This window comes from Myotis yumanensis, unplaced genomic scaffold, assembly GCF_028538775.1.
Source record: "Myotis yumanensis isolate MYYU_CA2020_CCGP unplaced genomic scaffold, mMyoYum1.0.hap1 SCAF_21, whole genome shotgun sequence".
NCBI lineage: Eukaryota > Metazoa > Chordata > Mammalia > Chiroptera > Vespertilionidae > Myotis > Myotis yumanensis.
Genome location: NW_027223772.1, coordinates 14,678,150 through 14,750,238, shown reverse-complemented (window position 1 = coordinate 14,750,238; position 72,089 = coordinate 14,678,150).

Here is a 72,089-nt window from a genome sequence, read left to right as displayed (position 1 = left end):
GCTGGTGGACCAGACAGCCTCTGCCTGCAGGGCGGAAGGGCCCGTGGGTCTAAGCGCCATCTCTTAATTGAAAGTAGCAACCTGTGCAGCTGAACACTCCAGACAAAACTGAGGCCACTGAGACCAAACCCAGCAAACTCATCGATGAATAGTTGTAAATATTCTTCCAGGAACCACACACACACAGACTTGAAATTGGCAAAGAAACAGGAGAAAGTGCAAGGGACAGGAGGCTTTTAGTCTATAAAGTACTGTACCAAAAACTTGGGACGCAGCAGACAGAAGGAGGGGAGGAGGACAATGAGTATAAGATGAACCTGAACCCCACAGTTCCCTTCACTGTCACGGCTGACCTGCTGCTGATGCGCTGCTGGTCAGAGATGATCATGCAGACGGAGGAACCTGGTGACGGCTGTCCTGTAAAACACCACAGTGAGCAGAGTGAAACTCGATAGAGACTGTGTCATTTTTAGGTTTAAAATAGGAAATATTGAAAAATGTTCACATTAGAGAAAGCTATTAGAAAAAAAAAGGTTCAAAATAAAAAACAAATCTCTAACAATCAAAGAAGCTTCACGCTTATAACCATGAACCAAGAGTCACCAGACATTTAAGGAAACAGGACTATGATGAATTAAAAAGACAAACAGCGCTAGCTGGTTTGGCTCAGTGGAAAAAGAGGAACAAACAAAATTTTTTTGCTTGAGGAAATAAATAATCCAAGAAAATTGGAAAGAACACTTAACTAATTTGAACATTTCAGAGAGATTTGATATGTCTAGTATTACTAGTAAAATAAGAAAAGGTTGTGTTGAAAAGGGAACACTAGGGTAATAACTTTTTGGAAATTGAAATATTGCCAGATTGAAAATGTAAGATGACTGAATGATGAACAGAAAATAGCCAGAGATGGAACCAATGACCTGAAAGATGATGGGAAACTCTCCAAAGGCAGTGAAGGAAAAAGGAAGAACGAGCAAATAAGAGAGAAAACCTAGCAACGTGGATACCCTCACGCAGGAATCCCAGTGTTCGTCCAGTAGTCTTTCTAGAAGGAAAAAACAAGTTTAGAAAAACATCAAAAAAGAATAGTAAGGATGGATAATAACAATGTTAAGGAAGAAAGTACAATACTCCCGCATTTACACTGAGATGACCCCACTGTGTGTTGAAAGAGATAAATTAATAAAAATAGAAAAGACACTCACCTGGACATTTGTAGTGGAGCCTTACAGTCCAGTGCACAGAGCTAATCTGAGGGGCTGCCCCAGGCCGGGAAACACTGGTAAGCCCCTTGGATTACAGACTTCTTGTCAGCACAAGTACATTTTATAAATAACATAATGAGAGATCCCTACTGGGGATTGAGACCGGAACCCGAGCATGTGCCCTGACTGGGAGTCGAACCGGGAATTGAGGGACTCCTGGTCAATGCTCAACCACTGAGCCACACCAGCCGGGCCAACAGATAGTTCTGACCATCGTTCTCTGTTCTCTGGGGGAATCTGACTGGGCCGCCAAGTCCAGCTCCCAGGGCCACAGTGGAGACTGCGCTAGGCTGCACACTACATTGGAGAGGCTGCAGCATCTGGGAAGGGTCCTGGCGCAGGCCTGGCTGAGACTTTACCCCACCAGCCCCACCCCTGGCCTCCTGTCCTGGGCCTGAGGTGGTGGGGAATGCCACTCACCACACCACTGTCCCCCATGGCAGAGGGACTGACAACTCGGCCTTTCATCCCCATGGCACTAAGACCAGCATGGGGCTCCACCCCCATGACCTCCCACCTCCCAAAGACCCAGCTCTAAATACCATCACGTGGGATTAGTGCTTCAACATGTGTGACAATCACGACATCCATGAGGGCCTGCAGTTTCATCTTTGCTGGCCGGATCTGTCTCTTCTGGGGCCGACCAGGCTGTTCCTGAACCTGAGCGAACTAGGACTTTAGCTGCACAAACGAGACTTTGCCAACATCTGAAAGAGGAACGTGAGCGCAGGAGAGGGAGACGCCAGCTCTGGGTCACTCCTGTGTCAGATGCTGGAACGATTGCCAGGGCAAATGAAATAAAACCAAAACCTCTCCAGAAAACTATACCAAACTGTCGAATCATTGTAATATCCTTCATATTAACTAATAAACGGCTCTAACTTACTTGAACTATAGAGTATTCTCCACAGTGACTGGCCCTCCAGAGCCCACGCCAGGGCCTGCAGGGCTCGTGAGCGCTGATGTGGCCACGCTGAGGACTCACTGCTGCTCAGCCCAGTCTCACTGCCGATGGGTGTGTTTCACATGCGCATCTAAAACGTAGACTTGTAAACAGCAGGACGCAGCAAAGGAGCCGTGGCTTCCAACACGTGCCTCTAACACCCACATCGGGTTTGAGCAATTATTTCTCCAGCTCACAGTTTATTTGTGACACTGGAGTATTAGACAATCAAAGCAAGATCTCTAAAAGATCTGAAAACTGTCCTGGAATTTGTATGGAGCTTACTTCTAATTCCTGTCGGGAGAAAGGAAGCCGGGAACTTGGTTATGGTTGAAATGATGCGCAGACAGGCAGGCTGCAGTGAGAACTGGGCTGAAACGAAAGCTGAAAAGTGACTAGGCTGATTTTACAGAACTTAGCTTTTTCCTGTGAAAATGGGAAGGTTGTAGGTAGTCAGGGAAAATATGACATCGTCAGTGTAAAGGCTTCAGAAGCTTAGGTTGGTGGGGAGCCTGCTGTGATGACACGTGACTGGGTCACGCTCACCTGGAGCCCTGGCTGCTGGGCTGGGGGTGTGAGGCCCTGCAAGGCGACGAGGAGGACTCTAAGGAGGCCCTGCTGAGCCACGTGGGCCGTCCCCGACCACAGTCTGCTGAGCAGCCAGTCTCACTTTGGGTAATGAATAGCCTCGTGACCTTGGGAAAGTTAACCTCTGACTTTGACCGTCCCTGGCACACTGCAGGCCTCAGCGAGCGCAGTCCCTCATCCCTCCTCCTTGGGGACCCGTGGGAAGCGCCCGTTCTCTTAGGAAGGGTGTGCGTGCAGCTGCCATTCAGAATGGCCTCACCTGGGACTGAGACTCTGTTTGTGAAGAGATGCTTGCGAGTCAGGAAGTCGGGGTGACCTCCTGAGCCCACCGCAGCCCCGGTTGGTGGGAGCCTCGCTGTGAAGCCTGGAGGCCGAGGAACACAGGCTGACGTCCGTCGCTGCGCGTTGGTTTCCTCACAGGCTGAGCATGTCTTCACCCCTTCCCGGGGTGAGGGGCTGGGAACGTGTGCACGCTGGGCAGTCCTGTGGAGCCCAGACCCCGAGGCGCTGAGAAGTGAGCACCCCACGACCCTGGTGAGAGTTGTGTCGACACACCAGCGTGGGGTGGGTTTGCCAAGGTCAGAGGAGGCCGGTCGCATAAGCAGGGGTCCTCCAACCCGGAAAGCCCCTCCCCGACCTTGGCCACCCCTCCTCACGCAGGTGGCTGCCCCTCGGGCCGTGGCTCCTGCTGTGTGGCCTCCGGGAATCGGGGATGCCCAGGCCCCCCTGCACCAGGCCAGGCCGTGGCTCCAAAGACACACGGGAGCAGGGGGGCGACTTAAACATCCCAGAGGCACCCATTTCAGTCTGAGCTCCTGGAAGGAGCCTGTGGGATTCCTGGTCACACGATGTGAGCACTGCAGTTCAGGTCTCTCCGTGTGCAGGATCTATTTCACACCTTCGTTCGCCGCAACCCACCGTTTTCATGGACCCGCACAGCAGAGGCGAGAGGAAAGCACCGTTCAGATCGCTGCCTCTGCACCTGGCTATGGGCATACCATAGCTGCGTCTCGCTGTCGCTAAAGGGATGCGTTACCTCAGGCACCAGAATTAGGAAGCTCACGTCCCCGGATGGTCCTGATAAAACCTGGTGCCCCCTGAGATGGAGCCATGGTCACATTCACTGGACGGTTCCATCTCATCTGAAAGCTGCGCTGGGTCCGGTGCCGAGTCAAACCTGCCCGCCCCGCGCGCCCCTTCCTGGTGCGCCTCCCTCCGCGGCCGGAGCTGTTTGCAAGTTGAGGGAGCTCCTCGCTATTTTCCGTGTAATAATCCGAAGGATCTGGAACTTGCTGGTAAGGACACACGCGAGCTTCCCTTCTTCGAACTTTGCAGATCTTTTCCTGTAAACTTTCATCAAGTATTTTGCTTTTCGACGTGTCCACTCTTTCCTGACCACTCAGTGCGAGGTACGTCTCCCACCGTCGGGCCCGTCCAGGGCCGGTCTCTGCGCAGGCCAGCCCAGCGCCTCTGGCTGTGTCAGACGCTCGTTGTCTTTAGTTCCAGCACTTTGAATGTCCTGGGTCTGAGGTGGATTGCTTTGAGTGGATGGATCCTTTTTCACATTTGCTGATGGAATTCTCTGTGTGTGTCCTGTGCCCACAGTGGCCTGTCCCCTCCGCTCCCTGGAACTGAGCAAGCTCCAGGTGCTGCCTTGCCTCCTGCAGGCGCCGGGCACACACAGGTGTGGGGGTGCCCGGTCGGCTTCTGCTGCCCAGGCTCTCACAGGACACTGCCCCCCAGGCCCACCAGGCTCCCCCAGCAGCCGCCCGCCCACCCACCCGCTCCTGGCAGCACCTCCCGGTTCTGCTCAGCCCGCTGGCCTCCCTCACGCTATAGCTACCGTTTCTTCCCGTTTGGCTCTGAGACCACAGCCTTTCCCTGGTGCAATCTTCTTCCTTCCTGATGGACGCCTGTCCTTACGGAGGGGCAGCTTGTTTCTATGGACACTTCTGGCAAATTGGGGACCATTCAGTTCATTCTTCCTGAAGCGCTGTCTTCTGAGCTGCACGTGCCCAATTTTGGAGCCGGAGGGCACAGTGCTGAACACTCCGTGGGCCGCAGGCACCGCTCAGGTCTCTGCACAGCTGGGCCCTTCGCGTCTCCACGTTACTGACTCTCTCTCATCTCCTCCTGCCGCATTCGATGCGTCCATGGATTTATTTCATTTCTGACTGCATTTCCTAACTGGACATCTCCCATTGGTTTCTTGTTTGCTTTCTATTCCTCGTTTCTTTCCTGCGACTGTCTAGCTTTCTACTCATTTCAGAATGTGTGCCTTTCAGCTTGTAGCTGACTCTTTCGTGGTTTTAGGTCTTTCGTTTCAAAGCCCAGGCAGCACTTCTGTGGGAAGGCCCAGCCTCGCCTTCCCCGGGGACCTGGGCCCCGAGAGAGTAGCTGGTGCTATCCTGCAGCTCATTCCCAAATCTGGTGAGACAAGCAGTTCACACTCTTGATCTCATCTCTGTGGTGTCCTCTCTCACACTGTCCCATTCTGGGGCTTTCTGTCCCCTGCCAGAGGGAAATGGGCTCAGGTTCCCCCTTTCCTACAGGGGCTGTGACTGTCTCATCCCAGGCCACAGGGGAAGACAAGGGGAGACCCCCTCCCCCCCCGGGATTTGCCCTGCACTCCTGGAGTCGCACTTCTTCCTGTCATGTAAAATGTCCCCTCCCTGAGTTTTAGGGACAGGGCCAGCAGCCACTGTGGGCGACTATGGCTAGAGTGAAGGAGAGCAGAGGACCAGGGGGTGTCCCAGTCTTGGGGTCCTCGGAGCCCCCTTTCCCACCTCCTGCACTGCAGAGGGGTTCCCCTTGGAGCCGCTGTCCACACAGCGCAGGTGGCTCCCAGGTGACCCTGGAGGAGATGGAAATGCTAACCCTCCTCCTGCCTCCTGGAGTTTTCAGCTTTGCTGCCCTTCCCCCACCCGCCTGAGCCGCTCACTGTTCCAGGTCCCAGGGCTGTTCCGGGCAGCACAGGACTCAGCCTTGGCAACAGCGGGAGAGACAGAGGGCTTCTCCCTCCTTTCCGACATCACCACTCCTTGCGTCCCTGGTGAAACACCTGCTCATGTGTTCTGCGTGTTTTTCCACTGGATAATCTCTCTCACGAAATCTCGCCTTTCTGTCTAATGGTCTCCACGGTGAGGTGGGCCGCCTGCACCTCTCCTGGCTCCTTGCAGCCCAGGCTTTCAGCCTCTGATGCGCAGGAGCAGGGCTGCTCGGTTTGGTCCCTCTGCTCTTGAACACGCCCCACTTCTAGAGGGTGATTTTTAATATGCACCCTATTTCCAAAAAAGAAGGTTAGATGTCCTTTAATATTAAACAGAAAGGGGGGCTGCTGGGAGACGGGTGGCAGCAGGGCCTGGCTCTGGGTGCCTGCCGCCCAGGCTGATGGGCACGTGCATCTCATCCCGTGGGCCTCTTTCAACAACTTTACCAATTACTTGGCACCAAAAGCACTTTGAAATGGAAGTTTGTACATCCTAATGCACTTCTGCAAACTAATCAGATACATAGCTAAATGGAAGGAGGCAACACAGTTTGAAAAAAAATGTCTTTCAAAGTAACTCTGACCTTCAATAGGAAGATAACATGAATTCTTATGGCCTTTGTGTTATTGATAGGGCAAGAGGACTGCTTACTTCTTTGATATTTATTGGTTAGTTTACTAGTTATTCATAGTAAATTTTGGCCATATTAACAAGTGGACATAATCCTATCCTATATCTTCTTCAGTGGACTCAGGGATATCTTTCCCATATTATTGCTCCAGGGAAACTGCATGTAAGTACGCTGCTCATCCAAAATATGAAAATTGCTGTGGTTCCTCTTCTTATTTGAAGGATATTTAAATTTTAAAAGCATCATTTTTGAGTGTGTGCAGCACAATCACTAAATGAGATAATGCTAGAGATACTCATATATCCAGTGAGTATTTGTAATATTCAATATTTTTATATCTAAATACAGAGTTTTTATAGCAATAAATATTACCTAATTATAGTATGTTATTGGTTGTGATGTCAATACACTATGTTAGTTACTTTAGAGTAGTTTAATTCAGGCCCAATTCGTGCATATTTTTCTGTCTAATCTGCTGAAACTGGACATAGCAATTATTATGATGTATGGGAGAATTCTCCACCTGGCAACCATGGTTGCCATGGTGATGACAGTGTGGGCAAAGCGCGGTGACTCACTGCTTTCTCTGCTGGGCTTAGTCATCTCCAAAGGGAAGAACGTGCCTCTGGCCGAGGCCGGCCTCCCAGGCTCCTCTGGGCTCCTGGGGCCCCTGGTTAGGAGGGGCTCGGACAGTGAGGAGCTCCCCTATTAAAACCCGTTCTCTCATGAAAGGTGGGTCATCTGTTTTGCTAAAACACAATCTGTAATAAGACAACATGCTTATTGTGAAATGGCTACCAATGCATGATTAATACCACGTTCTCCGTGATTCATTGAAAGAAATGCGCAGTTTCCATTCTGTGACATGTTTCAGCTACTATAGCAATTGCAAGATGAGAGAAAACATCCATTATTGGTAAATTTCAAGACCATCATGCCCTCACTATGAGTTGAATATCTTCAGACATGTCAAGTAATGTAAAGTGAGGATCCGGGCCCAAGTCCTTCATCAAACAGCTCTGAGGCCTGCAGACTATGAGTTAATGTCTCTGTGGTTTGGTTTACTCATAGGAATGAGGGTTGTTTGTTTTTCTCATTAAGGGAATACTTTTTATAAATTAAATTTATTGGGGTGACATTGGTCCACAGATCATATAGGTTTCAGGTGTGGGTTCTATGTTACAAGATCTGTATAGTGCACTGTGTGCCCACCACCTGGAGTCAGATCTTCTCCGTCACTTTACAGGACCCTCTTTTCCCCACCCCCTTCCTTCTAGCAACCACCACACTGCTGTTTGTGTTCATGAGTTTCAGTTTTATATCTCAAATATGAGTGAAATCATATAATTCCTAGCCTTTTTTTTAACTGAGTTACTTCACTTAGCATAATGTTCTCAAGATCCATCCGTGTTGTTGCAAATGGCAGTATTCCATCCTTTCTTATGGCTGAGTAGTGTTCCATGGTGCATATGTACTACATCTTCTTTACCCAGCCCTCTATCGCAGGGCACTTTGGTAGTTTCCATGTCTTGGCCACTGTAAATAATGCTGCAGTGAACATAGAGAGGCATGTATCCTTGTGAATATATGATTTAGAGTTTTTCTGGTATATACCCAGGAGTGGGATAGCTGAGTCGTGTGGTCCTCTATTCTTAAATTTTTGAGGAATCACCAGACTGCTTTCCATAGTGGTTGTACCATCCACATTCCCCCCAGCAGTGAATGAGGGTTCCCTTTTCTCCACAACCTCCAACACTTGTTATTGCTTGTTGTGTTGATAATGGGCACTCCAACAGGTGTGAGGTGGTATCTCACTGTAGTTTGGATTTGCATTTCCCTAATGGCCAGTGAGGGTGAACATCTTTTCATACATCTATTGGTTATTCATATGTTTTCTTGGGAGAGGTGTATTTCCAGGTCCTCCACCTACTTTTTGATTGGGTGGGTTGTTTGTTTGCTGTTGAGTTTTATGAGTTCTTTGGAAATTAAACCTTTGTTGGAGCTACTATTTACAAATATTATCTCCTATCTGGTTGGCTGCCTCTTCGTTTTGTTGTAAGTTTGTTTTGCTGTGCAGAAGCTTTTTATTTTATACTAGAGGCCTGGTGCGTGAATTCGTGCATGGGTAGGGTCCAGCCAGCCCACCCTGATAAGGCCGGGCTGGCCAGGGGGAGGAGCTGCAGGCAATTGGCTGGCCGGCCCTGCCTCCTGGTGCAACTCCTGGTTGAACTCCCAGTTGAGGGGACAATTTGCATATTAGCCTTTTATTATATAGGAAAGTCCCATTCATTTATTTTTGCCTTTACTTCCCTTCCCTTTGGGGTCAAGTTCATAAAATGTTCTCTCTGACCAAGGTCCATAAGTTTGGTACCTATATTTTCTTCTATGTATTTCTGTTTCGGGTCTTATATTTAGGTATTTGATCCATTTGAATTAATTTTTGTACATGGGGACAAACTGATCCAGTTTCATTAGTTTGCATGTGGCTTTCCAGTTTTCCCAGCAATGTTTATTAAAGAGACTGTCTTTATTCCATTTTGTGTTTCTGGCTACTTTCTCAAAAAATATCAGTCCATATACATATTGTTTTATAGCTGGACTCTCTATTCTGTTCCATTGATCTGTGTGTCTGTTTCTCTGCCAATGCCATGCTGTTTTGATTATCGTAGCTCTGTAGTGTAATTTGAAGTCAAGTAGTGTGATACCTCCAGTTTTGTTCTTTTATTTCAGGATTGCTTTGGCTATTCAAGGTCTTTTGTTGTTCCATATAAATCTGATGATTTTTCATTCTACTTCTTTAAAAAATGACATTAGGATTTTGATGGGGATTGTAGTAAATCCGTATATTGTTTTGGGTTAATATGGTCATTTAAACTATGTTTATTATTCCAATCCATGAACATGGGATATTTGTCCATTTTGTTGTGTCTTTTTCAATCTCTCTTAATAATGCTTTGTAATTTTCAGTATAAAGGTCTTTCATGTTCTTTGTTAAGTTTATTCCTAGGTATTTTATTATTTTGGTTGCAATTGCAAAAGGAATTGTTTTTCATTTCTTTTTCTAAAGTTATGTTGTTAGTATAAGGAAGGAAATAGATTTTTGCACATTTATTTTGTATCCTGCAACTTGACTGTATTTGTTTATTATTTCTAATAATTTTTTTAGTGGAGTCTTTAGGGTTTTCTATATACAGAATCATGTTGTCTGCAAAAAGTGACAGTTTGACTTCTTCCTTCCCTATTTGGATGCCTTTTATTTCTTTCTCTTGCCTTACTGCTCTGGCTAGGACTTCCAGCACTGTGTGGAATCAGAGTGGTGAGAGTGGACATCCTTGTCTGGTTCCCAATCTTAGGGGAAAAGCTTTTCCTCTAAGCTTTCAGTTTTTCACCATTGAGTCTGATATTAACTGAGGGTTTACCATATATGGCCTTTATTATGTTGAGGTACTTTCCTTCTATCCCTATTTTATTGACTGTTTTAATCAGAAATGGATGTTGTATCTTATCAAATGCTTTTCTGTATCTATTGATAAGATTATATAATTTTAACCCTTCCTTTTGTTATTTTGATGTATTACATTGATTGATTTGAGTATGTTGAACCATCTTGTGCCTCTGGAATGACCCCCACTTGATCATGATGTATTATTCCTTTGATGCACTGTTGTATTTGATTTGCTAGTATTTTGTTTAGGATTTTTGCATCTGTATTCATCAGACATATTGGTCTGTAGTTTTCTTTCTTTGAGTTATCCTTGCCAGGTTTTGGTATCAGGGTTATAATGGCCTTGTAGAATGTATTAGGCAGTATTGCCTCTTCTTCAGTTTTCTGGAAGAGTTTGAGAAGGATAGGTTTTAAATCTTCCTTGACTATTTGGTGGCGTTCACTGGTGAAGCCATCTGGTCCCAGACTTTTATTTTTGGGGAGGTTTTTGATGGGTGTTTCAATTTCCTCACTGCTGATCAGTCTATTTAGATTTTCCAATTCTTCATGATTTATTCTAGGAAGATTATATATTTCTAGGAACTTATCCATTTATTATAGGTTATTGAATTTGGTGGCATATAGTCTTTCATAATATTCTAGTATGATCATTTGTATATCTGTGATATCTGTGGTGATTTCTATCTCATTTATGATTTTGTTTGTATGGGTATTTTACCTTTTTTCCTTAGTGAATCTATCCAAGAGTTTGTCAATTTTATTAATCTTTTCAAAGAACCAATTATTTGTTTTATTGAATTTTTGTATAGTCTTTTTGTTCGCTGTTTCATTCAATTCTGCTCTAATTTTTATTATTTTCTTTCATCTGCTAACTTTGGGTTACTTTTGTTCTTGTTTTTCTAGTACTTAAGATGTGATGTTGGTTGTTTACTTGGGATTTCTCCTGTTTCTTGAGATAGACCTCTAATGACATACACTTCCCTCTTATTACTGCCTTTGCAGCATCCCAGAGGTTTTGATATGTTGTATTGTCATTCTCATTTGCCTCTCTATATATTTTGATCTCATCTTTTATTTCTTCTTTGACCCAGTCATTTTTCAGTTGTATGTTGTTTAATCTCCACATATTTGTGGGTTTCTTTACTTCCTCTTGGCAGTTTATTTCTAATGTCAAGTCATTTTCAAGACAGAAAATCGGTATTTCAATCTTTTTTAATTTGTTGGTGCTAGTTCTGTGACCCAACATATGGTCTATCCTTGGGAATGTTCCATGTGCACTGAAGAAGAATGTATCATATGATATTCTGGGATGAAAGGCTCTGTAAATGTCAATTATGTCCATTTGGTCTAATGTTTCATTTAAGGCCTATTGCTTTATTGATTTTCTGTTAGGTTGATCTGTCTAGAGCTGTCAATGGAGTATTAAGGTCCCCAACTATGACTGCGTTTTGATCTGTTTCTTCCTCTAGTTCTGTGAGTAGTTGTTTTGTATATTTTGGTGCTCCCTGGTTGGATGCATATATATTAAGAAGCCTTATGTCTTATTGATGTAGTGTCCCCTTTATCATTATAAAGTGTCCATCTTTGTCTGTTGTTAGCTTTGTTATCTTGCTTATTTTGTCAGATATAAGTATGACCACACCTGCTTTTCTGTGGATGTTATTTGTTTTGATATTCATTTTCCACCCTTTTATTTTGAACCTACCTTTGTCTTTGCAGCTTATGTGTGTCTCTTGTAGGCAGCATATGATTGGGTTTTGTTTTTTGACCCACTCTGCCACTCTGTGCCTCTTTATTGGGGAATTCAGACCATTTATATTTAGGGTAATTATTGATGTATGGGGACTTCCTATAGCCATTTTATCTTTTGTTTTCTGGTAGTTCTGTGCCTCTATTGTTTTTTTTTCCCTTGTGTTTCTGACTGTTGTTTTTGTTTGGTTGTGTTCCATACTTTCCTCTGTTTCTTCATTTTTTAAGCTATGTGTCCTGGATTGGGGATTTTTTGTGTGTATGTGGTTACCATTAAGTTTATAAAAAATAAAGAGGCATATATACAGTTTTGTTTTCCTTTTGAGTGCATCCTCCTCCTTTGCCAGTTCAGACCTTTCCCCTCCCCCTTTTATGTTTCTGTTGTCACAAATTATCCCTGTTTATGCTGTAAATCTTTTGGTGAGCTTACTTGTAGTGTTGTGACCTTACATTCTTTGTCTCAGGTAGAATAACTCTCTCGAGTATTTCCTGCAATGTAGGTTTTCTGGTGATAAAATCCATCAGCTTCTATATGTCTGGGAAAGTCTTATTTCTCCTTCATCTTTAAAGGATAATTTTCCTGGATATATTATTCATGGCTGGCAATTTCTCTATTTCAGATGTTTGAATATTTCCACTCTCTTCTGGGTTTGTAGAGTTTCTGCTGAGAAGTCAGATGAAATTCTCTGGGTTTACTTTTGTTGGTCACTTTCTTCTTTTTCCTGGCTGCTTTGAGAACTTTTTTCTTTGTCATTAATTTTGACAGTTTTAATGCAAAGTTCCTTGGAGAAGGTGTCTTTGGATTGAGGTAACTAGGTGTTCTGTTGGCTTCTTGGATTTGCGGATCTAGTTCTTTCAATTGATTTGGGAAGTGCTCTTCCACTACTTTTTAAAAATACATTTTTATTATTGATCTCAGAGAGGAAGGGAGAGGGGGAGAGAGATAGAAACATCAATGATGAGAGAGAATCATTGATTGGCTGCCCTCTGCATGCCCCACACTGGGGATTGAGCCTGCAACCCAGGTATGTGCCCTGACTAGGAATCAAATTGTGACCTCCTGGTTCATAGGTTTGATGCTCAACCACTGAGTCACACCAGCTGGGCTCATCCACTGTTTGTTTGAATAGACTCTCCATTCCTTTCTCCCCCTCTTCCTCTTCCAGAATGCCTATTATTCTAATACTAGATGCCTGGTGCACAAAATTCATGCATGGGTGGGGTCTCTAAGTCTGGCCAGAGATCAGGTCCTGTTGGAGCCATCTCGCCCAGTCCCAATTGGGGCCGGGCCAGCTGGGGCCTGCCAGATACGGGGATAGATGGGGGAGGGACCACAGAAGGTTTGCTGGCTGGGGGGAGGGACTGGGGGCTGTGGGAGGTTGGCTGTGGAGTGCACTGACCACCAGGGGGCAGCTTGTGAAGCTTGTATTATAGCGGCCGTCCCGGTCATTGCAGTCATTTGGTTGTAATGGTCACTTAGGCTTATATATATATAGATAGATTGCTTTTTCTGATGGAGTCAGATAGTTCTTGTCAAGCCCTTTTATTTTTCTTTACCCTCAGGTCTCATTCTTCTTCCTTCTTGTCATTTCTTGATTCCTATCTTTGATATCACTAATTCTTTCCTCCATCTGGTTGGCTCTGTTTTCTTTGCTCAGTAATTCACTCTTAATCTACTTAATTGCATGCTTTATTTCAGATTTTTTTTTTTTTAAGTTTCAATCTTTTTGGTAAAGTACTCATTTTGGTCAATATTTTTTTTCTGAGTGCATTGAATTGCCAGTCTGTATTTTCTTGCATCTCATTGAGTATTTTCAGAACTACAATCTTGAAATCTCTCATTTATATAACATATTTCCATGTGTGCCAGCTTGCTTTCTGGGGATTTTTCATTTTCTTTCTAATCATCCTCATTACCATGGTTATTCATGGTGTTTACTGTTCTCCTTTGGGTAGGCATTTATATCTATACTAGAGGCCCGGTGCACGAAATTCGTGCACTGGGAGGTGGGTTCCCTCAGCCCAGCCTGCCCCTCTCACAGTTCGGGAGCCCTCAGTGGATATCTTACTGATGGCCACAGTCTGGCAGCAGAGGCTCAGAGCAGGCGTTCTGTGTGTGTGTGTGTGTGTGTGTGTGAGTGTGTGTGTCTGCTGGGGGCCTGCCCCCAGCCACACTGTGGATGCTTGGAGCAGGCGCCCCTCTGTGTTGATCTCTCAGGCTCCTGGCCTCCACTGCGTGTTTTTCTCTCCCTGGAGCTGTGGCCAAGGTGGGGTGCTGCCTGCAGGCTGCGCTTTCCTGCTCATGGATCACCGGATCACTGCAGAGACCGGGGGCAGGCCCTGCTGGGTGCTGCCTGTGGGGAAATTTCCTGCTCTGGGATCGCCATGGGGTCCCAGCTGGCAGCAGGGCTTAGGCGGGGCTTAGGTGGCACGGGGCTTAAGCGGCACATGGGGGTCCTGGCTGGGGGCGGGACTTAGGTGCATGGGGCTTAGGTGGCACACGGGGGTCCCGGATGGGTATGGGGTTTAGGCGGCGGGGGCTTAGGCGGCGGGGGTCCAGGCTGGGGTGGGGGTTAGGTGAAGCAATCGTGCCACCTAAGCCCGGACGCCCAGGGCCGCACATGCAGCCCGGATGGCCTCTGGTGCTGGCCAGCCCTGCCTGCAGTATGCAAATAAGCCACCATCTTTGATGGCGCTGATTAGCCAATGTGAAGCATAGGGAAGGTACGGTCAATTACCCTTTTTGTCTTTTATTAGATAGGATTAATGGCTGATAGCATCCTCCTCTGAAGAAAACTTTCTATTGTTTTCCAGTAGATGAAGCTGAATCATAAGACTTTTCACCTCTGTGATCTCCCTGTCTTAAACTCCATGACTTCCAGCTTCTGTAAGGCAGTACGGCCATGTTGCTTAGGGCTGGGATTTGTTCTGCTTTCACTGTAATGGTGACTCCTGACCTCCATGGGGTCCTACCCTAAGCACCGCATCTGGGGATCAGCCACAGAAGGAAACAGTGGTTCTACTGCAATAGCTTCTGATTTACAGATAATATACCCCTTCACCTAACTCCAAGATCAATTGGAGTTGATTTTTGGGAGTCCAAGTGGCAGCAGGGCTCCTTTGTCTGAAGTACCACCTACAGGCCAGATAGTGGAGAGCTGCACAGCAGAGCCCTGTGCTCTGTCAGGTGTCTGCTGGCTCAGACACTGCTCACTCTACTCGCTGCTCACCCTGCTGGACTGTCCCCCACAGCTCTCTATTCCTCCCTGCTGGCCAAGCCTTGAGTTCCTGGCTTCAGGGCTGCATCTGTGGGCTGTCTGCACTTCCTCCCTTCTCATCTCCCTGTTCATTCCCCGTTGCCCACCTTTAGGTGTTTGAATGCATGGGTCTCTCAGGTGTGCTTCTGTATTGAGCAGAGAATTCCTTGTTGAATTATAGTTGGTTAATTTGTTGAAATATCAAGGGGAGGAGGCCAAGAGGATTTCTCACACCACCATTCCTCTGACATCACCCAAAGAAAAAATAAGCAATGAGGATTAAATGTGAAAATACATTATTATATTTAAAAGAGTTCTTAGTATCTTCTGTTTTCAGTTCTTTCAGTGAGGGCTTGCTGTCATCATCATAAAGTATCACAATTCCTATAGACTATCATCCCTGCACTATTCTGGGCTCCCTGGGGAGTGACCTCCTTAAAACTCCTCTCTAACCCCTCCCGCCCACGCCCCCAGGAGCTGGAGACACACCAGTGAAGACCACTGTAAACCATTGTTCCAAGTTCCTCACTTAGATGGAGCTCATCTGTCAAAAATACCTCTAACGGTGAGAGGCAGCAACACGGGTGGGTGTGTCTCTCCTTCTGACTAGCGCTTGGTCTCTGGGAGACTATCCCAAGGTCTACCTTGGAGAGTGAATTGACAGGCCCATTGGTATCAGGCTGAACTGTCCTCCTACCCAAATTAATTGGTAATACAAAGATCATTTGATGTTCCAGCTGCTGGTTCTGCCGTTTTATTTTTTTAAAAATTCACCTAAGGATATGCTTACTGATTTTAGAGAGAAGGAATGGAAGAGAGAGAGGGAGAGAGAAAAGGAGAGAGAGAAAAGAAACATCGATGTGAGAGAGAACATCAATTTGCTGCCTTTTGTATGTGACTTGACCAGGGATTGAACCTGTAACCTAGGTATGTGCCTAGGTGGCTGGGGCTTGTTCTGCTGTTTTAGTTTTCATGAGTGGCATAGCTCAGATGGGAAGAAAGCTGTTCATTAAACCCTCTCAAAAACCCACCCTGTTACAGTTTCTTTAATTAAATCATTGGGGTAATATTGGTTAATAATATTCTATAGGTTACAAGTGTACAATTCTATAATACATCATCTGTACATCTCATTGTGAGGTCATCACCCGAAGTCTAGTCTCCTTGTATCATCATATGTTTGACTTCCTGTACCCTCTCCATCCTCCTTCCACCCCCTTCCTTTCTGGTAACCACCATACTGTTGTCTATGTCTATGAGTTTGCTTGTTTGTTCCACTTGTTCATTTGTTGATTTTTGTTTTATAAAAACAACATTGAATTAATTGATCTTATTGAATCCATGTGCAAATTTATCAAACAGGCATAGAAATTCAGGGATCCCTATACAGGATAAGACAAAAAGATTTTTGGTGTTGGTGTTATATTGTTTTATTTTCTGGAGATATTTTAGAATTTTAGGCATTGAATTTTTTGTCATTAATATTACAACCTAAGATTGTTAAGGACTTTCTGAGTCCCCCAATTTATTCAGTCATCGACTGTATCTTAATGGCTGTAGTGAACTTAGAATTACATGGTAGTAAACTAAAAGAGGATACAGCCGGTAGGCTGCTTACTGAAGGAACACAGAGAAGGGTATGTGTGTGAGAGGGGGTTAGCAGCTGCTGACGTGTAGCTGAAGCTGCTGCAGTGTGCTGGGGGAAAAAAAATACTGTGTACAGCTTACAGGTGGGTCTAATCCAATGACATCAACTTCAATAGATTCCAGAAAAAGGTGAAGTAATCCAGGGGTGTGGGGCATTCTTTTTATTATTATTATTATTATTATTGCAGTTAGAGGAGGCATATTTACTTTTGGGGTTTTTTTTGGTACAGTTTATTTAAAAACAGTAAATTGATTAATTAATAAACAATTTTTTGTACCAAATTATATTTATCATTGTGATTTTCAAAAGAAATAATTCATTCACAATTTCCAACTTGAGAAGACTTACAAAGATATGTTTAGGTATGTGTTTATATATGATGAAACAGGGGAAAATGTGGAAAGAAAATAAGATGAAGCTAGGTGTAGGCATGCTGTAAGGACTTGTGTCTTTCTTTTTTAATTGGATCACTCATTTACCCTTTTAACAAATTATGTATTTATTTATTAATTTTAGAGAGATGAAGGGAAAGAAAGAAACATCAAATGTGAAAGAGAAACATTGATTAGCCACCTCCCGCACATGCCCCTCCTGGGGATCGAGCCCACAACCTGGGAATGTGCCCTGACTGGGAATTGAACCCACTACCTCCCAGTGTATGGGATGACACTGCAACCAACCAGACCACGCGGACCAGGGAAGGTTGGACACCTGAAACAGGACAATGAAAGTTCTCTTTTTCTTTACTTCCCAACGTTTTCTTCATTAAGCTGACGATACAAGTGCAGTCCCTCAAAGAACTGGAGGTGTTGGTGTTTTGAGCTCCTTTTTCTTAATGCCTTTCACTTTAATAGGCATTCAGCCTGTTATGTTTCATATCTATCTTTAAATATGCATACACCTTACAAAATGTATTATTTTTACTAAACATACTGTGATTAATTTGTTAATTATCAACATTGTAATTAATAATGTATTATTATTTTGATTACAGATGCATTTAAAATTTTGTTTCATTGTTGTTGTTTTTTTTACTTTTATTATTTTGTTTTAAGTATATATCTTCTTAGTAAGTATAGTTTAAGGGATCTCAAACTATTTGATCTCTAGAATTCTTTACATCTTAAAAATTATTAAGGATTCCAAAGAGCTTTTTTTACTATTATATTACATTTATCAATAGTGACCATATTAAAAATTAAAATGGAAAACTTTACAAACTAATTACTAATTTACTTGAAATAATCATAAAAATCCATTGCACATTAACATATATTTTATTATATTTAATACTAGAGGCCCGGTGCATGAAATTTGTGCATGGGGGGGGGGGGGGGGAGAGGGTGTGTCCCTCAGCATGGCCTGCACCCTTTCCAATCCAGGACCCCTAGGGTGATGTCTGACTGCCTCTTGCAATCCGGGACTGCTGGCTCCTAACCACTCACCTGCCTGCCTGCCTGATCACCCCTAACCACCTCTGCCTGTCTGCCTGATCGCCCCAACTGCTTCCCTACTGGCCTGATCGCCCTTAACCACCTCTGCCTCGCCCCATACCCGGGACCCAGGATTCCCTCCTCCAGCTGGTTGCAGGCACTTGGGACCCAGGCTTCCCTCCCTCTGGCTGGCCAGCTTTGCCAGGGCCAGCTGCAGGTCCCATGGCAGGTGGGACCTCGGGGTGGGTGGCTTGTCCCTCTCCCAGGCTGCAGGCACAGGCACTGGCCCCCGGGACTGTGGGGCGGGTAGCTTGTCCCTCTCCCGGGCCGCAGGCGCAGGTGCAGCTGCTGGCGCCCATGATTGCAGGGTGGGTGGCTTGTCCCACTCCAGGGCCGCAGCCTGGCTGGTCCCCATTCCTCTCTTGTGATCTCATTTGTGCCTGGCTGATCCACATTCCTCTCTTGCAAGCTCATTTGAGCCTGGCTGGTCCCCATTCCTCTCTCCCTAGTGTTGCGTGTCTGAGCCATTATGGCATGATGGCGTGAGGGTGTGATGACCATTTGCATATTAGCTCTTTATTATATAGGATATATTTTTATAATAGATAACTATAACTAAACATTAGTAAGAAGAGTAGCATTGTTTTTCATTTTTGCAAATCTCTTAAATGTGAAGTTTAATAAAATAAGTTTTTTATTTTCACATGTTTCTTCATTTAAGTTGCAAAAACATTTTTTTATTTAAAGTATATGAAGAAATTCTGGCCTCAAATAGATAAGCTCATCTATTCTAACAGCTTTGTCAGCTAATTGTGGACATTTTTCTTTGATATTTTCATGAAATTTGACAAGTAATAGTTTCTAAAGGTTAGTTGTTATGTGAAATTTGAAGCCATCTCAAACAGCTGTTTATAGTCATTTAAAGTCCATGGGTCTAGCCTGCACTTTGAATAGATCATATGTGCATGTGTGATATTGTAACATAGCACATTGGTCACTTAAAAAAGATTGATTTACTGACTAAAGCAGATCTTCCAAATGTTGACACATTTAATTTTGTAATATTAAAAATTACATATTAGTACATTCATATCGCACCGCCTGTATCATCAGAGACATCTTTAAGTACTGGGAAGCTGCCAAATTTCCAAAATCCTTCATTTCATTTGAAAGCTCAAGCTGTACCATCGGCAGCAAATAATTTCAGTTCTTTCCTCTGAATTGGCAGGCTCGCTTTGGTCAGTTTTGAGAAAATGTCTGCCAAAGTCTACATCTAATAACCATCGCCTGTCTTTCAGTTGTTTAGTCAAGTACAAATGGGGTTGTATGCAAAGCGTGACCATTTCAGCTCATGCCTCAAACAGCTGCCCTGTGATTTCCTTGGTAGAGTTCTCATGCCTCAGTGTGCAGTGTGCAAGTTCTGCGGGCACGTCCCATTTCATCACACAAGATATCAAAAAGGTCCAGATTCAGTAAAAGTAATACTATCTCCCGGTTCAGCAAAGATGTTCTTAACAACTGGGAATTGTTTTAATGTGTGTACACGTCAATGTGGAATGCAATGAGCACTTATATAATTTGGTGCCATTGTTTGGTTTGTGCTAAGGCTCTAGCTGCCTTATGCCACTCTGCTTTGTATTATCATTGCAAATATCCAGGCCGTAGAAAAAGCAAATAGCACCTTCATATCACCATGAAAATAGCTTGGCCTCATTATCTGTCTCAAAGAGTCTCTGAGAAGCTCTGGGATCCTCAGGCCGCACTGTGAGAACTGAAGATGCAGCTCATTCCTTCCACCTGATGAAGATCACGATGCCTTGACTAATAGTGAAACATCCACGTTATAACAGTGACACTATAAGGTGAAATAGTTGAGATTTTAGAGAGAAAAATCACCATATTGCTGGGATGCATATTACAAATTATATGGTCAATCTTTGATTTTCTAATAAATAAAATGAGTAAATCTAATTTCTAACAAAGGCATATACAGATTGAGCTATAGGAGTTAACAATGAACCTTTTAGAATGCAAAGCAAACAAACTGGATGTCACAGGTTGACTAAAAAAATTACCAGGATTCAATTCTGTTATAACAAATAATTATAGATATGACAAGAAAAGACCTCTACCCCAATTTATCAATTCTTGCATCCTTAACACATTCAAGGTAAAGGGCTAATTGTGCCTCAGTGTTCACCTTCATCTGTATAACATGGTGTAACATCTAATTTTCTGAATTATATTTTCAAAGAGCATTTGTGTCATCAGTCTGCCATTACTTAAAAATGTTCCATAAATTTCTAAATAAAATGTATGGCTCTGATGGTATTTATAACTTTCTCAGTCTCTCAGGCAAAACAAGGAAGTTGAGCTGACAGACATTTTTTACCCAAAGGCCTTATCTAGTTACACTGGGTCCTGCAATTCCTTGGAAAACTCGCCCCCCCCCTTTTATGGAACAACCTGTGCCTCAGGGGTTTCCACCTTTCAGACTGCAGCACTGTCTCCAAGCCCAGGGCGGGTGTCTGGAAGGTCGTTATGTAAACTCAATTTCATTAAAAGTTATTGATCTCTATGAATTTTTTAAATGTTCATTCTGTGACAATTCTGTGACCCTACGTTTTCCCAGGAAATTATTTATTTCATCTAGGTTTAAGGTATACTTGTTGAAAACATCTTTAAAATTGTCTGTCTGCTGTCCTCCCTCTCATGCTGTTGTGTGTTGAGTCGCATACCCTGTCTTTTCTTTCTGACAAATTTCTCTTGCTGGGGCTTTGTCTGTGTTGTCCATATTTTCAAAGCAACATTTTAGGGTTGAATATTTTCTATTTTATGGTTCTTTAACTCATTGATTTTTTTTAATGTTATTTATAAAAATTCACCCAAAACTGTGTCATTTTTTCTAACTCTTTACTGATATCTGGGTATTTAACATTTCTACTCTTCTGACTTGAAAGCATTAAATTTCTTTCTGTAATTGTTTCAGCTATCCTCAGTGTTGTTGACTTGGCATGCTTTATTTTTATTGAGCTGTTGGTATTTCATAAGGTCCCTTTTTATTTTCCACCAAAGGCTACTTAGTCACATGCAGTTAATTTTCATACACACAAGCACTGCACAAAAATATAGTGCCAGTGCCTTTTATGTCTTATTTTAGAAAGACCTACCAACCTTGAGGTCAGAAAGATATTCCATATTTTAAAGGCTTAATGGTTTCTAGCTTTACCTTTCATGACTTTAATCCATCTGCAATTATTTTTCTTGTAATATTTATGTATAAGTCATTGCATTTCTCCCCTATAGATATATAGTTGCCCCAGCACCATTTATTAAAGAGAATGTGCCATCTCCACTTTGTCAACATTAAATGCCATTATATATGAAGGTTTGGGTTTATAAAGTTAATTCTGATTGGGCTACTTGACTATTTCCGCACAAGTACTGCACACTGCTAATAATCACAACTTTGAAGTAGATTTTTACTTATTTTTGTTTTTTTATTTTTTACTGCTGTATAGTATTCCATGGTATAAATGTACCACAGCTTTTTCACTCAGTCATCTACTGATGGGCACTTGGACTGTTTCCAGATCTTGCCTATCTATAATAATAAAAGCATAATATGCTAATTAGACCGAACAGCTGAACAACCTTCCGGACAAAGCCAGGGCTGCAAGGGCTGAGCCCCTTGCATGAATTTCATGCTTCGGGCCTTTAGTTGTAAATAATGATATGAACATAGGGGTCATACATTCTTTCTGATTGGTGCTTCAGGTTTCTTAGGATATATTCCTAGAAGTGGGATCAGTGGGTCAAATGGTAGTTCCATTTTTAATTTTTTTGAGGAAATTCCATACTGTTCTCCACAGTGGCTGCACCAGTCTGCATTCCCGCCAGCAGTGTACTAGGGTTCCCTTTTCTCCATTTGTTGATTTGTTGATGGCAGCCATTCTGACAGGTATGAGGTAATACCTCATTGTCATTGTAATTTGCATCTCTCTGATGATCAGTGACTTGGAGCATGTTTTCATATGCCTCTTGGCCATCTGTATGTCCGCTTTGGAGAGTTGTCTATTTGGGTCCTTTGCCCATTTTTCAATTGGATTGTTTGTCTGCCTTTTGTTAAGTCGTATGAGTTCCTTATATGTTTTCTATATTAACCCTTTATCAAGTGTATCATTGGTGAATATGTTCTCCCATGCAGTGGGAGCCCACTGCAATTTGGGGGAAAGTGATATATTTGAAAGATTAAGTATTCTAATCCATGAACATTATATTTTTGCCTTTATTTAGTCTCTTTCACTATTTCTCAGTAATGGTTTTGAATTTTCTCTATGGAGATCTTGTCCATCATTTCTTAGGTAAATCCTGAGTGCTTTGAAGAGATAGTATTATTATTTTTTTGCTGTTATATAGGCCAATCAAAACTATGCTCAGAGCATAAAGAGTAAGGAAAGAATATCCCATTGCTTAGAGATGATGATAGAAGAATAACAGATGACAAAGAGACTCTTAAATCCATTTTTCTTTCATATAAGAAAAAATGCCCATTTTCTTTAGCTGTCGTAAGAACCAAGAAATGTTTGTACATGTACAGGCTTTATATGCCACATATATATTTAAACTAGAGGCCTGGTGCATGAAATTTGTGCACTGAGAGGGGGTCAGGGTCCCTCAGCCCGGACTGTGCCCTCTCTCAGTCCGGGACCCTCAGGCGATGTCCCCTGGGGGATTGGGCCTAAGCCAGCAGTCAGACATCCCTCTCGTAGTCTGGGACCCCTTGCTCCTTACCACTTGCCTACAGCAGAGGCAGGAGAGGCTCTGGCCACCGCCACTGCACTCGCCAGCCTTGAGTCTGGCTTCTGGCTGAGTGGAGCTCACCCTGTGAGAGCACACTGACAACCAGGGGGCAGCTCCTGCATTGAGCCCCCTGGTGGTCAGTGCACATCATAGCTACCGGCCATTCCGCTGTTTGGTCGATTTGCTATAGGGTTTTTATTACATACGATGAGTCAGAGTGATGGGTCAACATTGTGTTACTTTAGTAGAACCGCAGACGTTCAAAGCTCTTGAAATCAACAGGAGACTCAGCAAAATCACACCGCAGAGCAAAAATAAAAATTTCCTGGCTGAGCTGACATTTACGGAAGATTTCCCTCAATTCTTTTGGATAGATAACCAAGAGCATGACTCGGTTATCTTTCAATTGTCTCCATAGTTTACATTTCCCATAAGCTTATGAGATAAGTGCACTTTGCATTCCCATAATTACAGGAGAAAATGATTGCTCAGGTAGGTTAGGTTTAATGTATCATCTGAAAGTAGCTGAACGTAGCTGAGCTGCGAAGGCTACGCTCTCACCTGTAGACCCTGTGAGCCAGGGAGCTGAGCTGCATGTCTTGTTTGACCCTTGGGATCCTTCCTTGCCCTTCTCCCTCTTTCCCTGGGCCCCTTGGGCGTCCAGTTGGGTTTGGTCAATGGAACTCAGCAAAAGAGAAGAGGAATGGAGGGAACGAGGTTGGCAGGCTTATGGAACACTGAGCCAGGGTCTCGATGACAGTGAACAGCTCATGCCAGTCAGTCCTTTCTCACAACACCTTTCCTCTGGGTCCGAGCAGTTGCTCCGTGCAGTGTCCCCTCTGGCTTGGAAGCAGTGACAGCACCCTGCCAGCTGTGGGTACCGCATCATTCTTCCACCCAACTTAAGTGCCAACTCTTTCTTGCCAGGATCCTGATGGATTAATGGAGTCTATCAGAATCTGTTTCAGCATAAATAAATTATAAAATTCACATGTAATTTTCTTATTCCTATAAAGGTGATACAACCACAAGATATTATAAGTCAGATATATCAGAGCAACCAGCACAATGGTCTCATATTGAAAATTTTATAAATTCAGTTAAAGCAAAATATAGATCAGTAAGTCCTTTAAATACTGGAATTACAAATCTGCCTGCCCATGCTGCTATATGAATATATTCTCGTCCACTCCCTTATTTTCCTTCTTCTGTTTTGAGGTTGTTATCTTAGTATTTAATATTCAACAGTTTAAATAATATGTGTCTTAGTGTGGATTTCCTTGGGTTTATCCCTTTGGGGAGTTCATTAATATTTTTTTAATCTGTAGGTTCAAGCCCTTTTTACCAATTTTTGGGAGTTTCAGCTATTCTTTTCTTAAAAGTTTTTCTTTTTTAGAGCAGTTATAAGTTTACAAGAAAATTGAATGGGAGGCATGAAGATTTCCCATATCCCCTCTGCCCCCACACACTCATAGTTTCTCATGAACAACATACTGACCAGAATGGTTTTTGTTTTGTTTTTACCAAAAATCAACCTATATTGATGCTTCATAATCACCCAAGTTCTACCACTTACTGTAGGTGTCACTCTTGGTGTTGCATATTCTGTAAGTTTGAACAAATATCTAATGACATATATTCATCATTATAATAGCATACACAATATTTTTACTGCCCTAAAACTTCTCTGTATTCTGCCTACTCAGTTATCTTTTAATTGTCTCCATAGCTTACCATTTCCAGAATGTAGTCTAGTTGGAATCATACCATAGATAGCCCTTTCAGATTGGCACATGCATTGCAGTTTCCTCCATGTGTCCTTATAGCTTGCTAGCTCAAGAATAAGACCTGTAGTGCTGAATGATATTCCATTATCTGATTGTAACACAATGTCATTATCTAATCTCCTACTGAAGGACATCTTGGTTGCTTCCAAATTTTGGCAATTATAAATAATGCTGCTGTAAACATCTGTGTTTAGGTTTTCATGTAGACATAAGTTTTTAATTCTTTTGGATAGATAAGAACATGACTGGTGGACCATGTGGTAAGAATGTGTTTGATTTTGTAAGAGCCCATCAAACTGTCTTTACAAAGTGCTTATACTATTTTGCATTCCCACCAACAGTGTAGGAAACTTCCTGTTGTTCAATATTCTCATCAACATGTAGTGTTGTTGGTGCCTGGAGAGTGGCCATTCTAATAGGTTTGCAGTGGTATTTCATTGTTGTTTTAATTAGTATTTCCCTGATGACATATGGTGAGGAGCATCTTTACATATGCTTCATTTCCATCTGTATATCTGCTTTGGTGAGGTGTTTGTTAAGGTTCGTAGACCCATTTTATAGTCAGGTTGCTCGTTTTCTTGTTGGACTTTAAGAGTTCTTTGCATATTTCAGGTTGTAGTGCTTTGTCAAATGTGTCTTTTGCAAATATTTTCTCCCAATCTGTGGCTTGTCGTCTTCTCTTGATATTGTCTTTTTCAGAGTAGACATTTTTAATATTAATGAAGTCTAGCTTCTGAATTACTTCTTGCATGGATTGTGTCTGATTTCTCATCCACAAAGCCAATGTCACTTCCAAGATCATCTAGGTTTTCTCCTATGCTATCTTCTTAAGAGTTTTATCATTTTGCGTTTTACAATTAATATCCATTTTGAGTTAATTTTGTCATGTCAAGATTAATTTTTATATGTGGATGCCCAGTTTCAACACCATTTGTGGAAGAGACAATATTTACTCCAATCTATTGCCATTGTTGATAACTATAAAATAAGTTACTGAGATATTAATTGAAATCGCATTGAAATATAGATCAAGTTCAGAAAAATTGACCTCTTTCTATTCATGAAGATGGAATATCTCTCCATTTATTTATATCTTTGCTGATTTTGTTCATCAGAGTGTTGTAGTTTTTCTTATATGAAACTTATATGTTTTGTTAAATTTATAAGTATTTTATTTTTTGTGGTGCTAATGAAAATGGTATTATGTTTTTATTTTCAAGTTCCATTTGTTCATTACTGATATAAAGGAAAGCAATTGATTTTTGTATATTAATCTTGTACTCTGTAAGGTTACTATGCTTATAAGTTTTAGGAGGTATTTTTGCCGACTCAGGTTTTCTGCATAAACAATTATGTCACCTGTGAACAAAGATAGCTTATTTTTCCTTCTCAATCTATATAACTTTTCTTTTCTTTACTTTTCTTATTGCATTGGTAAGGACTCCAGTATGATATTGAAAAGGATTGGCGAGGGAAACATTTTTGTCTTGTAACTGAGCTTCGTGAGAATGCTTAGAATTTGTCACCATTAAGCATTATGTTAGTTAGCTATAGGGTTTGTTTCTGTAAATATCCTTTATAAAGTTAAGAGAGTTCCTTTCTATTTTTAGCTTTCTTAGAGTTTATTATTATTATAAATAGTGTTGGATTTTGTCATGTTTTTTAATGCATCAATTGATATGATTGTTCATTTTTAGTCTACTGATGGGATAGATTACATTAACTGACTTGTGAATGTTGACTAGATGAATCCTACTTGATCAAGCTGTATAATTCTTTTCATACTTTTTAAATTCAGTTTGCTAATATTTTGTTGAGGGTTTTTGTGTCTATGTTCATGAGAGCTATTGGCTTGTAGGTTTCTTTTCTTGTAATGTGTTTGTTTGGTTTTGCTATTAGGGTATTGCTCAGAATGAGTTAAGAAATACTCACTCTGCTTCAGCCTCTGAAAGAGATTGTACAGATTGCTTGGTAAAATTCACCAGTGAATCCATTTAGGCCTGGTGAGTTCTGTTTTGGAAGGTTATTAATTATTGATTCAATTTCTTTAATAAATATAGGCCTTTTCATACTGTCCTTTTCTTCTTGTGTACCTTTTAAAGCTTGTGTCCACTTCATCAAGATTATCAACTTGTGGGCTTAGAGTTGTTCATATTTCTCATTGTTTTAATCTTTATGTGTATATATAGACAAACAGAGCAGAAGACCTAACAGCAGACAACACATAATGTGAAAACCTAATTTATGCCAAGATGATACCTCAAAGCCATAGGGTAAGGATGATCTCTCACTAGTGGTACTGAGTCTTGAAGCTAATATCACTCACTACCCAGGAAACTAAATAACAAGTCAATTATAAATCAAGTTTTTTTTTTTAATATATTTTATTGATTTTTTACAGAGAGGAAGGGAGAGAGATAGAGAGTTAGAAACATCGATGAGAGAGAAACATCGATCAGCTGCCTCCTGCACATCTCCTACTGGGGATGTGCCCACAACCCAGGTACATGCCCTTGACCGGAATCGAACCTGGGACCTTTCAGTCCGCAAGCCGACGCTCTATCCACTGAGCCAAACCGGTTTCGGCTAAATCAAGTTTTTATAAATTTGAGTTTTTATATATAATATAGAAAAATACCTTCTCAGTGTTGTGTACAGAAATATTTCTTAAACAAGGCACAAAAAAAACCCTCTAAATAAAAAAGTGACATATTGGACGGACCCAAAAGATTTCAATAGGACACAAGAAGAACACAGGGGCATTTTATATACTAGACTACATTAAATTTAGAAACTTTGGTTCCTGGGAGATTATTTAATATTAAGGTTAGGAAGTTTTGGCTGAAGTTACATATTAAACAATACGATTTTTGGTATGTCATATGGCCTATGGTAACAGAAAAATTGTTTTTAAAAAATGCAGTAAGAGAGGTTTTGGTTAATTTTTAGGTAAACTTATTAAGACACTTCAGAAAAATTATCTGAATAGTATTCAAGGTTAATAACCAAACCAAATAAAATGACAACTTACTTCGCTGGAGTAGTTTAAGTGACTAAAGGCATGATAGCCTGTTGCTGCTAAAAAAAAATTCATTTGGGGAAATATGTTTTTCACTGATCTCCTGATACATTTCCTAAGCTATTGACAATGTTAAACAGATATTTTAAAATTCACATCTATATTCCTAACAGAATCATAAACTTAATAGCATATCCTACCAAATGATAGTGTTTGGGATGGTGATCTGCTTCAGATTCCCAGTGAGTTCCAAGGACAGAAGGCTGCAGTGCCAGTGCAACCAGGGAAATGGGTGGCGCTGGGGAGCCAGGCAGTTTCAAAAACCACTTGTTCAAGTTAAAACAATCAGCAGAAGAGAAAATACTCGTACTTTCTGGAAGAAGACAGAATTTATGAAACAACGCTTTTGAGGGCATCTGTGGGGCACCAGGAGGCCCCGCAGGAGAGCAGCAGAGGGTGGGCTGTTCTATTGGTCTCCCTTGCCGTAGGCTCTGATTTGTTGAGAACAGTCTACTGTCAGCGTGAATGACAGCTAATCTGTTTCTATGGTTTTCTTATTCATGGATATGTGTTTAAATCTCTACCCCGAAAAAAATTTAATTTAATTTTGGAACTATAGACGAATCACAGATTCTTTGTAGAAATCTACTGCATAGTCATTGCTTTCAGGAAGAGTGACAGGCTGAGTTTCCCGGTACTCAGCATTAGTGGGTGTTGACATAAAGAAGTGATTCCCAAACACCCAGGACACTGCAAACGCTGCCTTCCAGTGATGTTCACAACTTAACTAACATGGCCGCATTCTCTCATTTCCTGATAAGGAGGAACGGGAAGCTTTGTAAATGACATATTAATTTAGTAGAGGCCCGATGCACTAAAATTCACACAAAAGTGGGCCTTCCTTCCCCTGGCTGCCAGCACCCGCTTCCCTACAGCACCCGGGCCCCAGGCTGGCTTCCCTCCTGCCAGGCTTCATCAGGAAGGACGTCCAGAATGACAGAATGACATCCAGAAGAGGTCCGGTCTAATTAGCATATTGCCCTTTTATTATTATAGACTTGAAATTTTCCATTTTAAAGCTCTGGGCCCTTTGTTTGAAGCCAAAAGTCAGAAATGGGCTTTGCCAAATGTTTAGACTGCCTGACTGCTTCTGGCTGTGTGGCCTTAGGAAGGTTATACAACCTCTCCGAGCTTTTGCCTCTTCAGCCATACCATGAAGGTGATGAGTGTCACACTGTGTGGTTGTTGTGAAAATTAAAGAGTGACATCAAAGAGTGACAAAACTGATGGCTGACGTATTAGTGATGCACAGAGGCCCCGTGGCAATTTGTATTATTAGTGCTGTCGGTTTATGCCTCCAGGCCCTCGTGTTTGGGCTCACAGCTGCTCCTCCGCACACGCTCCAGTAGCTCTTTGCTAATCAAAGCCGTTATGCTGTGTTCGGATTTGGGTCCAGCCCGTGGAGGGGCGGTGCTGTGCCCCACTCTGAGCAGATGGGAGACAGTGAGATGGAAAGGGACTCCAGCAGAGCAGAGGGGCAGAGCTGGGGTCCTACAGAGAGTCCCTGAGAGCCTGCTCGGGAAAGGGAGCCGGGAGGCCTCCCAGTGGGCGGCCTGCTCCAGGGCGGCTGAAGGAACCCTAAGTGGAGTCAGCAAAGCCGTGTGGGTGCCTCCTGTCACCCGAGGCGGTCCCGCCGGTCCCACCGCTAACTCCAGCTGCTGCCTCAGGTCAGCTGGCGGTGCCCAGCCCCTAGGACTGGGGACTCAGACGTCCTCCACGTGCAGGAGCGTCAGTGGCAGGTCAGTGGGCTGCAGCGGCTGGTGAGGAGCGAGCCCCGGGCCTCAGAGAGCTAGGAGGCCATTGCGAAGGACCTAGGCCAATGCATGTGAAGATTTAGGTGCAGTAGTTAGTTTTCAGAAAATAATATGACCAAAATTAACACAAGTGATAAAAAAAAATTCTTAAGGGAAAGGACCGAGGAACCAAGCACTCTCCTGAGAACGTACCAGGTCCAGTTGGAGGGATGAGAGCCGTTTCCTGTGGCATAAAGCTGCCCGTAGGTCGGAGGAAAAGGTAATTCCCTCAGTTTGCTGAGTTTGCCAAATGATGATAATTGATCTCTACTATACAAAAAAAACACAGTAAAATGTTACCTGAGGAAATAAAAGCTATCACATGAAGATGATGCCGACACTTCTAAAGGGCAGCCTGGGCTGGGGGTTCTTTCCAAAGCAATAAATTGGATGTAACCTTAATAAAAACACCAAGAAAGCTTTATAACATGTGCCAAGCTCGTCTTAAAGCTTATGTGGAGGAGAAAATACAGGCTGGCTAAATAAAAGACGGGAACAGAAAGGTTAAGGATGTCTGCTTAGCAGATACCACAGGATGTCACAGGCATATAAAGAAACAAAGCTATACAGTTATGGATAAGAAAAAGTAAATAATGCACAGAGCTTCATAGAGAATTCACACAAGCACGCACACATGCGCGTGTGCACACACACATATACACACGCATGCACACACACACATGCACACACACAGTGTGAGACTGTAGGATAGTAAAGGGTAGGACCCATGTCCTTCAAAGTTTTTTTAATCTGTCCTACCAAAAATATTTTTTTGCAATGAATTATATAATTTTAAATGTTCTTAAAATACCTTCTGATGTTTTGTGTATTTTCTGTTTTATTTGTCTTGCTGATATGTTCCTTTTGTAAAATGGAGGAAAGAATTTTAAGAGCAAAGCCTTTCTTTAGGCTGCAACTGTGTTCAAACCCCATCTCGTTTTCCAGCTGGGGATTCTGGGGGAGTTATCTAACCTCTTTCTGTCTCAGATTCCTCGTCTATAGAATGGGACTAATACTACTTCACATGTCTGCTAGAAAGGTTAACTGAGATACGATACGCTAAGATAGATTACTGATGGGGCCCCGGGGGTCATTAATGATCGATAGGTGGAACAGGAAGAAGACAGCTTGGCTGGAAGGTGTGAGAGTGTGTGGGGCAGTGCCAAGAAAAATATTTCAAATTTTAGAATGACCCGAAATGCAATGGGAAGCATTGAAATATTTCTATGGAAGGAAGACAGGACATGGGGTTTGCTCTTTTAGTAGATTCCCTTGGAAGACTACAGTCCGGACATAATTTATTACATTCTGTAGTTTAGTCCTGTTTTATAGTTAATCTGAGGCACACTGTGTGACAAACACTTCACTCCATAGCCAGGGGAGTGCTGCCCTGGGGAAGAACGGAGGTGCTGAAAGCCTGTTACTTCTGACCCCCAGCCTCCCCAGTATCCAGCCTCCCCGCTCCCAACCTCCCCTCTCCCCAGCCTCCCCTCTCTCCAGGCTCCCCTCTCCCAGCCTCCCCTCTCCCCAGCCTCCCCTCTCCCCAGCCTCCCCTCTCCCGAGCCTCCCCTCTCCCAGCCTCTCCTCTCCCCAGCCTCCCCTCTTCTGAGCCTCCCCTCTCCCAGCCTCCCCTCCCCCCAACCTCCCCTCTCCCCCGCCTCCCCTCTCCCCAGCCTCCCCTCTCCCCAGGATCCCCTCTCCCAGCCTCCCCTCTTCTGAGCCTCCCCTCTCCCAGCCTCCCCTCCCCCCAACCTCCCCTCTCCCCAGCCTCCCCTCTCCCAGCCTCCCCTCTCCCCAGCCTCCCTTCTCCCAGCCTCCCCTCTCCCCAGTCTACCCTCTCCCAGCCTCCCCTCTCCCCAGGGAGGGGTGCTGGCTCCACTCTGCTCAGAGGAGCTGTTTTGCTGCTGGTGAGCTGTGGGCAGAGAAACAGCCTCAGGCCGCTCATGTAAGTCCTGGGAACTCAAGTTTGTGACACTCAGTCTTTAAGTTGTATATTGACTTTGTTCATCTAAATTTTTCTTTATGTTTATTGCCCTAATTGATTATTTTAGGAAACATCTTATTAAAGTATACCATATACATATGCCTAAATATTTCATTTAAATGTGTTTGCACAGACATAGGTTTCTGAATAATATTATAATAAGTTTTTATAGAAACCCTTTGTATTATCAGTAAGTTTATAGAGAATTTTACACATATTCAAGGTTTTAGAAGTAATTTTAAATTATATATATTGTTGGTCTCCAAAGCAGCATTAAAGCTTGAACGAGGTTTTCCAACCCGCCCCTTCCGTTCACTCTGATGAGCAGGTGAGTCTCATGACACCGCAGGTTTGCTCCAAGTGACTTCTGTTCCCTCCGCCTTTGGCATTTTGTTTCCAAAACATTTGTGTGACGGGCAGAGGGAGCAGCGCCCTGCCCTTTAGAGTCCCTCCCGGAGAGAGAAACATCTGACAGAGAATAGTGACGTAATGGGTGTTTGTCCCCAGAGTGTAAATAAAGGGGGATTAACATGACTATTGAGCTAGGAGAATAGGAACCAGGAGCCGGGAGGCTTTTGTTCATAGTTTTGATATTGAGATAGAGAAAAGCAGAAAAACCATTCTATCAAACGTTCAAAAGTGCACTTGCCTGTTGTTTTTAAGAAAAGTGAATGGATCTTAAGGTATATAATTCACATTTATATTTTATGACACATATTTTGTCTTAAAACACATTAACATTTTTATTAAGATTTGTCACTCTGCTTTTCTGAGCTGCATCATGGCCTCAGATGTGAAACCTCACAGCAGAGGAGACGCCTTTGCCGGCAAGTGCACGTGCAGACGTGGCCTGGCCTTTGTGAAATGGGATGAAGGCCAGGGCTCGCCGGAGAGGGCAGCTTCCCACTTTCCCCTCCGGAGGTCTCGGCCAGCGCTGGTCCCTGGTACACCAGCCACTCCCTCATGTGCATTACAATTTCTAGTATTTTTTTATTAGTAGTCTCATTAATGCACCTTAATTACAGATATTTTTAAACTTCTAAATGGAATTTTTGTTTTTATTTAATACTGGAGGCCCAGTGCACAAAAATTTGTGCACTTGGGGGGGGGAGGGTCCCTCGGCCTGGCCTGTGCCCTCGCGCAGTCTGGGACCCCTTGGGGGATGACCACCTGCTGGCTTAGGCCCGCTCCCTGGGGAATTGGGCCTAAGCTGGTAGTCAGACATCCCTCTGGCAGCCCGGGAGCCCTCGGGGGATGTCCACTTGCCAGCAGGGAGCAGGCCTAAACTGCAGTCGGACATCCTTAGCGCTGCTGAGGAGGCAGGAGAGGCTCCCACCACCACTACTGTACTGGCAGCCATCAGCCTGGCTTGTGGCTGAGCAGAGCTCCCCCTGTGGGAGCCCACTGACCACCAGGGGGCAGCTCCTGCATTGAGCATCTGACCCCTGGTGGTCAGTGTATGTCATAGTGACCAGTCATTCCCAGTCTTTCTGCTGTTAGGGTCAGTTTGCAAATCACCCTTTTATTATATAGGATAGATGCCTGGTGCACGGGTGGGGGCCAGCTGGTTTGCCCTGAAGGGTGTCCCGGATCAGGGTGAGGGTTCCTCTGGGGTGCCTGGCCAGTCTGGGTGAGGGGCTGAGGGCCATTTTCAGGCTGGTCAAGCACCCCCAGCGATGGAAGCTCCCAGCTTCTCCTTTTTTTCTTTTTTATTCTGGGGTTTATTTACCTTCTATAATTGAAACTTTGTTGCCTTCAGTGGAGCTCAAAAGGCTGGGAAGCTTGGCCTCCTCCATCACTGGAGCAACCAAGCCTCCTGCTCACTTCAGCTTCATGGTTGCCGGCCGCCTTCTTGGTTGGGTTAATTTGCATATAGTCGCTTTGATTGGCTCATGGGCGTGGCTTAAGGTGTAGTGAAGGTACGGTCAACTTGCATGTTTGTCTTTTATTAGATTAGATGTAACATTTCAAGTACTACACCAGAGCATACATGGCCCCAGTGACCCTGGCACACCCACCTTGCTGCTGCTGCTTATGCCACCTCCCCTAGGAACCACCTCCCCCCAGGAACCACCTCCTCCCAGGAGCCACCTCCCCCAGGAGCCACCACCCCCCAGGAGCCACCCGCAACACCACGAAGCAGTTCTGCCTGCTAGAGACTTGCCATTACTTGGTTTTTGAAGCTTCCCTTTAGAGCATGAGGTGTGCAGAGCCTAGTGGGGGAGAAGGAGGCGTGGCTATGACCTGGACTTCGGGGCGGTCAGATGGAAAACTGCATGTGCGCTTCCTGGGAATCAAGTCCCTGCCCCTCAGGTGCTGGAAGCACTGCAGGCGGCTAAGGTTCCAGTGTTAGGCCGGCATCCCAGCAGTGCAAGGTCAGGCAGGGGGCCCTGTGTACTGAGACCCAAGCTTCGTTTCCCCTGGACAGGTGTGGAGGCCAGGAGCGAGAGTGCTGGCACAGGACACTCCCAGCGCCCCCAGACCCGTCCTGCACTGGTCCCAGGAACTGATTTCCCTGTCCCACCAATGAGGTCCCTGCACTCTGGCTCCCACGTGCTCACATGGGGGCCAGCACTGGTGGGACAGGGGTCAATTCCTCCAGACGTTTCTCTGAAGAAAAGCTGTAAAAGAAAACAATCTGACAGTGATAAAAACCACTAGGAAGGCTTTAATCAGTCTCAGTTCCTAATCCAGCAAGAAGGCTCCAGGGAGCAGGGTAGGAGCTGTGGCTGGAGGGGGACTGGGAGTGACACTCAAGGGCAGGAACATTCTTGCTGAACTGACCTCACTCTGTAGTGTGTGGTCAAGGAGCGCCTTTGCCAGGGCACGCCATAGCCACTGGTCAGTGCAGTCATCAGGAGCGGTTGAGAGACCTTAGCATCTCATTAGCATACTATGCTTTGATTGGTTGAACAGCCGACCGGAGGACCAGACACTTAGCATATTAGGCTTTTATTATATAGGATAGGATAGAACACTAGTAATCATTATATATTTGTACCATGATGTTTTAAAGAAACAGTTCCCTATTGTCAATTTATCTTCAGTTTGCTTTTAATGTTGAATTAATGACTTTAATGACCAAACACTGAATTTATACCTTGTCAAGTTCATCCTTAAGATACATTTACATCATGTCTTCGTGCTTCACCCAGGGTGTAGCGCTATCAGCACTTCACTTCTATTTATGGCAGAATAATATCCCATTTTGGGTGGCTCGCCTTTGGTCATTAGTTCATCAGTTGACAAGCATTGGGTTGTTTCTTTCTTTGAATATGCTGTGAATATGCTACTATGACTAGTTGTGTCCAAGTTATTGTGTGAACAGCTGTTTTTAATCATTTCGGGACTATACCCAAGAGTGGAATTGCTGGGCATATGATAACTGTGATTATTGCATTAAGGAATCATCAAACTATTTTCCACAGTAATTGCACCTTTTGACAATCCTACTCGCAATGTCTGAAGGTCCTAATTTCTTCACATCCTCACCAGTGTTTGTGATGTGCCATTTGTTGACTATGGCCATCTTGGTGGCATGAAGTGGCTTTGATTTGTATTTCCTAATGATTAGTGACATGAGTATCTTCTCATGTGCTTATTGGCCATTTGGATGTCCTCTTTGGAGAAATTTCTATTCAGGGGCTTTGTTCATTTTTGAAATCGGGTTGTTGGGCTTTTGTTGTTGGATTTTAAGAATTCTTCATATATTCCGGGCACTAGGCCTTTAGCAGGTAAATGGTTTGGGAATATTTTCTCCCATCCTGTCATCCTGTGGTAGTCTTTCACTCTCTTCATAGTTTCCTTTGATGTCCCCAATTTTTAAAATTTTGGTGAAGTCCAATTCCTCTATCCTTTCTTTTGTGACTTGAGCTTTTTGTAACATACCTATTAAACAACTGCCAAATCTAGGTCATAAAGATTTACTTCTATGTTTTCTTTTACGAGTTTTAGCTCTTATATTTGGGTTTTTGATACATTTTGAGTTATTTCTTCTTATATTGTATGAGGTAAAGATCCAAATTCATTCTTTTGCCTGTAGATGCTCAGCTCACCCAGTGTGGCAGATCCCTGGGCAAGTGGAAAGGGGAAGCTGGGGCAATTAAACAAGACCAAACACTTTGAACTTTTTACAGCCAGCTGGCGCATCACAAGACCTCATCCTCCCCCACCAAGGACACTTGAGAGCAAATGGTTTACACCCTCCCTCACCAGAGAGCACATAGCGTAAGCCCCCCTGGCCTGGGAAAACAGAGAACAAACAGCCAATTAATGCCACTTGTTCCAGCTAAACCCAAGGACAGATAAAGTTGGGGAACAAGTAAAAAAAAACCCATTAAAGCCAGGCAGACCTAAAATAAAAGTAAATCAAACCAAAAAAATAATCCCAAACTCCCTTATACTCTCATTTTAATGCATCAGGATATCAAAAATGCACCTGGAAAGCTGATGCATAGTCTGCTGAAACCCTCCCCTAAGACTCATGCTGAGGGAATCAAAGGATAAAAAGCCCTCGGGACAAAGACTCCTCGCAGGCTCACCCTAGGGCTCACCATTCACCTTTCCGGCTGGGTTTCTCCTTGTGGCACCTGTGGGTAGGCTTTGTCCGTTTCCTGGATGCTGGGGACACCGTCATTCTGTTCAGAATCTCTGTTTCTCACTCGTTCACATCTACCTGATGCACGCACGGCTGACAATGAAGGTCTTCCCACCTCTCTCTCTGTGGTGTTCATAGCAGTTTCCCCTGCAGCTCTAGTCCTGGAAGAATTATGAGAATGTGGCTTTACTTCTGGGTGTAACTTTTGACATGAATCTTTGCCTGTTTGTCTTGTTTACAAGCCTTGAGTACAAGCTTATCAGGTATTAATATCGCAAACCCTACTTCTTATCCATTTGATTTTTCTACTACAGGGTATGTGTTTGTGGATCTCTTTACTTATAAACTTGGTTAGAACTGCCAGTAAGAAACAGCATCCTGCTGGGCATTGATGGATTTCATCTGCAGCATTAACTGGGCTCACTTCCCTGACCTGTATCCATGCACATATCATTCACACACAGGAATAAACTCCATCAACTGGGATTGCTACTATTCCTCTGCACCTTAATTTTAGTCTAATTCTCCTTTTCTCCTAAGCTATACTTTCTGTCCAAATCAGCTCCCTTTCCCCATGAAGGGCACCCGTGAGGACAATGCAGTATTTACCACCCAGACTTTCCCCATCACATACACACACACTCACACACTCACACACACACACTCACACACACTCACACGCTCACACACACACACTCACACACACTCATGCTCACACACACACACTCACACACTCACAGACTACATGGTCATTCTTCCCTATCAGCCTCTGAGTCTGAGTCTGTGTCTGAGTCTGGTTCTACACCTGTGGCCTCCCTGGACCTCCCCCTCCACATCAATGCCTGAGTTGCCCCTGCATGTCTCCTGATTCTGTGTCAACATCTGTGAATTTCATGTCCTCTAAGTTTCCTTCTTTAATTTCTTAAGCTCTTGGGGCATTTTAAAGTTATTTAAAAGTTTAATTGATTTTCATTTATGTCCAGTCTGTTCACTAAATTCATAATTTTTTTCCTGGAGTGTCTTAGCTTGTTCAGGATGTTGTCATATCATTAGCAAAGAGAAAGAGTTTTACTCCTATATTCCAATGTTTGTATGAAGTATAAAACTTTTAAAAGGCTTCCAAATTAAAAAGGAGGAAGTAAAAATGTCATTTCCAGATGACATGATATTGTACATAGAAAACCCTAAAGACTCCACCAGGAAATGACTAGATTTAATAAATGAATTTGGCAAGGTAGCAGGATACAAAATCAACATCCAGAAATCAATGGCATTTTTATACACCAATAATGAACTCTCAGAAAGAGAAACTAAAAAAGCAATCCCATTTACCACTGCAACAACAACAACAACAACAACAACAACAAAAAGGTACCTAGGAATAAACTTAACCAAGGAGGTAAAAGACCTGTACTTGGAAAATTATAGGACATTGAAAAAGTAGAAGACGATACAAATAAATGGAAGCGTATACCATGTTCATTGATTGGAAGAATTAACATCATTGAAATGTCCATACTACCCAAAGCAATCTATATTTTCAACACAATTCCTATTGAAATATCAATGGCATACTTAATAGAGCTAGAACAAAAACACCAAAAATTTATATGGAACCATAAAAGACCCCGAATAGTTGCAGCAATCTTGAGAAAGAAGAACAAAGTAGGAGAGATCACAATACCAAAACACCCTGGTACTGGCACAAGAACAGACATACAGACCAATAGATCAGAACAGAGACATCCCCCTGCCCCCCGCCGCCTCCCGACCCACGCCAATATTTGACAAAGGAGGCAAGAACATACAATGGAATAAAGCAGTCTTTTCATCAAATGGTGTTGGAAAAACTGGGCAGACACATGCAAAAGGATGAAACTAGCCCACCAACTTACACCATACACAAGAATAAACTCAAGGTGGATAAAAGACTTAAATGTAAGACATGAAACCATAAAAATCTTAGATGAGAACATAGGCAGTAAAATCTCAGACATCTCATGTAATAATATGTTTACTGATACATCTCCTAGGACCTAGGGCAAAGGAAACTAAGGAGAAAATAAACAAATGGGACTACATCAAAATAAAAAGCTTCTGCACAGCAAAAGAAACCACCATCAAAATGAAAAGGGAACCCACTGTATGGAGAACATATTTGCCAATGATACATTTGATCAGGGATTAATATCCAAAATATATAAAGAACTCATACAACTCAACAAAAAGAAGACAAACAATCCAATTAAAAAATGGGCAGAAGATCTGAATAGACATTTCTGCAAAGAGGACATACAAATGGCCAAGAGACACATGAAAAAAATGCTCAAAGTCACTAATCATCAGAGAAATGCAAATTAAAACCACAATTGAATATCACCTCACACCTGTCAGAATGCCTATCATCAAGAAATCAACAAGTGCTGGCCAGGATGTGGAGAAAAGGGAACCCTAGTTCACTGCTGGTGGGAATGCAGACTGGTGCAGCCACTATGGAAACAGTGTGGGGTTTCCTCAAAAAATTAAAAATGGAACTTCTGCTTTACCCAGCAATCCCACTTCAGGGAATATATCCTAAAAACCCCAAAACACCAATCAGAAAGAATATATGCACCCTGATGTTCAGAGCAGCATTATTTACAATAGCTAAGATTAGGAAACAGCCCCAAGTGCCCATCAGTGGATGAATGGATAAAAAAGCTGTGGGACATTTACACAATGGAATACTATGCAGCTCTAAAAAAGAGGGATCTCTTACCCTTTGGAACTGCATGGAGGGACCTGGAGAGCATTATGCTAAGTGAAATAAACCAATCTGAGAAAGACAAATATCACATGATCTCACTTATTTGTGGAATCTAGTGAACAAAATGAATTGACAACAAAATTAGACCTGAAGCAAGGAAGCATGAAACAGACTGACATACATCAATGTGGGGTTGGGGGAACGAGAAAAGATAAACCAAAGAACTGATATACTTACTAGAAGCCTGGTGCACAAATTCATGCACAGGTGGGGTCCCTTGGCCTGGCTGGTGATCAGGCCGATTGGGGCCAGCCGGCCATTGGGGGGGGGGGGGGGGGTGGGGGGTGGAGGTTGGCTGGCCAAGGGAGCTTGGCTGTGGGAGTGCACTTACCACTAGGGGGCAGCTCCTGTGTTGAGCATATGCCCCCCTGGTGGTCAGTGCACATTATAGCGACTGGTCTACTGGTTGTTCGGTCAACCGGTCATAATGGTCGCTTAGGCTTTTATATATATAGACTAGAGGCCCAGTGCATGAATTTGTGTATGGGTGGGATCTGGCTGACCTGCCCCAATTAGGGAATGAGGAGCTGCTGGAGGTTGGCTGGCTGGCCCCACCCCCAATCAGGGTGAGGGTGAGGGGGGGCCAATTGGGTGGTGGGGCTGGCTGGGGGAGGGGTCATTGGCGGTTGGCCAGCTGGCCCCACACCCAATGGGGATGTAGGGGGCCAATCAGGGGTGGGGCCGGCTGGGGGGAGGGCCGATCGGGACCTGGATCAGGGCCTGGATCAGGCTGGTTGGCTGCCGCAGTGCATGTCATAGCCACCGGTCGTTCTGGGAGTTCTGGTCATTCTGGTAATTCTGCTGTTCTGCTCACTGGGCTTTTGTATATATAAACTAGAGGCCCAATGCACAAAATTCGTGCACTGGGGGGTGGTGTCCCTCAGCCTGGCCTGCACCTTCTCCAATCTGGGACCCCTTTGGGGATGTCTGACTGCCAGTTTAAACTGGCAGTGGGACATCCCTGTCACAATCCAGGACCGCTGGCTCCTAACTGCTTGCCTGCCTGCCTTCCTGATTGCCCCAACCGTTTCTGCCTGCCAGCCTGAATGACCCCTAATTGCTCCCCTGCCAGCCTGATCACCCCCAATTGCCCTCTCCTGATTGCCCAATTGCCCACAACTGCCCTCCCCTGCCGTGACCTGCCTCCTCCGCTGGGACCCGCCTCCTCCAAGTGAGGTGGCGGAGATGCCAGGACCGGCCTCCTCCACACCGCATGGAGCCACAGGACCCCAGGCCTCACCGTGTGGAGCAGACGCCAGGCCCTGCCTTCACTGTGCATGTGGCCATCATCTTTGTGGCGGCCATGTTGTGATGATGTCACACCTAAGGGCCACCTAGGCTTTTATTAGTATAGATATGCAAAGTCCATGGACACAGACAATAAGGTAGTGAAGACCTGGGGGTGTAGGTAGGGACTGAGAGGAGGGGGTAAAGGTGGGGGGGAAACGGGAGATATCTGTAATACCATCAACAATAAAAAATATATTTTAAAACAAACAAACAACAACAAAAACTTTCGTTACCTTCATCAGAAGTGCTCAATGTTGAAAACTAATGGGCATAGGGAGCTTGTGGTTTCATTATTTTGGATATTATTTAATATTTGTACTTAATGTATGTCATTGTCATGTTTAATAAGTTTTCTTCTATTTCAGCGCTAACATTTTGGCTGGAATTTTTGCCTCTGTGTTCATAGAGTTTTCTGTGCTGCTGTCCTATGTGGAATGCCAGCCATGCGGACTGTTCTGGTAAATCCGAGGCCTGCTTTCCTTGCCCACGTCTTGTCTGCGAAGCTGTTCACAGAAGTGAGCCAAGTGCAGTGCGAGTCCCAGGCTTCCTCTTTCCATTCAGGGCGGCTGCTTTCTCTCTCTCTGTGAAAGCAGGCCTTTCTCTGAGGTGCATTGGAGTGTTTAATATTTGCCAGAAAATAATTTCTTTCTCAAAGTATTTAAATTGGTTGCATAATGTTGCCCACAGAATTCACCCGTAATCCCATCACTCAACTGGCCTCTTTCTACCTTTATTCAAGGCAGGAACTCCTATAGCATCCCTCATATTGTGCAGTTTTGCTATTTTTTTAAATTGGGCTCATTAGTTAATCTCTCCTATCTAACTTTATAATGTATTTCTTTTTCATAGATGATATTTATATGTTATTACATTATAATAGTAATGTAACATATATTGACCTTAATGCATCTTCTGCGTTTAAGCTTCCTTTTCTCTATCATCTGCCATTGGCCCCCCTGGCTGCATTAGAGTAGGTCTGCCTGCGTATGTACACGTGTGCGTCTGCCTGTTAGTAACAGGGAGTCACAGGCTCCGCCTTGGTCTTCATAGCGTCCTTCCTATAGTCCTTCATGTCACACTGAGCCCAGTTTCTGAATTAGAGCCCTCACAGGGCCGCTGCTGGCTCTGTTCTGATAGAGAGAAAATTGCCCTCCCCACTTCCTCTCTCGTCCCCACCTCCGCACTTTTCTGGGGTTTCTTCTTACTTTTGGTCCTGGAGTCCCCTCACCCAGGGAAGCGCAGGGATGCTGGGCTGGGCTGGGAAACCATGGGGCGCCGGTCCCGCCCCGCCTCCCCCTCCCCCACCGACCGCCTCCTGCCATGGTCCCCTCTGCCTTAGCGTGAGTTTCACCTTCCTGAGGTTTATAAAATGAACCAAATTGCCCTCAGAATTATTGTCTTCATCTTCTATCTACATGTTTCCTCTTTGCCCCTACTCCTTTCATCAGCACGCCTTTCATCACCGAATCTGGGACTAAGCTTCTCTGTGGCCCAGGGGCCCAGGGATGTGTTAGGTGGTGGTCCTGGGTGCGGCAGGCTCGGGGAGGGGTGCTCAGGGCTGCGGCCACTGAGGTCCCTGCAGCCCTGCGCACACCTGCTCCTCCTGTGCTCTGGGGGACACCCAGGCAGGCTGCCCTTTCCGGGCCCTTGTCCCACAGGACGACTGAGAGATGGCTGTCTTTTTAATTCTTGTTAATATAACTAGTCCTTGTGTCTTCGTGGCTCGTCTTTCAGGTTTGCACACTTTTGTTCTTCAGGTTCAAGAAAACCTGTGCACGAGGGCAACCAGGACCCTGTGTCCAGGGCCTGTGATTCCGGCCTTTCCCTCCCAGGGCGCCCGCCTGCCCTCCCCACCCATGTGGGAGCACCCAACCTCCCTGCTCCCAGCAGGAGTGAGGGGGTGAGAGAATGATGGGGCTGAGGAGGAGTGAGGGGGCAGGGGAGTGATGGGGCTGAGGAGGAGTGAGGGGGCAGGAGAGTGAAGGGGGGTGTCAGAGAGCCGGTTTCGGCCTGATCCTGCAGGCCAGGCTGAGGGACCCCCACTGCTGCACAAATTCATGCACCAGGCCTCTAGTGTTATCAGATAGTGTGCATATACACACAAGCACAAATTTACCTCTTTCCCCCATCAGTCATTCCCTTAGGCTTTGTATCTGTTGATTGATTTATCAATAGCTAGATTATCAGCTGCTGCTATAAAGAGGCATTGTTTTGTCTCTCTGCTTTAAAAACAGCATTGGGGCCCAGCCAGTATGGTTCAGTGGTTGAGCATTGATCTATGAACCAGGAGGTCATGATTTGATTCCCTGTCAAGGCACATGCCCAGGGTGCAGGCTTGATCCCCAATGTGGGACGTGCAGGAGGCAGCTGATCAATGATTCTCTCTCATCACTGATATATCTATTTCTCTCTCCCTCTCCCTTCCTCTATGAAATCAATAAAAATATATATTTAAAAATAAAAAGAATAGTGGGGGTGGTTCAAAGTCTTGGAAGTGATCCATGGAGAAGCTTCTGCCTCGAACTGCTCCTGTTGTTGCTATGTCACTAACAAGGCTGCTAGTGCTGTCAAAATGAGTGCTGGTCCACTCATTCACCACCACTTTATAAACATACTGGAGGCCCGGTGCACAAAATTTGTGCACTCAGGGTGGGAGGGGTCCTCAGCCCAGCTTGTGCCCTCTCCCAGTCCGGCAGCCCTCGGGGGATGTCCGACTGCTGCGGAAGCGAGAGAGGCTCCTGCCACCACCGCTGTGCTTGCCAGCCATGAGCCCAGCTCAGGGCTTCTGGCTGAGCAGCGCTCAACCTGTGGGAGCACACTGACCACCAGGGGGCAGCTCCTACATTGAGCATCTTCCCCCTAGTGGTCAGTGCATGTCATAGCGACTGGTCGTTCCACCATTTGGTTGATTTGCCTATTAGCCTTTTATTATATGGGATATGCAAATAGCTTAAAATATCAATGTAAAAATGGGAGTGCGAGAGAAGAGAAGAAAGGGTTTTCTTAGGAAAGGTCATTAACTCTAGAAATTATTAAATTGCCATATTCATTTTGTCTTTTGCAAACAAAATACCACAAAAGAGCTAGAGTTTATTATGTGTCTACAGTGGGCTTCAGGCCCTCTTACCAATCATTTCCTTTAGTGCTGAGCCCCAGCCAGACGATGCAGCACTGGGACCTGCGCACAGCGGCCACTGCGACAAGCTTGCCTTTCCTTCATCCGTGCCAGGAGCCCTGTCCCTGGTGTGTCTCCAGCACCCACCTGGGTCTGGCACTCATTTGGTCCAGGACAACCGGCTGCAAACATAGTCATCTCGTGACGTGCCTCCTACTTCCCAGGAATTCCTCACTGGCTGGCTCCGGGCATCTTCCTTCAGGCCCAGCCTTCAAAAATGACAGCATAACAATGACAAAGAAAAGATTAACTTAAGATGGAGTTAGGAGCCATGAAGGGAGGGATCTCACACACATGCCACTTGGTAGCTTACCTTATTAGTGACAGGGAGACTTATTATCTGATAGATAGAGCACCTGAATTAGCCTGAAAAGTAGTCATATTATTTTAAATCTTAGAACACATACTTATGTGAACAGGGGGTTAAGTTTCTCATATGTGAATAAGGGGGTAAGTTTTTCTTACGTGTCCTTCCCAAGGCCTGTGCGGAGCGATTGAGGAGGTGACTCAGCTGTGAACCCAGCAAGCAGAACCGATAAGCAGGGTCAGACCAACCCACCGGGAGTCAAAACATCATCCCATCAACATCATCTCATTGCCTGGCAATAGCTGATGTCTGCGGACCTGCAGACCTCCAGGGCAGCAAGTAGCTGCATTCCGTTCCCAGCCTCACCCCAGCCCCTCCCCCTTTATTATCCTGACCCCTGACCTGCTGGGAGGCAGGATTTGATGCGTGTAAGCGCCCTGTCTTCTTGGCTGGCCGGCCTTCTCAATAAACGCCTGATATGGCTCAACCCGCCTTCGTTATTGGACACAGCGACGGGCAGCCCAACCAGGCTGGGGGTTTCAGGGCTTCTCCTTGCCCAGCAACAACTCGGCCAATAAGAAACTGCCACAACCCTGAACGGTTGCTCTCCTCCAATGACTTTTGTTCAAAATCTCCCTCCCAACTTCCTCTCCTCCTTTATGTAGCCATGCTCTAGTCTTCGCTCTCTGGACTTGCCTCTGGTCTGCCATAGTTCCCCTATCCCAAATCGCAACTCTTCTGCTATTCCTGGATGATCTTGACTTTCCTGGCCAAACCGATGAACTGTTTTAAGGGTTTACAACAGTTAGTCATAATAATATAAATGACCATAAATATGGGCCTCAAGCAAGTTATGAGCTTATTTCTTAAGAATATTTAAAGATGTCTTCTTTATTTAATAAAATATATTTACATATAAGGCCTTTTTGCAAAGTATTCAGCCTGATGCTTAAACATGGTCAATTTTCAAACAAATCCTGAAGGTATATTTGCTGTGTTGTTTTTAAATGCCCAGTTCTACTGCGGAAGACACGGTGCATGCATGGGCCTCATGAGGCGCATCGGGCACAGGGAGAGTGAGCTATAGGAGAGCGAGGATGTGGACAGACAGGCGGCTGTGACCGGTACGTGTTCTTGATGCACTAAATCCATGAAATACACTCGGCACTGAATATCCAGGGTTTTACACCGCCTCTCATTGGTGATGCACATTCTGTCCCCAGGGGTTCTCGCCAAGGAACACAAATAAAACCAGAGCTGCTCATCAGATGAACCGGCAGCGACAGCCTCGCTGGCGGCTCTTGCCCCTGCGTCTCACTGATGGAGCAAGTGTGTGTTCTGCCGCCAGGAGCCTTCTGTCTGCTGGGTGCTCTGGCGCAAACCTCAAGTCTGGTCCTTGTAGCCACTCCATGTGGCCAGGAAGGCTGGTGCTGGTCACAGAGAGCGGGCATGTGTGGTGATTGCATGACTCAGGATGCAGAGCGTGTGCGCCCCACCCTCCCTGCACCCCGTCCTAGTCTTAACCGTCCATTGCTCTTCCCTTATCTACTATGTTCCCCACTGATTGGCTACCTGTGTAATCTGGCTTGTGAGTCTCTTGTTCTGTGGCCTCCTACAGAGGCTGCCCAGTGGTGGACGTGGGGCTCCCGTGTAATTTCTTACACTACAAACCAGGCATTTTCCCTGTGCTTTTCACACATGCCCAACGAAACTGGCATTCCTGCTGAGCAGGGAGCCAGTGACTGCTGAACGTGACCTCTCTCTGTCCCCCTGCAAGCAGACATTCCATTTTTAGTTCAAGAACTCTTGAGCTCATCATATATACAAGACACTATGCTGATTTCTGGAAATAAACACAGATTTCTAAGAGCTTATGTTCAAATCATGGAGAATAGTAAGACCTTCCCAATACTCTCCAACAGCCCCTCTGGGCTCCAGCTCCCTCTACTCTCAGGTGCCCTCGGCAGCCCTCCTCCCCGAGGCGCCCTCTCCCCCTGTGCTCTAAGAAGGACTGTTACATAGTCCACACCTTGGTCCTTCAGGGTGTGGTCAAAGGCATCGTCTCAAGAAATTACTTTCTGACCATTGTAGTCAAGGTAGCTCCATTCCTCTGTTTGCCGGCTTTTTTCTTTTTCACGGAAATTTTATTGTTTGAATGATGGTGCTTCTTCATCTGTTTAGTTGTTTACATTCTTCTTCATGGTGATGTTACTTCTTTCAGACGGGAACTTTGTCTTGCTTACCGTGCCCCCAGCGCTGGAATGGCCACCTTTATAGGGGTACTTGACGTCTACCTGGGTAACACATAAAGGAATAAGTGCGTAAGTAAAGGTATCATTTAGAGGTGGCTGGCAAGTTTCAGAAAACCCATTCACAGAGACTGAAACAAATACGCTTTATTTTTCCACGTAATAAAAGATCGGAGAGAGGAGGTTTTGTGACATGGGTCAGTTCAGTGACTGAATAAGCTGCCTTATTTATTATAGGATATCTTATCTATTCATATTTATTTCTAGAACTAGTTTCTAGCCTGCCTTTGATGAAACTTAAGCAGGCCCATAAATTGGCTCTTTCTTGGGTGCCGGAAAACCCTCTGATCAATAATTGAATTTGTCAGTGACGTGTAGCTGAAGCACTGACCACCTGCTGCTGGTGGCAGAGTCTAGATTTGGGGGGAGGTGCTGGTTCATTCTCTCTGTGCAGATCACGGCCTCTGCCTGTCTGTGGAGACGGGAAGGGGAACGGATGCTGGGGAACTTTTACTTGACTGGGCCTGTCTCAAGCCGGCCTCAGGCTCTGTGTCTGCACATGTTTTTAACTTCATCTCTAATGAGTGTCTTTTTATTTTGTTTTTGTTTTTAACCCTCACCCAAGGATATTGAGGATATATTTTTATTGATTTGAGAGAGAGAAGAAGGGAGGAGAAAGAGAGAGAGAGAGAGAGAGAGAGAGAGAGAGGTCAGAATTGATTAGTTGCTTCCTGTACACGCCTTGACTAGAAATTGAACCTGCAACCTTTTGGTGTATGGGGACGATGCTCCCACTGAGCTACCGGCCAGGATTTAATGAGTGTTTTTAATGGTTCTTCAAAGTGACGTGTTTGCATAACAAATCTCCCCAGAATATAATGGCTTAAAACAGCCACAACTTTATTATAGCTCTTGCTTTTGTGGGCCAAGAATTTGGGCAATACTTGGCTTGGTAATTCTTTGGCTCATGTGGGCTGGAATGGTGTCAGTCTTTCTTTGCCACCTCACCTGTGCGCATTTTCAGGTGACCTCTCACCTGTGGGTTCTTTAGTTGAGAGCTGCAGTCCTCCCTCCTCCCCTCCTGGCCCCAATCCTCCACAGTCTCTGCTGGGCTCTGCCTTCCCTCGCAGGTAGCCCTCAGGAGCAGACTCTACGAGCCCCCGCTGGCTCTTCCTCCCACTGCAGGAACATCTGGTTCACAGGAAACACTCATGTTCCTTCTGCCCTGACGTCCTGGATGCTGGCATTTCCCTTGGGCTCATGAGTCAGCACTTAGACCCTCTCTGACTCCATTCCCCAGGCTGCAGTCACACGCCAGCTGCAAGAGATGGTTAGGTCGGAGAGAGGGCAAGCCCATACCTCCTACCATTGATGTAGGAAGGGGAGACTTCAGCCAGAATCTAATTCCTCTCTCAGTGTCCATCCTCTCCCTTCCCTTTTTGGCCACCTTCATGGGTAGAAGTAATAAGGTCGGGGCAGGAGAATCTGGTTTCTATTATACAATTTTGCAACTTTCTCATGTAGGCCCTGCTGTAAAATATTGCCTGTGTTGTCTTCATGCCTCAGCAAAACAGAGATAAGAAAATTCTCACTCAGTTTCTATTACTTTTTTTAAATGATTTTTTCAATAAAATTAGAATGATTAAGAAAAAGGTGTAGCTTTATTTTATTTTTAAATATTTTTTTTCAATTTTAATGTGTTGTTATTAATCCTCACCCAAGGCTATTTTTTTCCATTGATTTTTAGTGAGAGTGGAAGGGGGGGGGAGAGAGAGAGAGAGAGAGAGAGAGAGAGAGAGAGAGAGAAGAGAGAGAGAAGCATTGATGTGAGAGTCACAAATCGATTGGTTGCCTCTTGCACGTGCCTTAGTTGGGGGGCAGGAATTTAACCTGCAATCCAGGTACATGACCTTGACCAGGGAATCAAAACTGAGACCCTACAATGCAAGGGTCGGTGCTCTAACCACTGTGCACACCGGCCTGGGCTCAATTTTAATTTTTTCGAATTATAGTTGACATTCAGTATTATAGTATTAGTTTCAGGTGTACAGCATAATGGTTAGACATTTATATCTTACAAAGTAATCCCTTAATAATTCTAGTACACACCTGGCATTAACATAACTATTAGAATATTATTGCCTGTATTCCCTGTGCTGTACTTTTCGTCACTGTGACTATTTTGTAACAACCAGATTTACTTCTTAATACCTTCACCACTTTCACCCAGCCCCCAGCCCTCCTCCCATCCGGTAACCCTCAGTTTGTTCTCTGTGCCAACGAATTTGTTTCTGTCTGTTTATTTTCTTTTTTAGATTCCACATGTCTTTTCCTGTTGGACTTATTTCACTTTGCATAATGCCCTTTTGTCATAAATGATAAGATTTCATTTTTATGGTTGAGTACTATTCCATTGTATATATGCATTAAAAGTTTTTATTCACGCATTTATCAGTGGACATTTATCTTGCTTCCATATCTTGGCTATTGTAAATAATGCTGCAATGAACATAGGGGTTTATATGTCTTTTTGAATTAGTGTTTTGGATTTCTTTGGATAAATACCCAGAAGTAGGATTATTACTAAGTCATACGGCAGTTTTATTTTTAATTTTTTGAGGACCCTTCATACTGCTTTCCTTAGTGGCTGTACCAATTTGCAATCCCACCAACCGATGTTCCCTTTTCCCCACATCCTCAACAGCACTTGTTGTTTGTTGATTTATTGATGTAGCCATTCTGACAGGTGTGGTTTAATTTGCATTTCCCTGATGACTAGTGACGGTGAGCATCTTTTCATATGTCTACTGGCCTTCTGTACGTCCTCCGTGGAGAAATGTCTATTCAGGTCCTCTGTCCATTTTTAATTGGACTGGGGTTTTTTGGTGTTGTTTTATAGTGACAGTTTAATTAACGCAGGGACACTTGGGATATATAAACACATCACCCTCTTTATAACCCCCTCAGCTAGCAATTAGTATAAATAATGGTGACACACCATGCATATTCCATAAATACACAATAGATGTAAGTTTAAGATTTATCTTTTGCAGCAATATATACTTGGATTTAATTATCATGCCAAGTTTTGTGATCCTTGATCTTGCCATTTATTTCCCCCTTCTCAGCCTCACTGTTCTCTTATATAAAATTGAAAAAATAATGTAGTCTTCATAAGGATTAAATGAGATAGATATGCAAAGTATTACAGTGCTTGAGGCCTTCTACAAGGGCGATGATAACAATGATTAGTAATAATATTTGATTAGCTTTTCACATATTGTCAATTAGAAAGTACTTTTAAGATCTTTCTCTAAAAATTCTCTTGTTTCAAATGCTGTGATATGTCATTGAATCATAGTTCACATGAAACCCCCTGTCAGTTCATCACTGCAGAATTAATTGGGTGTTTTGTGTCGAGTTGTCCGATCTGTCCATCAAAGTCATTTAATTTATATTTTAACTTTATCACTTTGGCTGTGAAGAGTCCAAGTAGAAACTGACTGAGGGATACTGTGCAGCTTCTGAAAGTGAAAGATCACCTTAGCAAAACATGGTTCAACCTGCTTAATCCCCAACCTCACAGCCCCCAGCCCCGACTCCTGTCAAGGTGGCACGTCATCAGCTCACAGACAGGGACCCGCACAGCGATTCTGCCTCCGGGGCCTGAGCCCATCCAAGAGGACACGCGGGTCACAGACATGAGTCCCCTGTGGCATAGACATAACTACCCAAATCACAGCCTTGAAATGGCCAGTGTGGACCAGTTCCCTTCCCTGAAGGGGAGGTTGGCTTGCAAAAGGTCTGTAAGGTCAAATTATGAATTACTCATTCGTGTGTTATTTTTTATTCACCTGCTTGTCCATTTATCCTGCACTACCGAGCGGAAAGGATTGTCTTAAGTAGACAGACGTGAGCTGTGCCCAGTTCTAGCATACATTACCCATGTAACTGTAACAGGTGTCATTTCCACTCCGTGCCTCAGTTTCCTTTTCTGTAAGTTGGGTACTAATCACCTCTGGGGTTGCTAAGAGGGTTACAGGGTAACATGATTGTCATCTGAGGTAGTACCATCTCTTAAGTGAAACTTGAAAATTTGCTGGGCATTTAGAAAAGAGCATCTAAAATCCTTCAAAATACAGAATATACATTTCTATATTTCAGAAAACCATGCTTTGACTCAAATTACTCTTTTTCTTTTAAGTTTTATGGTCATTTAATTAGTTAATTTTTATTGCTTTTAAAGAAATTATTTTTATTGCTGAGAGCATCACAGATACCCCCGCCTTTGCCCCCTTCCGCCCAGCACCTGCCCCACCACAGGCCTTCACTGCACTGTTGTCTGTCAGTGACGGAGCTGCAAACCTGCTCCTCAACCCAGGCCCATTTCGGGGGTCTGTACAATGTTTTTGCACAATTTTGATATGCGTCACACTCTCTAGAAGGGATCTACCACATAAATCAGTGGAAGAGGCACATTGTTTTATTTGCTTCTTTACTAAGAGCTGTTCAGTATGTTAGAAAAGCGTGCTGCCATCAAGAATTTTATTCCTATCTGACTCCTTCGGCCAAGCGCGGGGGCTCCGTCTGTGTTTGCAGCTGCTGTGCTTGCAGTGGTTCCACATCTACATGTAAACAGGCAACTTTAGCCCTTGCTTGAAAATATAAGAATGAAGTGCCAAATGTTCAGTTAGGTATTTAATATTGATTTTATCACAACATTTACTCTGCCAAAACAGAGTGAAACCATAAATTAGGCGCATATATATAATATATATAATATCTATCGATCTATCTATCTATATATTAGAGGCCTGGTGCATGAATTCATGCACCAGTGGGGTCCCTCAGCCTGGCCTGCAGGATTGGGCCGAAAACCGGCTCTCTGACATCCCCTGAGGGGCTCCGGATGAGGGACCCCACCGATGCACAATCCGTGCCGGGAAGAGACACGGGAGGTTGACCAGCTGAGGAGAGACTGGGGGAGGGCTCCAGGGCATGTCCGGCCCATCTTACTCGGTCCCGATCGGCCGGACCCCAGCAGCAAGCTAACCTACTGGTCAGAGCCCCTGGTGGCCAATGCACATCATAGCGAGTGGTTGATTGGCCTTAGCGTATCATTAGCATATTACACTTTGATTGGTTGAATGGCGACTGAACACTTAGCATATTAGGCTTTTATTATATAGAATATATATATATATGTATATATATATATATGTTGTGAAAGATTTGTCACATTTCAAGATATAAAGAAGTGATTTGAAAAAGTGATAATGCATCTGAAATATGAAGGTATGTATTGATTACAAGGGAAAAGATTCCATTGCTTCTTAGATAAAGCCACAAATTAATTTAAAATATGAAAAACTAGCCCTGCTGGTTGGAGTGTCATCCTGGACAGCAAAAGTTTGAGGGTTTGATTCCAAGTCAAGGCACGTGTACAGGTTTCAGATTCAGTCTTCTCTAAAAATATCAGTAAAAACATATCCTCAGGTGAAGATTAAAAATAAAATAAGCCCTAATCAGTTTGGCTCAGAGAGTCGGCCTGCGGACTCAAGGGTCCCAGGTTCGATTCTGGTCAAGGGCATGTACCTTGGTTGCGGGCACATCCCATTGGGGAGTGTGCAGGAGGCAGCTGATCGATGTTTCTCTCTCATCGATGTTTCCAGCTCTCTATCCCTCTCCATTCCTCTCTGTAAAACTCAATAAAATATATTTTAAAAATAAAATAAAATATGACAAACTATGCAATAGTAGACAAACTAACAATGTGAGTGATTATTAGTACAAAAGTGGAAAGAAATCCAAAAGAAGTAGTTCTCCACCAAGCAAAGACCATGTTTGAGAAGAACTGGGAGTGGGGGAGATGTGAAATACAACTTTACAAAGAGCCTCAGTTAATAAAATTTTTATTATAAGTAAAAAAACACATCTCATGTAATAATAAAGCTTTGCTGTTTGCTTAAGTTATATTTATAGGAAATGAAAAATTAAAAAAAATGTTATTTTTTCTAGTTGATGACAGTGAATGTAGAGAAATTTCCAATACCTGAAACTCTTAAAATTTAAAGATATTGTCCATTTCTCAGTCATTGCTTCAGCTGCAGATGAAGCAGCAATTGTGACAATCAGGTGGGGACCACAGGATGACCTGGGCACCTGCACCAGGCGTTTGCCTCACGCTCAACTCTGTGGTGCCAGGTGCTGTGCCAAAGGTCGCTGGACGGCGAATGCAGGCGATGCTCCCAGCAACATGAGGAATACGGAGAGTGCGCCCAGTGATGTGAAGGGTACAGAGAATGCTCCCAGTGATGTGAGGAGTACGGAGAGTGCTCCCAGTGCCATGAGGATTAAGGAGAGTGCTCCCAGCAACAGGAACAGTAGAGAGAGTGCTCCCAGTGCCATGAGGATTAAGGAGAGTGCTCCCAGCAACAGGAACAGTAGAGAGAGTGCTCCCAGCGACATGAGGATTAAGGAGAGTGCTCCCAGCAACAGGAACAGTAGGGAGAGGGCTCCAGAGACATGAAGGGTAAGGAGAGTGATCCCAGTGACATGAAGATTAAGGAGAGTGCTCCCAGCAACAGGACGAGTGCGGAGAGTGCTCCCAGTGACAGGAGGAGTGCGGAGAGTGCTCCCAGCGACAGGAGGAGTGCGGAGAGTGCTCCCAGGGACAGGAGGAGTGCGTAGAGTGCTCCCAGGGACAGGAGGAGTGCGGAGAGTGCTCCCAGGGACAGGAGGAGTGCGTAGAGTGCTCCCAGGGACAGGAGGAGTGCGGAGAGTGCTCCCAGGGACAGGAGGAGTGCGCAGAGTGCTCCCAGGGACAGGAGGAGTGCGGAGAGTGCTCCCAGGGACAGGAGGGGTGCGGAGAGTGCTCCCAGCGACAGGAGGAGTGCGGAGAGTGCTCCCAGGGACAGGAGGAGTGCGGAGAGTGCTCCCAGCGACAGGAGGAGTGCGCAGAGTGCTCCCAGCGACAGGAGGAGTGTGGAGAGTGCTCCCAGCGACAGGAGGGGTGCGGAGAGTGCTCCCAGGGACAGGAGGAGTGCGGAGCGGGCTCCCGGTGTTGTGAGAAGTATGGAGAGTGCTCCCAGGGACAGGAGGAGTGCGGAGCGTGCTCCCAGTGTTGTGAGAAGTATGGAGAGTGCTCCCATGAGCATTCGGTTGTTTCCTGCACCAAATGGTGACAGTGAAGATGTATTGGATGTCTTGCTCTATACAACAAAGGAAGCAGCTCTCCAAAGGAGATTACCTTTTTTTTTTTAACGATCCCTTCACTTCTTAATGCTGTTGAATAACTTTTACATTTAATTATTTAAAAATTCTGCATTGACTGGCATATTGGGGAAAAATGCAACTTATGTTTCATACATAGTTAAAGATGTTAAATGGGTTCTTCCTAAACTGTAAGGGAATGAGATCAACCTTACAGAATCAAGAGGTTAACCAGGAAATTCATTAATAACTGTAGGTTGTTGTTATTATTATTATTATTATTTTGCTATTTCAGCTGCAATTTTATTAAACTTCTATTTAATAAAATTTGGTAAAGAGGTAATGATTTAAAAGAAGAACAAAAACATGTTTCGTTTCTGTACATACTAATAGTATAACATTTAGAAAACTAGAAGAAGAAAAACATGCTGGTAGTTCCATTATTCAGAGAAAGCCGCTGTTCAGATGAGTAACTGTAAGTTATTGTAGAATCATGTGCATTGAGAATGACATAGGGACACACAGGTTCTGATTTAGAAACATTGCTCACAATCTGATACTATTTAATATGTACAAAGAACTCACTTAAAGATCTCTATCAACTTAATATACCAGGCCAGGTTACTAATTCATTTAAAATCACCAAAGAATATGATAAACATTTGTAGGAAGTTAAATAAGTTAAAAATAAAAGTGACACTGAGACTACAATATCTTTCAATTGTACAGCTAGGAAAGATTCTGCATTAGGATTTCCCCACCCACCCATTTGGAAAGAAACAAAATTCCTTCTTTAGCTCCAGTTCCAACCCTGCGTTTTGCTGAGAGGATTTCAGTGCAGTGGGCACAACAAACCGCGTTTCTAAGGGGAGAGGTGAGATGCCCTTCAGCAGGCAGAGCCAACTACCCTCTTCCCAGAAGCACAGGAAGCCGGCTCGGGGTCAGCACTGCAGCGAGCTTTGCATGGGTGTTGTGTCACGTAGGTCATGCACGTGTAATGAGCACCCCGCGTTGGGGAAAGTGCACGACAGACCCGTTTAGGGGTTGACCTCTGATTGGCCTCCCGGCTCTACCTCATCATCGCTCATGTCCTCCTGGCTCACTCTTTCTTCTTCTCCTACTTGCTATGGTCCCAGCATGCGGTCCAGCAGGGGAAAAGTCCTGGAATCAGCCCTCGGAGCACAGGGTCTGGATTTGAACTGGCTCTGCAGACAGGCCGGGGCGTGTGTCTGAATGTCACACTGTCCGTCCTTTTCCATGTCATCAGCCTGGAAGTCGCCTGGGCTTCTTACCCCACTTCAGTTAGGACTATTTCCCTTTTTGCTTTATTATAGACAATTGATCCTGTAATGACTTCTCCTAACATTAGGTTTTATCTAATCTCTACCTGTCCTTCTGGGTTTTCATTACCCAGGTCTCTTGTTAGGGTAGCCTCGAGGGTCTTCTCTTAAATCCAAGCACATTCATATAAATAAGAGAGAGCGTGTGTCTGCTTTATTCTGCATGTCCTCCAGGAAAGCTGTGTCTGAACACTGCTTATTGAAATGCATGCTGTATAATTATATCTCTCTCCTATCTAGTCACAGATTGATCATGAGAATTTGACATTTTATTGGTTAAATGCTATTAAATATTATCAGACTCATACAGTTCAACCCAATACTGTGGTGGCATTATGTTGATATATTTTGGTGGTTTTGTGTTTGCAGAGTTAGAGTCCCAAGTGCACCCTCAGTTTCAATAATTCACTGGGACGCAGACCTCACTGAAAGCCATCCACTCACCATTACAATTTATTACAGCAAAAGCAGGCAAATTAGCATCCGCCCAGGACAGGGCGCGCGGGGAGGGAGCAGGAGAGCTCCGCTGGGCAGCTTCCAGTTCCTCCCCTGGAGCCCAGGACGGGCTACCCCACCCCCGACTCCTGTGGGGCTAGACATGCAGGATTGCCAGCCAGGAAGCTGGCCCCCAGCCATACATTATTTTGTGAATATCTCGTGCGGCGCCAAGCCTCCAGGCAAAGACACCCTACCAGGCAGGAAGGCCAGGGCTCAGAGATTCCTTTCCAGGAGCTGAGGGCAGAGGCCAGACCTTCATAGGCAAGTGAGTTCTTCGCCACACCACAGAGCGTGTAGGTCTCGTTGCATGTTGATCATACGGGGACATCACAAGGCATTTGTTGTAAAAGGGAGCCTTGGTCTGCGAGGACTGAGACCTGCTCGGTGCCAGGCTGCAGGGGGCCGAGGGCTGCAGACAGGCCGGCGAGGGGCTTCTGTCTTGATCTCTATTACGTCACGCGAGTCCTTGCTTCCAAGACGGCTGTATCTCCTCCACGCATATCTTAGCCTCCCCTGAAATGGAGACAGTGAGTACGGAGGTCTCTTCTCCACAGGACGGAAGTGGCCATGGCGCTCAGGGCATCAGCGCTCCTTCTAGTCAGGGTCTCGGAGTCTGACTGAGGAAACACGGTGACACATGGACTGGCACATATGTACTCTCTGTGCTCACAGTTTAATTGTTTTCTACATCTGAAAAGTAAAAGGCAATGCTTTCCTTCAAATCCTTGTCTGAAAGAGCAATTGTTTTCTGTGTAGATGTCCCAATATTCAGGGTGATAGCAGGAAAACATGGAAGAATATCAGTCAGCGCCACTTAGACTAGTTAGAATCAACTGGTCCTGTTGCTCCAAACCTACTGAATCTGTAGCACCTCGTTTCTGCTCCAAAAGCCATGAATTTCGCCTAACGTTTCAAAACCGCAGCAATCCTAAGCATTACAAAGATGGAGTGTTTTAGGCAGCCAGAACCTAGCAGCAAGTCTTTGCCCAGAGATGCGATCCCTAGGTAATGCTGGTGCCATCAGCCTCGGCTGACCTTGTGTATGGGGCGCGGCTACAGTGTTTGGACAGGTTCAAGCCTCGGACTAATGAGAGGGCACAGTCCTCTCGTGGCCACGTGCAAGTCCCAGCTGGAGGGCAGAGCCTTCCCAGCACAATTATAGCCAACAGCTATAGCTGTGAGCTTGAACCTGTGGTCCGAACACATGGCCCCACGTGCCTGAGTGATAGAGTTCAGGTGCATGTAGTGGAGTGGGATTGAAACTAATGAGAATGTTGTAAACAACTTGATCACGCCCCTCGTGGCATCTGTTATAAAATAAAGACACGGCTTGTGGGCGTGGGCACTGTCTCCTCATCAGGGAGGCAGCGTCCCACCGAGACCCAGCTTTCATTCTCTTGTCTGTCTTTTCTTAATCCTTTCATCACCCCCACTCAGGATCACCCTTGGCTGTGCTGGTGCGGCACACTTGTGTGAGAACCATGGTCCGGGTGATGCACCAGTCCGATTCTTATCTCCCTCCACGGTCTTCATTAGCAAGCACTTTTCTAATTTATTCTAAGTCTCAGTCTGAAACCCAAACAACAAGAAAACAATATTAAGTTGATCTACTCAGGTCTCTTGCCTTCCACACTGAAATTACTGTTATATTGTTTTTATTTTATGTTACTTGTTAAGTATATGATGGTAACTTCTTATTTCTTGATGGAGGCCTGTAATACTATGAATCTTCCTCTTAGGACTGTGTCCCATAGATTTTGGGTTGTTGCATTCTCATTTTCATTTATTTCAATGTATTTTTCCCCTTGACCTCATTGTTAATCCCTTCATTCTTTGGCAATTTATTATTTACCTTTATGAGTTATTGTGTATTTCAGTTTTTTTCTTGCAACTGATTTCTAGTGTCAAACCATTATGGTCAGAGAAGATACTTGACATGATTTCAATCTCTTAGATGTATTGGGTCTTGTTTTGTGTCCTAATGTATGGTCTATCTTAGAATATGTTACATGTGCACTTGAATAGAATGTACATTGGAATGAAATTCTCTGAAGATATCAATTAAATCCATCTGATCTAATGTGTCATTTAAGGCAGCTATTTTCTTGTTTTTGTTGTTATTGTTTTTTCCTCTGGAAGATCTATCCATGGATGTCAATGGGGTGTTAAAATCTCCTCTTATTACTTTACTACTGTTGATCTCTGCCTTATTTCCATTAGATTTACTTTAAATATTTAGGTGCATAAATATTTACAAGGCTTATATCCTCTTGTTGGATTGATGCCTTTATCATTATGTAGTGCCCTTTTTTGTTTCTCATTATAGCCTTTGTTTTAAAGTCTCTTTTTGTCTTATATAAGTTTTGCTACCCCAGCTTTTTAAAATTTATATCAATTTGCATTAAATATATTTTCCATGCCTTTACTTTTAGTCTGTGTGTATCTTTTGTTCTGAAGTGGGTCTTTTGTAGACAGCATGTATATGGTGGTGTTTTTTGTTGGTGGTTTTTTATTATCCATTCAGCGACCCAATGTCTTTTGATTGGAGCACTTAAGCCATTTACATTTAGAGTAATTATTGATAGGTATGTATTTATTGCCATTTTATTCTTTATAACTATGTCCCTCTGCTGTTTTTCTCTTTTTCTTAAAAGAGATCTTTTAACATTTCTTGTAATATAGGGTTGGTGGTAGTGATCCCCTTTAGCTTTTTCTTGTTTGGGGAGCTCTTTAATTCTTCCTTCAATTTTGAATAATACCTTTCTGTATAAAGTAGTCTTGGTTGTAGGTTCTTGCTTTTCATCACTTTGAATATTTCATGCCAATCCTTTCTGGCCTAAAATGTTTCTGTTGACAAATCAACTGACAGTCTTATGGGAGCTCCCTTGTAGATAACTAACTGTCCTTCTCTTGCTGCTTTTAAGATTCTCTCTTTGTCTTTTACCTTTGCGATTTTAATTATGATGTGTATTGGTATGGGCCTCTTTGGTTTCATCTTGTTTGGGACTCTCTGTGCTTCCTGGACGTGTGTTATTTTTCTTCCCCAGTTAGGGAAGTTTGGTCATTATTACTTCTTTTTTTTTTTTTTTAAGTATTCCCATTTTATTTTATTTTTTAAATATATTTTGTTGAATTTTTACAGAGAGGAGGGGAGAGGGATAGAGAGTTAGAAACATCGATGATGAGAGAAACATCGATCAGCTGCCTCCTGCACACCTCCTACTGGGGATGTGCCCTTGACCAGAATCGAACCTGGGACCTTTCAGTCCGCAGGCCGACGCTCTATTCACTGAGCCAAACCAGTTAGGGCCATTATTACTTCTTGATCCCTCATTCTCTCTCTTCTCCTTCTGATACTTCTATGATATAGATATGCTTCATGTTGTCCCAAAAGTTCCTTAAACTATTCTCATTTTTTAAAATCCTCACCTGAAGATATTTTTCTATTGATTTTTAGAGAGAGTGAAAGAGAGAGGGAAAGACAGAGAGAAATGCATTGATTGATTACCTCCTGCATGAGGCTTGACCAGGGCCCATGCCGGGGAGGAGCCTGCAACTGAGGTACATGCCCTTGACTGGAATCAAACCTGGGACCCTTTGGTCCACAGTCTGACACTCTATGCACTGAGCCAAACTGGCTAGGGTGAAACTATCCTCATTTTTAAAAATTCTTTTCTTCTTTTTGCTGCTCTGATTGGGTGTTTTATGCTACATTATCTTCCAAATTGCTGATTCGATCCGCTTCTTCATTTAACCTACTGTTTATTCCTTCTAGTGTACTCTTTAATTCAGCTATTGTATTCTTCATTTCTGACTGTTTCTTTTTGTGGTTTCGATGTCACTTTTCATGCTGTTAAAGTTCTCACTAAGTTCTTTGAGCATCCTTACAATCATTTTTTTGAAATCTATATCTGGTAAATTTCTTGCCTCCAATTTTATTTAGATATCTTTGACGGAGGTTTCATTTGTTCTTTCACTTGGGCCATGATTCCTTGTGTCCCCTTTGGGCTGCCTCTTTGTGTTTGTTTCTATGCATTAGGTAGATTTTCTATGTCTCTCAGTCTTGGTAGGGTGGCCTTACATAGTAGGTGTTTTGTGAGACTCTGTGGTGCAGTCTCCTTGAGCTTCTGAATTGGGTGCTCCAGGAATGTCACTTGTGTGGGTTATGCGAGCCCCCTGTTGTAATTGAGTCTTGATTGCGATTGACCTGTTTGTGCATGGGGTCAACCCTCAGGCTCGCTGACTATGTGGATCAACCCTGACTGTGGTGCAGTGCTGACCACACGAAGTGGAGCTTGGCTCAGCAGATGTTGGTGCCTGGCAAGATCTCCCTTCGGATATGCTGCTTGTGCAGCTAACTGGATGCTGCTCTGATGTCTGAACCTGGCAACTGGGTGTGTTTGTTCTGGGGCCTCTTGAGAGGACTCTGCTGCAGGCCAATGTCAGAAGCTGTCTGGACAACCCACTTGGAGCTACCAAGAGATCCACAGTGTGTGGCTGCCTCTGCTGGGCATAGCACCAAGGCTGACTTCCAGCCTTGAAGGACGGGAAGGACTGGTCCTCATAGGACCAGCAATGAGCCCAAAGGCAGGTCAGCAAAGGCCCAAGATCCTCCTCAGCCTGCCTCTCTGCCTGGCAGCTGCTTGTTAGGCTCAGTCACTAAAAGAGATTTTGAAGGCACTTGAGTTGCATGAGGTAGATTCTCAGTGAGTCACTAGGTAGGAAAGAGGAACAATAGCACAGTGAAGAAATCATTCCAAAGAAAAAGTGACCACATCACATGTGCTGGAAATATCTGTTAAAATGAGAAGTGAGAAGTAGCCATTGGTGTAAGCTATTACAACAAAATCTTTTTTTGATATCCAATGCTAGTTCTCTCCTACACTTGCTTTGTCATCTGTCTGGAGGGATATCATCATTTCCACAGCCTGAATCTGTCTACAGACCAGTGAACCTGAAGACTGACTGATCTTCAGGTTCAGCTTCTCTTCAACTTGAGCACACAGGCCTGGATTTTCTGTCAAGTCTTCAAACTTAGCACAGCCAGAATTCTATTATCCTCTCTGCTCCCTCGCCGTTTATGTCCTCTAATTCTTGATGTCATTTCACAAGACGACCTTCTCTCTTCCATGGAGAGAAACCTCACTGTCACTCTCAGTCCCTCTCTTGACTTTCCTCCCACTCCCAGCAATTATTTCTCAGATCCTCTCCATTCTGTCTCATCAAATGTGGCAGGACTGTAATGCTCTAAAACCTACAGTATATCTTGCTGATATTCTTCCAATAGACTCCTAAATACTTTCTCTATCATCATTCCTTCTCTAGTTTATCCAATACATTGATAAGTGTTGTATTGATTAACTTAAATAGAGCTTAAAACCTGATGGATTTATAGTTAAAATCTCTAGGACAAATATTAACTATGAAAATGGCATATCTGAACAATTAAATAACATTTTATAAATGGTAATGTTTTAAATTTTTAGCTGGTTTTGCAAGGTGCTTCATGATCCAGCTCATCTTACCTTTAACACTATGTCCAGCTTCACCATCTCTTTTTTACCACATGTTTCTGATCCTGAATAAATTATCCTATATAATAAAAGCCTAATATGCTAAGTGTCCAACCATTCGTTCATCCATTCGACCAGTCACTATAATGTGCACTGACCACAAAGGGGCAGACAATTCAACCAGTAGTTTAGCTTTCTGCTGGGGTCCGGCCGATCGGGAGTGGGAGAGATGGGCCAGACATGCCTTGGGGCCCTGATCATGCACTGGTGGGGTCCCTTGGCCTGGCCTGTGCCCTCTCAAAATCCAGGACCTCTTGAGGGATGTCAGAGAGCCAGTTTCAGCCCAATCCACTCAGGTCAGGCTGAGGGACCCCACCGGTGCATGAATCCGTACACCGGGCCTCTAGTAGAAAAATAAAGGGTAATTTTTATTGTGCTCCTTTGTCTGAAAGTCACTCAGTCTTTCTTTAATTGCTTGGTAAACTGCTTCTACTCCTTGTAGACTCAACTGAAACTCAATTGCCTTTCCCCGGTGCCACTAATCAATTAAATACCCTGGCCTTGTTGCTATGACAACACTTTACCTTGACCACATCCTCTTAAGAAGTCGCTCCTTAGCACATCTATGTACCTCATCTGGTCCTCAGCAAATGACAGAAATTTTGTGTTATCCGTCTTTGTTTCCCAGTGAAGGCCACAAATACTCAATCTGTATTATTCCAGTCTGTGGGATGTCAGTGACTAATTTATCGTGTTGACTAATGAATAATTGCTACCAAGGCTACATTCCAAACCCAGAACACACAGTAACTAATATCTATGGGAGCAAAGTCTAGGCACCGCCTTTCCACAAACTACAATCCATTGCTGCCTGACAACCGCTCACAAAAACAGAAACAACCAAGGAGCCGTGTGCTGCTCGCAGCTCTATTTTGTCTTTCTTCTCAATAAATCCTAGGTCTGCCTGGTATTTCACTCCGTACTCTCCTGAAAGAAATGATGGGTCTATGGGTACTTGTTTTCCTTTTGACCCCTTTCACACTCCTTCAGGAAATCTTTCAAGGAGATGAAAAAATTGTGCAGAGCTGTTATCCAGACAATTGTTAGACTTTGACTCTAGATAGAAATTGGTCTTGAGAAAGTCAGCATGAGCTTCACACAGATTCCCACTAATTACTATTAGTGTAAAGTGTGTTTCCTAATATCACAGTAGAAGCAAAGGAGATAGAAATGCAATGTTGGTCCTCTAATGACAACATCAATCTCTCAAATAGCAGTATGATTTCATGGGCTAAGACTGCATATATAGCAGTGAAAATAGGGAAAAGTGCATGCACATTTATGGTGATGGCATTGGTTATGTTTACATTGATCCATGGCTGAGCTAGAACACACATTTCTGGGGAACCCTGTGAAGTCCTATATTAGAATATAGAGGTCATAAGAAACATGGAGAATTAAAGAAAGATGCATGGTCACCATGCAGATTTTAACAATTTATGCATGGGTTTTAGCAAAGAAATATATGCATGGGTTTTAGATATGCTCTAACATTTCCTGAAGTGCAATAATTATCTCAGCCCACTCCATAAAATAACCTGTGGAAAACAGTAATATTCAACTAAAATATGTTTACTTTAATTTAGGATATTATTAATTAAATCTTTGGTTAAATCTTTTAAGCAAATATGAGTTGTGTAATCTACTATAAACCAGGCATTGAGCAAATAGCAAAAGCAGAACAGAAAAGTATATTCCTGCTTTTATTGTTGTGACATTTTGGTACAATAATATAGACAAATCAATATGTAAATATCGATATATATATAAAAGCCTAAGCAACCATTACAATGGAACAACCAGTTGCTATGACGTGCACTGACCACCAGGGGGAAGACGCTCAACACAGGAGCTGCCCCCTGGTGGTCAGTGTGCTCCCAAAATGGGAGTACTGCTCAGCCAGAAGCCAGGCTGGCGAGCCTAGCAACAGTGGCGAAGCCTCTCCCGCCTCCAAGGCAGCGCTAGGGAGCAAGCAGCAAGTGGTAAGGAGCGAGCAGCAAGGCGTTAGGAGCGAGAGGCGAGTTGTTAGGAGCGAGCAGCAAGATATTAGGAGTTCTGAGGGCTGAGCACCAAGCCCAGCTCAGGCTCCTCCCCGGCTGCCTGCCGCTTTGAGCACTGCTACATCCCCAGAGGGGTCCCAGATTGCAAGAGGGCGCAGTCCAGGCTGAGGGACCCCAACTGGTGCACAAATCTGTGCACTGGGCCTCTAGTATAATATATTAGAGGACGGTAAGTGCTATGAAGAACAGTAAATATTAACCTGCCTATGGCAGATTCTCATGAGTCTGGTCAGAAAGAAAACTGAAGTTCTTTATAACACTGTGCTGGTGCCATGGCGGGAGGTGGGAGGGAAGAGGGCCCAGTGCAAAGGTTATCACACCTGCCTGTCAGAGTGGTCTACAGGGGAGACCATGTAACTGAAACACCGAGGGTCCATACAATTTATTTGGAGAGGAAAGAGCACTGTGAGAGCCATACCAAAGCAGGAAGAACTATGAGGGCAGGGACTGGCACCCAGCCTGAGCCTTGTTATGTTTGATTGCCGGGTGAAATATTCAGTTGGTCTTGCCCCATTTGCAAATGCCTCAAGAGGTAAGCATTGGGAGGAAACCTGGCATAGAGCCATGTGTTTGGGACTGGCACTGAAGGCAGAGGGCAGGATGAACTACCTCCCAGGGACAGCGTGACATGTGAGAAGAGGAGGAGATAACCAGTCCTCGCAAAGAGACGAGGGCTCAGCAAAGAAGCCGATGAAGGGCCACGGAGATGAGAAGGAAGCCGGACAAGGACTTTACAAGAGGGGGTTGTTAGCGTTGTCTCAGGCTTCTTGGAGGTTAAGAAACAGACTGAGAAACATCCATGGCCTTTACCCAGAAGAGGTCTTGGTCGACCTTGAGAAATATCTGTTTGCCTGAGAAGTGGACATTGGAAAATGGAGCAAGTTATGCATGAAGCGGAAGAACATGGTGAGCGAAGTGCCACAGGATCACGAGGGACCGGGGATGGGACCACGTGGCACCCGGTGCTCCATTTGGCCTGCCAGACCTGAAGGACGTCGGTCCTCTCTCATGATCAACTTCAGAGCAAAGTACTGACCGTGAACGACCTCGGCCAGCCACCCTGGGTGCAACTGCCTCCGCTCCTGCGGTGGGCGGGCCGTGCGTGGCACTAATGCCAACACGCGGCGTGGCAACCCGGGTTTGCAGTCAATACGCTCACGTGATCTCTGTTACAAATCTTAGCAAAAAGAAAAATAACAACATGATGACTAGCTGTTCAATCTCTAATCTAAGCATAATTGTTAAAAACAAGTAACTTAAATAAGTGTCAGATAAAAGTTTATACTGTTTATACTATAAACATGTGTCCACAAAGTACACATTCTTAAAATTATGTGTTTAAAACTAACCTACTACAGGATGCTGGCACATGGCAGATAGCTCCCCAGTGCCTACTTCCTGGTTTTCACTGGGAAGCAAAAGGTACTAATAAATTTATAATCAATATGTAAAAAGTGAAACTAGAGCAAAGGCGAGCACCTTTGTAGACGAAGTAGCAGACTTGCCATGGGAGACATCTCTTTTTCAACAGTGTGCCAGGGACATAGGGAGCGTATTTGTTAAAGAACAGGGAGTAATGTCTAAAACCAAATGACTTTAATCCAGAATAAGAAAATAAGACAAAACCCAAATAGACATAGGAAGTTGCTGAAGGTTTATGGAAAATGAATTTTATGTTATGTGGTTAAATCTGCCTACAATTTTACAGATTTCTTTATAAAAGCAGTGTTTTGTTTTTTTTAATGTGAGCTCAGAAATGTACTGATGGAAACTAGAGTTTAATTTTTACTCTGTTAAAATGACAAATTTCTTAGATTATTAGTCTGTTCTTAGTAAAAGATTATAAAAGTTGCGGGTTTTTTTTACATTTAATATAATCTGCCTCAGAAACAGATTGAGTTTTATCAAAATATTTTCTTTGCTTCATGTTTTCTTCATATTTTCTTTACCAGGTCTTTGATTATTTAGAAAAACTCAGTATTTTCACTATTAAAAGAGCTATGTTTTTATAATTGTATTTGCCTTTAAAATCTTTCCGTTGTCTCTTTAGTTTAATGGCTAACCAAGTATTCTTTCACAGTGACCTGTGATCCTGTTTGATCAATGGCTGTAAACTCTTTGACATTGTTACATGCTTCTGCAAATCAGTTTCCAAACAAAATCTACTTGACCTTGAACTAACTTTGTGATTTTATAGAGGTACCCTGGAAGATATCAAAAGATTTGCTCTCTTTTCTTACAAATAGAGAAATGTTAATTTATTTAGGTTAATTTAATATATTAAATCGCATGGGTAACATTGCCAAAAAATAATGTTTAACCTTCTTAGAGTAAACTTAATGGGTATATATCATTAAAATAATTATTCAGAAATTATATGAAATTGTGCAATCTGAGAAGGAGAAGCCAATAGCCAAGATCTGAGCTTCCCTCCCCAGTGTAACCCTCTGCCCACTGTCCACCTGCATTCTCCCTCCTGCCGCACCTGCTCGGGAAAGAGAGGCCTGGGCCATGCTGACAATAGATTGGTGGGCAAAAAACAGGTACGTCACAGCCTAGGGAGGGGAATGAAAATAAAGGCAGCCCACACTTACTGATAAAAAAGAAAAGAGAGAGGAAATTACATGAAATTCTTAAAAATCGGATCCATCCCACCCTGGCTGGTGTGACTCAGTTGGTTGGAGCTTTGTCCCACACACCAGGAGGTGGTGGGTTTGATTCCTGGTCAGGGCACATACCCAGGTGTAGGTTCAATCCCTGGTTGGAGTGCATGCAGGAGGCAACCAATTGATGTTTCTCTCTATCTCTTCCCTTTTGTCTCTAAAAAAAAAAACCAAAACAAAATAAAATAGATACATCCTGACATAATGTTCCCAGTCATAATTCCAACTATTTTCTTAAAATGTTGTATATTACAGAAATAACCAAATTTACTTATCAGTTGCACCATTCCTGTGTGTTGGCGGCGGGGGTGGGGGAGGGTGGGGGGGTGGGGGGGGGGAGCGGGGGAGGGGAGACTCTGACCTGACCAGATCTCCAGCTGTGGCTCTTTCCAGATTTTGTCATTTCCTGCCAGTTATTGTTTCCCTCTCCCTTCTTCTCTGAAAGCCTCTGTGACCGCCCGAGGCAGAGATGCCTCATCTTCAAGGAGCTGGTGGAGTGGCCCTGGGCCACAGGCTTCTGGTGAGTGGGTATCATGCTGCTCACCTGGGTGAGACTTCCTAACACCTACGGCCTGCGGCCTGCGAAGCCTCGAACCCATGACAAAGCAGCGCCAGAACTCATTGCAGCCGCCGCATGGACTGGTGCATAGTATAACAATTTTTATATTTTATGTTAAACATTTCTGGTTCTTTAATGTTCTGTTTTCCAGAGTTAAAGAATCCCATTTTCTCTTCCCTGTTAAGCTACCTATAACTTACAACAATTGGGTAAAGTATAATTTTGTAAACAAGAGTTAAAATCCCTTCAAAAATCAGAAACTCTTATATTAAGTAGAGTTATTTTTATGGCAATATATGTATTTGTATAATTTCAATAAGAATGTGTTGTCCTGGTAATAGGACACAGTTAAACGAGTCCTTAGCTTGGCTGTTAGGCTAAGTGACTGTAAAGTTCTGTCTTACAGTCCTTATGACCTGACAATTAAAAAGCCACCAACACAGGTTGACCTGATGGAGCCAATAAAACCTCTTGGATGTTACCCCCGCTTTGACTGAAATATCATATTTCAGAATACACATAGAGTCACTATTCATACTACATTTATGTAAATAACCAGGCCAAGTTTAGTAAGACCAGATTTATTTCACAAACAAATTAATTTTACTGTAAATATCTCTGATAACAATGGGATAACTACAAAAATTTGTTCCAATAGAAAACTATAGTGTATCCCTTACATTCTAGCCCTGCTTACTGTCTTTAAGCTTTTGTTATCTACTTTAAGCCACAGAAGAGTCACCACAGCAGACGATGTGTGGCCAGCTGTCGTGCCTGCGGCTGTAGGAGCCACTCAGGAAAGCTCAGCTGCGCACCGAGGGCATCACCAGGGCAGTAGCTCTGCAAACCGGGAAGCCGTCAGCCCGACTGCACCCTCATCCACCTGCTAAAGACGCTCTTGCCTCAAAGCTGGACCTTTTCTCAACAGGCTGGTCTCCCAACTCGGAAAGGAAATTTATAATTTGCTTAAATTAATAACCTTTGCTTCTCTTTTGTTGCTATAGCAATGCCTTTTGTTAAACTCCCTGCTTGCTCAAATCACATAGAGGCCTAATTTAGGTGTAAGCTCACCTGTAGCATCGCCTCCTACAATAAAACATCTGGGTATCATCCTGTCCTAAGGAATCATGAGGACATGTGATTGCTAACACGTCATGTGCCTGTGTAAATAACGGAGAGAAAATGGACACCCAGTTTCACATTGTCCCCAAAAATGTGTACATTGACTTAGAAAGATAAGACCTGAATCTGATTATAACCAATTGGATTTATTTAATTGGTTAAATCTTGGCTCCTGGGAATTTCTGCTCAGGGGAATTTTTTAATCCTTGGCGATTCTACTTCCAGTCATCATAATAACCTCTCTTTTGCTCTGTATCCTTTTGACAGCCAGTCACATACCAAATTATTTCCATCAGGACTAGACACCTGGAAGAACTCAGTGATCTGAGTACTGGGTCCAGTAACTGCTGGGAACAGTGACTGCATGACCTTTGGCCCCGGTCCTGTCAACTCGACCACTGGGAGCAGTGACTGTGGTTCTCGGCCTGGCCACAGCTACAGCGGTGACAGTAACACTGTGCCACTTGGCCACACTCGCAGCTTGCTGAGAGAATACCAAAAAGGGAGATTGTTAAAATAAAATACATAATTGAGACTGGGCTTGAGAATTACCTGAACAGATAAAACCAGCTAAGCTACCGAAGCAAAGCTAAATCTAGCTTATTTTATGCAAGAATATAAGCAAAACTTAATTTAGGTTATTTTTTTTAAATGCCTCAGATAATTATAAAAATAACTTAGGTACTCTTCCTAAAAATGGTAGAATGGGATGATCACTTTTACCCAACCCCTTACTAAACATTATTTCCTTATTGGTGGTTTAATGTTGCTGTCGCTGGACTTGGACACACACCTGAGCGGGCAGCCTCTGTGCAGGGCTTGTGCTTGTGATGTTGGCAATCCCAGGGTTCCGGGTCAGCTCCTATGGGTGAAGCGAGAGGCTGCATTCGTTACTGCTCAGGTTCCTTCAGGCCTCAGAGTCTATGCAGATGTCACTGCTTTACTACAGGCTGACGGCACCAATACAAAGCCGTTCACCATTTAAAACAAATTCTCCCAGAGAATTCCAGAGAAGGCAGAAGAGTGAGTGTGTGTATGAGTGTGTGTATGTGTGGGAGTGTGTGTATGTGTGTATCTGTTTGAGTGTTTGTATGTGTGTGAGTGTGTCTGTGTGAGTTTTAGGGAGACTAAAAGTAGGAGGAATAGAGAAAAAGCAAATCAAAATGTGGAGACACTACCCATCGAAATATAATTTAAAGTAAAATAAAGTAGCAAAACAAGTTAATGGGAAATATTCCCAGTTACATAATTTGATTTATTTATATCTATTTAAGATCATATTAAGGCATAATGCAAAATATAATTATTGACTCACACAAACTTTTTAAAGTAATTACATGGATCTTTGCCATGACAAAAAGTCATGTATAACAATTTACTTTGTTCTGATAACATAAAAAAAGCAGTTTCTAGAATGCATGAAGGTAATACTTAATCCTATAATTTCTCCTTCAAAATTTATACTGCTTCCGCATTCTAAATGCTCAACACATATATTTAAACTAGAGGCCCCATGCACAAAATTCGTGCAAGAATAGACCTTCACAACCCTGGGCCCTTGCAGCCCTGGCTTCGTTGGGAAGGTCGTCTGGAAGGTCATCAGGACGGTCGTTCCACTGTTCGGCCATTCAGTCAATTTGCATATTATGCTTTTATTATAATAGATAATTAAAATTTTATCACAGGTGTTTGTGACAGAGAAAGGTATTGATGTCATAGAAAACTTTAGGATATAGAACTTATAGACTAACCATATTTTAATGATTTAAGCAGTGGTTCTCAACCTTCCTAATGCCATGACCCTTTAATACAGTTCCTCATGTTGTGGTGACTCCCAATTTCATTGTTACAAATTGAACATAATTAAAGCATAGTAATTAATCACAAAAACAATATGTAATTATATATGTGTTTTCCGATGGTCTTAGGTGACCCCTGTGTAAGGGTCGTTCGACCCCCAAAGGGGTCGCGACCCACAGGTTGAGAACCACTGCTATAGAGCATAAAATTCTGCAGTGTGCATGGTGGTCTTATTTGATGGAACACATGAGGCTAGGGACCAGCGGAAGCACCCAGACTTTTCTGACTGACGGATGGCAGGAGGCCCGTAAGTATGCACTGATGAGCAGCACCTGGAGTCACCCCTTCCCGTGGAGGTCACAGAGGCGTGGCTGCCAACAGGGGCTGTATTGACCTGGAGGTCATTTCAAAACACATGTAAGCCAACTCCCCGGGCATTTCATCACCACCAGGGCCTGCAGGAGAGGGATCTGTGCTTGGAAAAGCTCCTGGGTGATCCCTCGCCTGCTCCTCTGCTTTCATTGAGTGCAGGCAGCTGAGATCACCTGCGCACTCAGACCTGGAAGGGATTCTAGGGACCCCTCAGTGCTCCCCAAATTGGTGAAAAGGAAGAATGTCCACATTCAAATTCCCAGGCCTTCCCTGGAGGTTGTGATGAGGGATTGGGAAGGACCTGGGGCTCTTTCTCTTAAATTAGGACTTGGGTTCTCTGTTAGGAAAGTGTGAGACCTGGCGCTGTTGGAGCAGAGCGCCCCCCCCCCCCGCCCGCCCCCTGGTGCTGGGAGTGACCCTGGGGCGCCAGCGTGGCCTTGGGAGAAGCTGTGCCACCTGCCCGCCCGCCTGCCCCGGGCTCCGGGCCCTGAGCTGCTCTGTGGGCCGATACTTGCCGCGGTTTGTTGTGTCACTGTAATTACAGGGTGAGCACAGCTACGCTCCTCGCTGCGAATGAAGGCGGCAGAGCCCCTCCGCCACAATTGTTTCCCATTAGGGAAATGGAGGGTTCTCCAACGGTGAGGGCACGGCCGCGGCAGACATTTCCGCAGCCATTCAGCCCTGAGAGAGAGAACGCAGCCCAGGCCGGAGTCTGCAGGGCGAGAACTTGCTCTCCCCCTTCACCTCCTGTCGCAGGAGGCTGAGCTGTGACAAGGTCTGCTTGCCTCACCTTCCTGACAGTAATTAAGCAACACTTACCTGTGAGGTTACAAAGGCATCAGGCTTAGTTATGCCACAAAAAATACAAATGTTTCCTGATTTTTTTTAACGTAAACCTTTGAGTATTGTAGCTCATCCTAACCCTAGAAGTTCTGTAGAAATGGTCTGAAGTTTTCCCACCAAAACCTTTTCATGTCTTAATAAAGGCATGTCCTCTCCCCACCCCTGTTTCCTCCTGCTCCTCTCAGCTGTACCCCTCACAAAGACAGTCTGTACGTTCACACAAAATAACCAATCACCATAGGAAGATAAGTTAATGGAAACTTAAGTTGTCTAAATGTGGCAAGATGCAAAATTTATGGTAGAATCCTAGTTGGTGCTGTGTTTATGGCTAAAGTCGGAGTGATAAGTTAAGAAGGATTCAGAAGTTGTTGGAGGCGGAAAATGGCAGGTCTCAGCGCCTGGTCACTGCCTCCTGCCTCACACCAGGCACATTCCCATAAGCCTCCGCTTTGATCAGAGCGCCTTCCTGCTAGTTGGAGGGCTTGTCTCCAACTGCCGCCCGCTCTTCAGCTCCGGGCGGGAGAGGATCAGGAGGGGTTTGTCTCCGTGTGCAGAGAAATGGCTTTGGAAGATCTTTGTTGGCTATTTGAGAAAGTGATCCCACAGATTAAATTGCTCTTGGACGTGGCAAGCGCAGGTGAGCAGCTTTCCTCTGGAGTCCAGAGAACGTGTCCTTTGCTCAGATTGTTGTCCAGCCCAGCCTAGATTGTACCCAGTGCGACCAACCAGGGAGAGAATGATGGGCTGAAAACAACATTTCTTTTAACCAAGTTCTGAAAACTGAGAGCAGAAACCTGGTGCTGGCAGCCCTGGCGCGGCTCCGGAGAGCCAGGGATGAGGGTGGAGATGGATACCCTGTGGGCAGCGCAGGAGGCAGCAGCGGGACACAGAAATGCTGATCCTGCAGCAAACAGCAGGGAGCCAGCTCTGGTCCGGGTTCCTCACTGTCACTGGCAGGCCCCCGAGGTGGAAGTATGAAGTGTGCACAGGCCCCCGGGGTGGGAGTGTGAAGCGTGCACAGGCCCCCGGGGTGGGAGGGTGCACAGGCCCCCGGGGTGGGAGGGTGCACAGGCCCCCGGGGCTGGGAGGGTGCACAGGCCCCCAGGGCTGGGAGGGTGCACAGGCCCCCGGGCTGGGAGGGTGCACAGGCCCCCGGGGCTGGGAGGGTGCACAGGCCCCCGGGGCTGGGAGGGTGCACAGGCCCCCGGGATGGGAGGGTGCACAGGCCCCCGGGGTGGGAGGGTGCACAGGCCCCCGGGGTGGGAGGGTGCACAGGCCCCCGGGGTGGGAGGGTGCACAGGCCCCCGGGATGGGAGGGTGCACAGGCCCCCGGGGCTGGGAGGGTGCACAGGCCCCCGGGATGGGAGGGTGCACAGGCCCCCGGGGCTGGGAGGGTACACAGGCCCCCAGGGTGGGAGGGTGCACAGGCCCCCGGGCTGGGAGGGTGCACAGGCCCCCGGGGCTGGGAGGGTGCACAGGCCCCCGGGGTGGGAGGGTGCACAGGCCCCCGGGGTGGGAGGGTGCACAGGCCCCCGGGATGGGAGGGTGCACAGGCCCCCGGGCTGGGAGGGTGCACAGGCCCCCAGGGCTGGGAGGGTGCACAGGCCCCCAGGGCTGGGAGGGTGCACAGGCCCCCAGGGTGGGAGTGTGAAGCGTGCACAGGCCCCCAGGGTGGGAGGGTGCACAGGCCCCCAGGGCTGGGAGGGTGCACAGGCCCCCAGGGCTGGGAGGGTGCACAGGCCCCCAGGGTGGGAGTGTGAAGCGTGCACAGGCCCCCAGGGTGGGAGGGTGCACAGGCCCCCAGGGTGGGAGTGTGAAGCGTGCACAGGCCCCCGGGGTGGGAGGGTGCACAGGCCCCCGGGCTGGGAGGGTGCACAGGCCCCCGGGATGGGAGGGTGCACAGGCCCCCGGGGTGGGAGGGTGCACAGGCCCCAGGGGCTGGGAGGGTGCACAGGCCCCCGGGGCTGGGAGGGTGCACAGGCCCCCGGGGTGGGAGTGTGAAGCGTGCACAGGCCCCCAGGGCTGGGAGGGTGCACAGGCCCCCGGGATGGGAGGGTGCACAGGCCCCCAGGGCTGGGAGGGTGCACAGGCCCCCAGGATGGGAGGGTGCACAGGCCCCCGGGGTGGGAGGGTGCACAGGCCCCCGGGATGGGAGGGTGCACAGGCCCCCGGGGTGGGAGGGTGCACAGGCCCCCGGGGTGGGAGGGTGCACAGGCCCCCAGGGT